Source organism: Camelus ferus, chromosome 5 (genome assembly GCF_009834535.1).
Source record: "Camelus ferus isolate YT-003-E chromosome 5, BCGSAC_Cfer_1.0, whole genome shotgun sequence".
Taxonomy (NCBI): domain Eukaryota; kingdom Metazoa; phylum Chordata; class Mammalia; order Artiodactyla; family Camelidae; genus Camelus; species Camelus ferus.
In genome coordinates this window covers 88,221,119-88,293,207 of record NC_045700.1, presented here as the reverse complement: position 1 = coordinate 88,293,207, position 72,089 = coordinate 88,221,119, and the positions used below count along the sequence as shown (strand labels likewise).

General features: G+C 37.4%; 1 pseudogene; it reads right to left on the bottom strand.

The window, feature by feature from the left end:
- Nucleotides 1-27,027: 27,027 nt before the first annotated feature.
- Nucleotides 27,028-51,130, bottom strand: LOC116663528 (annotated as a pseudogene).
- Between the last annotated feature and the right edge of the window lie 20,959 nt (nt 51,131-72,089).

Here is a 72,089-nt window from a genome sequence, read left to right as displayed (position 1 = left end):
AATAAGAGGTCTAATCCCATTCATGAAGGCTCTACCTTAATGACCTAATCAGCTCTCAAAGGCCCCCCTTCTCATATTATTGCATTAGGGGTTAGATTTCAACATATACATTTCTGGGGGGACACAAGTAATCAATCTATACCTGTAATCAAAACACCAAATTTCATTTAGAGGTAACCCTCCCCTCTGTCTGCTTTAGTCTTGGTACAAATGAGACAGCAAGCCTCTCCTCTCTTTTCCCCCCTAATATACCCCTCTCCTTTCTCCTCCTTCCCACCTCCACTCCAGCTTCTTAGGCGTATGTCTGAGACTTTATTTCCAGCCTGCAGTAGAGCAATCTTGGCACTGAAGAAGGGAAGTTACAGGATAGTATGTTTCTCACCAGTGAGGCACAAGTGCGAACTACAGGCAGTGCTTCTGAGCAGGAAGAACTTCTGGTCAGTCTCCTTTAAGTTGATTTTCCAGCCGTTTCTCCATCATGTACATTTCTAGTGGTGAGAACCGTGAATGTCTGTCCTCCATTTCTGCCTTGACAGTGTGGGAAGTAGCTTCCTGTTCTTTGGATTTCTTAGGAATGAGTGTTCGGCAGTGTCTTTATAAAATCTTCCAAAGTCCAGTAGTGGAATATCAAACAAACTGAAGGTTTCTTTGAAGTCCCTCTCATTCTTCCCAGTGCACCCTTGGCTTCCCAAGAAATGCATGATGGCCTGGCACTGTATCTTGACATTTATTTATTTGCAAGGATCCATTTGACCTACCTGTGACCTAAGCCAATATAAAATCACAGTTAAAAGCCCAAAGTTCATAGTCAGAGACCTGGATTTGAGTATCTGCTCCATTACTTGCGAGCCATGTGATCTTTGGCAAGTTATGGAACCTCTCTAAGTCACTTTTTTCCCCCAATGATAAAATCAAATAACCACAGGATGTATTTCGTAGCATTGATGAGGAGGATAAACTATCTAATTCATGTAAAGCAGGTAGCACAGGACCTGGCAATAGCGCTGAATCAATTCTAGCCGTCAATAGAAACCATCAAGCCAATTGTTACTAGCAGGCGCCCAGCCTCAGGCATGCAGGCTGCAATCCTGAGTGCTTAGCATCATGTTAAGGCAGTTATTTGGCTTTCAATCAGCTGGCAGTGTCAGGCATTTGGCACAGTTGCTACAGTGAAATGCTGAGAATAATGTGGAGATATGAATCTGGATACCAGACGTCCTGTTACACCTCCTTCCCCAAATAGTCACATTTTTATAATTTTTCTCCTCATCTGAAGAAGACATACAGAATGAGTTTCTTTCCTTAAGTCTTGCTTCCAAAACTAGTCAAAGAGAGGCTAAAATAATTGTTTTTTTTTTCAAAGTGTAAAAAAAAAAAAATGTAGGTCTTCCCTATGCTTCCCTTTTTGTTTCTAAGTCTGAACTTGTAGCAGCCGAATTTAAAGGTCTGGGTTCCCTGATAATACTCAGAGTGATTGCGTATTCTCTGTGATCTATGGTAATTTTTTTTTCTCAAAAAGTCTACACAAGTCTACAAGGAGTATGTTGCTTCACGATAAATTCTTTTGAGCTATTACTAGATGTTATTCAATGTAGACTGTCAAGTCAAAGTCTTGCTGCTTTATCTAGGTAAGGCCTGAGACTTGCTTTTGTATCAAACCTATTGTCTGTTTCCTTCTGTGATTTTTGAGCTTTGGGTGCTGTGACCCAGTGATGCTGAAGGCTGCATTTGGTACCAGCATTGATTTATTGTTCTGAGCCTCAAAAAGTGAGAACCTGCCTTGTGATCTTATCAGTGAAGCCTGTGAGAAATAAACTAACCTGACGGGGTTAAATCCTTCACAGAAAAGTATTTTTTACTTTGTTCTTCAACCACCTTAACTCAATTTTCAGAAACTCTATGTTGAGACATTGATGGCTTAAGTCCCAGCAAAGACAATGGACAGATGATTTTGCTCTAAATCTAGCTCTATACTTGCTGGATCAAAGTCTCCGAATGGTATGGTTAAATGTAAGTTTATCTCCAGCTTTTACACAATGAAAATATCCTGTGTCATTTCTTGTGGTCAGTGTTACAAGAGAATTGGATCTCCGTAGGCTTCCTGTAGGACAGAGATAGAAAGGAAATAAAGAATAAGTTCCTGACACTGATCTCTAAACTAGACTCATAACTATTCATTATTAGACACATGCCTTTTATGACTTGCTAATTACACTTACATTGATTCGAATATTGAATAAAATAAATAATTTTCAATTGGAAATATAAAAGTGGAGTGTTAAATTATTTTGAGGAACAACAATATAAGTTTAAAAATAATTTTCCTAGGGTAACATTTTTTTCAAAATAAAATATAACATAATCTCTATGAATATCTCGTTTTGCAAATGTCTAGGAGTTTATTAAAGCATATGTTTTAAATAATTTTAGGATATGTAATAAGTATATACATTTAAAATCGATGGTACAGGTGAAGATTCATCCAGAGATGGAACGCCATGATGGATAAAAACATTTGTTCTAGAGTCATGGTGCTTCTGGTTGAACCCTAACCCTCCCATCTTCAAACTGTTGGACATTGGGAAATTTACTCAACTTCTCTTTGCCTCTGTTTCACAACAGAATATGGATATTATATTAGTATTTAACCTCGTGCAGTTATTGTGAAAACTAAATGCTGAGTCTTAGCTATGGTTGTTACCATTATCAGCAGTAGAATTGGAAGTAGCAGTAGAATGGTAGTGGTACGAGTGTTAGGAGTAATAGAATTAGAAGCAGCAGCATTCATGGTTATAGTGTCTAGCCATTTTTAGTCTATAAAATACAAGCATTCATTTCCTGTAAGGTAGAATTCCCATTAGGAGATAAATTTGGTACCTATTAAATTATAGTTTACTCATGTCTTAACCAATTTTGATTTAACAATAGCCTAGTATCTGACAAATAATATATTTCCCCAAACAACCCATTGAAGAAGTTTATTTAATGGAGAAACACGGGAGCAAATGATATAATTTGGACATGGAATTTTCACAGTCTTTGTTCTGCCATGTAATGCCACCTCCATGTCTTCCTAAGTAAAGTGAAATGGAAAGCTAGACAGTGATCTTGACAATCACAACTCTTTAACATATTGATATCAATTGACTCAACTGAGAGTGAAGAGTTTCTGAAATCCATGTCGTGCAAGTCCCCAAATATCCTCTCAAAATCCAAGCACATACCTGGCTGTTTGAGCTGTTAATACCTGCATGATTCACGGAGCTCTTATATGATTCACCACAAAGCCAGTTTGCTAGAGAGACTGCAGAATGGACAAGAGAGAATTATTCCAGCAGGATCAGGCAGCATGAAAAATTAGACAAAATTCTGCTCATTCCTTTATAGAAATATCATTCTAGCTACAAGGAACTTCTAGCATAATCTAGACATGTAGAATCTTGCTTTTCTTCTTCTCAATCAACTTGTCTCGACATCCCATTATGAAGACATAAAAGGATGCTTTTCAAACTTTTGTGTCACGGAATTGTAAAAAGTCATAAACCTGCAGGATTTTGTGATCAGTATCCAAAGGAATACTGACAAATGAGAGATTACCTGTTCTGTCTCCACTGATTTCTTTGTCTCTTTCTTTTCACATTTGTGCACATAAAATATACTGGTGTTTGTGTTTAAAATGTCATTTATTTGACACATAAAGTAATATTCACAGTTTCCATGGATTAGGATGTGAGCATGTCTTTTGAGGGGCCACCATTCTGCCCACTACTGTTAGTCTATTGATATATAGACAGTTTTAAAATTTACCCCCTTCTCTGTCTTGCCAATGTAATTAAATTTCAGAAAGCAAAGGGTAATTTTCTGCTGACACTCCTAGAAAACCCTGTCATTTCAGTGATAAGTATTCTGTTAATGGGGTTGACACAAATCTTGCCCAGTGTCAAGGGACTTCAGCTGCCTCGTGGATGACTGCCCATTCCCCTAAGGACTGAAGGTGGCACTGCCTAACTTTTTTCCCCTCCGTCTGGTGCATTCTGCTCTTTTTGATGTAGGAGCCTGGAAGAAGTGTGAAGTAGTCTCCCTCCCCTATCCCAGCGAGTTTGCCAGGTTTTGAGTCCTGAGTTTTAAATACTTTATTTCAGGAGAGTAACAAATCTCATATTGTAGCGCCAAATGCAGAATTTGCCAGGCACTGGGACTGTGGCCTCCATCCAGAATGTTGTTTTTTCAAAAAAGGCATTGGCTGTGAGAATTTACAGTGGTTTAATCCAGGAAGGAGAGAGGTTTGGGGAAATTTCCCAACAGGTGATGGAATTGGAGGTTTTAAGGTACAAGTGTGGGCATGTGTCTGAGTGAATGTGTGTGTATATTTCACTAGCACATGCTGGAGGAGCTTGGATCTGCGCCATTGCTAACATTTCAGGTTTCTAGGTCTTCTCCCAGAAACATTAAATTAGAATTTTGGGGAATAGATTCCAAGACGCTGAGTATTTAGCAGTTTTACAAGATGTCCCAGTAAAATCTGATACACACCACTCTAGGATGAAGAGGGCAAAGCCATGAGCTCGGAGGGTGTTTGCATTTAGAAGCCCAAGACATGAGAAGCAGAATGACTGAGTAATGTGGACACCAGATGCCGTATCACTATGAGCTTTTTATTTTTGTACTGGATATTTAGTTTTTGTTTTCTGAATATTATGGTATTTTGACATCTTAAAAAATCCTTTCTGTCTGGGAAGACGATGCACCCCCTGGGGCTAGACTATCCTTAGAGATAGCAAAGGGCTCCCTGGAGCATGACTTTGACAAGCAAACTCACCAAACCAGAGCCATACATTCTCTATGTGGTCCATCCCCTCAGGAGAGAGTATTCCTTCATCTCAATCTTCCCAGGTACCACCCCTCTAGCCCAAAGTCTGCTAAAAATTTTCAAACTAGCTAATCCTAAACTCTCCACTCTGGCCTACTTTGCCTTTCCCTCAGAAATCCCTCAGAAACAGTAAATGTCGTGGCCCTCACATACCCCTGCCTCCTGCCTCCTGCCTCTTGGCCACCCTGGTGCTTCCCTGCGTGGCCCTGCAAGTCTGGAAGGCCATGCCTCTTGATTCTAGGACCTGTGAGTACAATAGGATTTGTTTCTTTCCTGAGCTTCTCCTGTGTTTCCCTTATGGCTGAACCTGACTGAACATCACACAAAAGAATACCAACAATTTTCAAGAGAGCAAAACTTTTCTTCTGCTTTCACAAACTTGATTTATATTGGAAAATGACCAAATGCAGATAATAGGACAGACACTGGGGGAAGACTTCTGGCTCAGGGAGGCTCATTTCTGGTGTTGTGGGAGTCAGAATCCATCTGGACCTTTTCCTTCTGGAGCCTTCTGGGGCAGGTAGGACTACTTTTCCACTGTTCTGCAGATTTAGGCCACTCCACTTTCAGACCCCATTTCATGCTGCCAAAAACCAAGGAGGGCTACTGGCAGACTTGGCATTAAAATTGATATCATGCCATGAAAAGGGCACCATACACAAATTTGCTTCACTGCTCACCTGGCTGATCTCCAGCTTCCCTTAGCCTCAGTTTCTTTTTTGTCCCTTAAGCAGAGGTGCACTCATGGACCTGGACTGCAGAGATTCTGGCTAGTAGATGCCCAGATGTCTTTGTACATTCATAAAGCCAATGTACCAAATGCTAAGCCACTTGGCTACTTACAGGCGGGTACCCACAGGCAGGTTATTCAGCTCCCCACTAAGCTTCATATCTAAAAGAGAGATTACATGATGTCATTGTGAAGGGGGAAAGAACTAGCACATATAAATGTTTATTATAAAGACTGGCTCAGATAAGTGTTCAATAATTGTCAACTATCATTTTTGTGGTTGTCATTGTCATTCATTGCCCTGGAGTAGCCAAGGTACAAGAGAGGAAGCTGAGCTGAAACATTTTCTGTCGGATTCCATCACCCATTCTCATCACACTTATTCTAACAGAGGGGGGAAATGGAGCCATCCTTCCACTTCAAACCAAACTCTGATTGTGGCGGGTGACTGAGGCGTGGATCACACATGAATGGCGGTCTGTTTAGGGTACTGATGGGTTCCTCCTGCACAAGGTGGGTGATAGCCTTGCCTGTAGTTGCTGTGGATTAACAGGAATCACACATGCCCTGCTTTGAGTAACTACCATCACTTTAGTTTTCCTTGTTTACTTTAGCAAACGTTAAATATTTTGTCAAATAAAGTGTTAGTGGTTATCATTTAATTCATGTCATCCGTCTTCTTTATCAATGAAAAAAAAAGGCACTGTGAAAATGCCTCTAACTAAAATGTTCTTCAGATTGATGTTCTCTTGGACAGAAATGGCTAAAATCTTTCAAAAGAAACATGTAATGAAAGAAAAAAGGCATGAATGTGTTTATTACACTCCAGTCCTAGGGGAACAATTGAAACCAGTTCTAAATTGAGCAATGATTTCGCAGTGCTTTGAAAATTCTTCTGGGAAAAAATCTACAGAAATGTCTCTCAATAAACAATAAGGGTGGACATTTTTTAAAAACTCTGTATTAAACAGCTTATTAATGTTTCATTTTAGCAACTTTTCTTTCAAAGCAATTTAATCTATTCAAGATATCTCATGATGCAGAAATGTCTTTTCTTTTAGTAAAGAATAAAAGTTAACATCTAGCAACTGATGTCTAGCTCCAAAAATTATCAGAAAGATAAAATAATAATGATCATTCTTTGCCTGCAAAAACCATTTGGAGGAAAACGATAATGTGTGTAATGGCTCTGGCATTTCAAATAGATGAAAGTTTATAGTTTATCACTTCCACCTAAGAAACATGGGCAGAGAGATGTAAAAGGATTTGAATCACCATCCCCTGATATTAAAGATTGCTCGTCACTGGAAGAAACACAGGCAAGGCCAGGTATGGGCCCACCTTTTCCTCTATATTGGAACATGGCCTCCCCTCATCAACCACTAGAAAACAATAGCCTGCCAGTTTGGTTGAAATTTTGTCAAAGCTTGCCAGTCCAGGGTGGCTCAATAGATGAGATGCCATGTAGACCCAGCACATGCAAAACACTCGTTTCTGAGCTAAGTCAATGAAACAAGTTTCTTCCTCAGAGCTCCTGGTCCAGCCTTGGTCTTGAGCTGCCTCTGAGAACCTCAAGGGTATTTTGGTTTTTTGTTTGTTTTTTAATATCTCCACCCCATCTGCACTCCTAGCCTTTGCTGTGTGGAAGGTCTGAGGTGGAAGAAATTACCCTGACTCCCTTTCAACTTGATATCGCTGGTGCTGGATTCTGTGTCCAAGAGTTTCTTGACCTCCCTCAAGCGTGGTACCTTAGGTTCTACCCTCTGCAAAATTAATGGGACTTTTTCTGGGTTGAGGAGTGAGAACCTTCTCTGCCCCTCTCATATTGGCTCAAGGCTTTGGCTGGTAAGAGAGAAGGGTCTGGGTGAGCAGGTAGGGCCCTGCCCTGTCCTACAGCAGCAGTTAATCACAGACTGAGCAGAAGCAAGAGTGTCCCTCGGCCATGTTTTTTTTTTTTTTTAACAGCTTTATTAAACGAATTGCATATATTTAAAGTGTACAATTTGATACATTTGACATGTGTGTACACCTATGAAGCCATCATCACAGTCAGGATGGTGAAGATCCCCACCTCAATGTCCTTTTGCAATACTTTCTCCCACCCCTCCTTGCCCTGCCCCTCTTCAGGCAACCAGAGATCTGCAGTTTGTCAACAGAGACTGGTGTACATTTTCTAGAGCTCTTATATACATGGAATCATCTAATGTGTACTCTTTGGGGGGAGGTGGATTCTGGCTCCCTTTACTCAGCATAATTATTTTGAGATTCATCCATTGTGTATGTATCAATACTTCACTCATTCATTTTTATTGCCTAGTATGCATGGATACCACTGTACGGCTATGCTGCAATTTGTACACCCATTCATTTATTGATGAGCATTGGGTTGTTTCCAGTTTGGGGCCATTACAACAAAGCTGCTGTGAGCATCTGTGTGCAGGTCTTTGCATGACCACATGCTTTCTTTTCTTTTGGGTAAATGCTTGGGAGTGAAATGGCTGAGTCATATGACAGGAATATATTAATTAAAAAACAAAACAAAACAAAAAATACCCCCCAAAAACCTCCCGAACTGTTTTCCAAAGAGGTTATAGCAATTTACATTTCCACAAGAAGTGCATAAGAGTTCTGTTTCCTACATCTCTTCACCAACACTTAGTATGGAGAAAATCTCTACGACCTGAGGTTAAGCAAAGATTTCTTAGATTCAACACCAGAAATACAATCCATAAAATAGATAATTGATGCATTGAATTGCATAAAATTCAAACTTTTCTTCAAAAACACTGGTAAGAGAATAAAAAATCACAGAGTGAAAAAGTATTTGCAAAGCACATATTTGATATGATCCTATAGGCAGAACATCAAAACTCAAAACTCTCAAAACTCAGTAATAAGAAATCAAACAATCAGAAAAAGATTTGAATAGACATTTCTTTAAAGAAGATTTGAACACTGCCAAAGAGAATACATTGACAAGAAATAAATACAGATTATGTAAGTTGAAGCCACAATGGGATATCACCACCACACATCTATTAGGATGACTGAAATTAAAGGGACTGAACTGTTTTACTTGTTTTTAACTTTTCAGTTTTGAGATAATTGTAGATTCATTTCAGGTTGTGAGAAGTAATCAGAGACATCCCTTATACCATTTATACAGTTCCCCCCAATGGTAGCATCTTGCAAGACAATAGTACAGTATCACAACCAAAAGAGTGATGTCAATGCAATCCATAGACTTTGTTCAGAGTTCACTAGTTTTGCATGTATTTTGTGCATATATCTAAATCTCTGCAGTTTTTCCATGTATGTAGGTTCAAGTGTCCACCATTCTGGTCAAGAGACAGAAATGCAGAGTTGGGAAGAGATGCGTACAATTGGTGTCCACGGTCTGGTGCAGATACACCTCTGGACATGAGCCAATATTAATTCTCTATGTAGTGCTAAATATTTGGCATTTCTCTTATTTCTATTTTTATTGATTTTCTTATGTGAACAGAATCACCAATGTTGAAGTCTTATTTACTGATATATTTATTTCAAGGCATAAGCTAGTACTGCCCCATAATAGGAAGTCAAGAATAGTGAAGTGTACATTTATTGTTACTGACATCTGACATTTAGAGAGTGCTTATTGTGTGCCAGAAATTGTTTTAAGTTCCTGGGGTAAGTTCCATCACTCACCTCTTGCCATGCTTCCTGTAGGCAGAGTGCATGTCACTGTTCCCTTGATGGGAGTCTTGGCATTCTGACTGGCTTTGGGGAATGTAATATGAGTAAGCATTAACATACTTCGCCTATGTAGAAGTTTCAAATGCATTTGCATGGATTGTCTCCGTCCCTTTGGGGTTTCTGCCCTCGCCCATGAGAGCATGAAGGCCCAGATGTGCTGCTCTTTCGGTGTGGGATGGGAATAAAAGGACGTATGGTGCTGAGACGAGCCCAGCTGAGTCAAAGAGATCCTAAGGCTGTGCCAGCTCACAGCCCTCATATAACTGAGAGGAAATAAATGTTTGTTTTATAAACTGCTAAGATGTGGGGACTCTTTGTCACCACAGTAAAAGTTGACTAATGCAGTGTTAAATCCAAATCCACTACTCCATTAAGCTTTATAACAACTCTCTGATGTAATTTCTATTATTACTATCTGCATTTTATAGATGAGACAATTAGCAAACGGAAGAGCCAAATAATCCAGAATTTTATTGGTCTACTAAGCTAGGGAGCTGGGAATTGAACTCAGGCTGACTGACTCCAGAATCCACTCCCTTTATAGCATCTCACCAATTAAACATGAATAGGAATAGGCAACGTGACATTTCACCTTTGGCTGAAGAACTATATTTTGATAGATATTTTTATAAGTAAAAATAAAGTGACCATAGCCCTATTTTGCCATGTGCAGTACTGACATATGCCTACTGTTCCAACAAAATTATTAATTTCTTCTCTCCTTCTCAATGTGTCCCAATTTGGTAAATAACATAACCACCCTGTTTAAAACCCACTCTCTTCCATGATAACATTTTTTCAGTCTCCTACTTCACCAATCAATAAAATAACTTGCATTGATGACAAGTGACTGGATATCTTTAGGAGAAGCTGTCTTTCATGTGACCCCTCTGCCAAAGTCACCGATGTCCTTTATGGAGTTTTCTTCCTGATAATCCTACTGAGCAACAGTTTCTTTAAATATACTCTAGGATTCTTCTTATATATGGAACTTCCATGAACTCAGGAAAAAAAATCTCAGAGATGGGTCTGTTTATCATCCTAGGACCAAGGACCACATGTGTTCTCTTCCCTTGAGTTGGGAGTCAGTCAAATAAGCAGATAACAAATTAACCAAATTGAAGGAAGTCGCATGGACAAATGATCCAAGGAAAAGAAAATGCATGTGACCATTTCATAGTCCTGTTGGTAGGAAAAGACAAATTGAATGGTAATAGAACTTAACGGATCCAAGCTCCTGCAGAATGAAGAGCTAATCCTGGGCCCCGTTCCCAAGGCAGCTCCCACTGCACACACCTACCTCCGATGTATTTCCCATTTCAGATGCTCTGGTAGATTTACACTATAACTTTTCTGATACATTCTAGGATTTTTCTAAAACACATTCTCCAACTTGGAGGAATCACTGAAATTTTAATATGAAAAACCCAAATAATATTTCATTTTTGCATGGTGTATGATTCCATACCACCCCAGTTTCACATGGTACAATTTATAAAAGACAGAATACAACCCCTAGGCAATTATAATTTGAACCAATATTATGTCACAAAGTTTTATATTGATTTTTTTTTTCTTGGAGCAATGGATATCTTTTTTTTTGAATTCTGCATTCTGCTTATTATATTCACATCATGCACTGAAATTATAGACATAACTGTTGTCAACCATTGACAAAGAATATGGAGATTCGATATATTACTCTCAGATGCTGATATATTTTCTGTTTTTGTTTGTCTGCAAGTTCCCTTGTCCTCTTTTTTTAAAAGGAGATATTTTTACTAGGTATAGAATTATAGGTTATGGGTTATTTTAAATATTCTGTTTCATGGTAGCTACCAAGAAATCAGCTGACAATTCCACTGTCATTCCTTGGAAATTAATGTATTTTTTTCTATCAAAATTTTGTTTTTATCTTTGATTTTTCTGAAATTTTACTAAAATGTGGACACATTTTTCTTTATCCTGCTTAAAATCTGCTAGGTTATTTGCACTGTGAATTTTTTACTTTCAATAGATCTGAAATGTTATCTTTTATAACTGCCTCTACCTCACTGTTTCTTCCCTTTATTTATAGATTTCTGATTGAAAATATTAAAACTTTTCTATCTATCCTCTATGTCTTTTAACTTTACTTTGTATTTGCTCTCATTTTGATTCTTTGTGCTGGACTCCTATAATTTCCAGTTCATTAACTTTCTTTTCAGCTGCAATTTTCTATTAATTATATGCATGGAGAATTTTTTTGAATAATTATTGTGGAAATGTTCAAACACATACAAAAGCATATGAATCATAATATATATCTGATATGTCTGTCACTCAATAATTATCAATACATGGCCAACATTGTTTTAAGTATAATTCTCCACCCTCTACATTATGCAGTGGCTTTTAGATTCCAGGCTTTTTTTTTTTTTTTTTTTTTTTTTTGGTAGACAGTCTATTTGCTGCTTCTTCAAATTTACCTTGTCATCTTCTATAGCTTTGTGGTTTTTACTAGTATTTTCAAGTCATATTATCTCTTTATTAGATTGCTTCCCTGTTTTCTCTTTGATAATGTGTCATGGTCATTTCTCACTACTCGTTTGATATTTTTAAGATTTCAAAAATCTACTTTATCCTTAATATTTAGTACATTTCAACAAGAGGCCTGGTTCAGACTACCTAGTTTACCGTAACTGGATTCAGAAGAGGGAGAGGTTATTTTTTGTTATTTACATAGAGGTTAACAAATTCTAATCCCAAAGAGCTTCAAGTGATTTTTATTTTCTTTCATGTCTCACCTACTCTCACCCTTGAAAATAGAACGTGTAAGGACTTTATTTTTAAAATACTGTTGGATAACATACTCCAAGGGACTGCACTGTCTAATGTTATTTGGAATTTTTTTATATAGAGGTAAAAAGAAAAAGCCAGCTTTTTAGGATAACATTTTCTTATATTTGGGTTATTTCTTGACAGTAAGCAGCTCAGTATCTAGAATGTGACAAAATATATGTACTTAGCACAGTAGTTGTTGCTATATTTAGTAGTTATTGCTATTTTTATTTATTTTAAAATAAAAACGTTGTATATGAACCCACATTTGTCAGTAAGCATAGTACATCATAAACTGTTTGACATTTTTAAACCATACATTCAATATCAAATCTCCTCTTTGTTTTGAGTTATAATTATATTTAAAATTATTTGGTTGATTTGTCTGGAAACAGTCTGTAAGCACACAAGATAAAGGAGAGAAAGCTGACATTTGTTTAGTGCTTAATGAGTCCAGTAGCTTTTATGTTCTGTTCTGACTCTGATGAATTGCCTGAAGTGTTCTCTCTGAAATGAAATGGTCATAGGGAAATGATTCCATGTTCTGTTAGCAAACAACTTACAGCTGTGGGAGAAGGGAAATAACCCTCATATGTCATTTTTTGCCACTTTTAATATGTGCCAGAAAGACTGTTAGTCCTTATATCATATCAACAGATAGATAAATCCCTTGCCAACCCTTTTCTCCACAAGTTGCATGCACCCGTGTCATACAACTTGTAAATGACAAACTAGAATTTTACCCTTTCACGCCAGAGGATGTCTCAGTTAGGGCTTGCATTCAGCTGCAAGGGAGAATCCAATTAACTAGTGACTTAAAGAAATTAGGAACATTCTTTTTCTAATATAAGAATAAATCTAGTGGTAGAAGGTTTTGGCATGGGTTGAGGGCTGAGATCTCTTTGATTCTTTTCACTTTCCTTCATGTTGCACGGTAGCTACTGCAGGTCCCATCACCACATCTGCATTATAGACAAGAGAGAACACAATACTTCCACACTTATTCTTGTGCCTCAGTCATTGCACAGAAGGGAACTGTGTGGACATTCTTAGCTGAAAAAGACTTGAGGGAGGGAATTTTCTAGGTTATGAGTCTCAAGAGTTGAAAAAGCCAATCCAGAAGGGAATTGGGACGGGTATTTGAGTGAGGCAACCTACATTTTATGTCATAAGGCATACATTTTCCCACTAAATCAAGCTACATTTAGTATAATGCTGAAAATTGAAATTTAAGGCACAAAACTTTCAATAGTGAGAATCAATAAAATAGAATTTTATTTTTTTCTTCCAGTTTTAGTGAGCTATAATTGACATATAGCACTGTATAATTTTAAGGTGTACAGCATAATGATTTGACTTACACATATCATGGAATGATGACCACAACAAGTTCAATGAATATCCATTACCTCATGTGATACCAGATAAAAGAAAAAGAAAAAAAATTTTCTTGTGATAGGTTTGTTTCACTTAATTTGCTCTGAGGTTATTTATTTTTTTCTACTAACTTTGGGTTTTGTTTGGTCTTCTTTTTCTAGTTCCTTTAATTGCAAAGTTAGGTTCTTTATTTGAGACTTTTCTTGTCTCCTGAGTTAGGCTTGTATCAGTATAAACTTCCTTCTTGGAACTGCTCTTGCTGGGTCCCAGAGATTTTTGGATTGTTGTGTCTTTGATTTCATTTGTCTCCAAGTGTTTTCAATTTTATCTTTGATTTCTTCAGTAACCCACTGGTGGTTTAGGAGCATGTTGTTTAGCTTCATATGTTTGTGGGTTGGTTTTTTTTTTTTTTTTGCAGTTTTTTCCTTGTAGTTGATTTCTAGTCTTATAACATTGTGATTTGAAAGAATGCCTGGTATGATTTCAATCTTAAATTTACTGAGACTTGTTTTGTGGCATAGCATGTGATCTAGAATGTTTCATGTGTGCTTGAAAACAATGTGTATTCTGCTGCTTTTGCATGGAATGTTTATATATGCGTGTGTGTGTGTGTATATCTGGTCTGATGTGTCATTTAAGGCCAGTGTTTCCTTACCGATTAAAGTGGTTCAAAATGGTAAAAGCAGCATTTTAAAGCACTTCAATGTCTACAAATTATAACATCTATTGAGATATACATCACTGTCCCCATTTTACAGATGAAGATACTGAAGTTAAAAATGTTGTTATCTGCTAATAATTGCACAGCTAGAAGGTCGAGAAACTGAAAGTTGAAACAGGTCTACATTTTAAATCCGATGCTAATTATAGTTCAATTATAGTTCAACCAGCTCAATGATATTCATTTATTTTTATTTTATGTTTTTTTTTTTTTGGTGCTGAGTGGACTAGGTGTTCAAGGAGTTTATTTAGGGGAGGAGAATTAATCATATCTGTTCTTCCTCAGGAACAGTCTTTAAACAATACTGAAGGAACTTGGAAAGGTGGGGCTCTGGTGGGGAGGGGCCACAGCCAGACAAAATGGCAAGACATGATCGCAGGCACTACCAACGTCATGACACAGCAGAGGGTGCAAGACAGGGGCTCCTGTCTGGGCTCCAATCATTCTGGAATGAGTTGGGATGTGGAGGGAGGGGAGAAGCAAGGGAAGGGAGGAGAGCGGTGGGTCAGCACCGCGGACCCATTGGCTCTGTCCTCTGATAACGTAGCCATCCCACTGTGAAGTAAGGAAGGTTTGGGGTTGCTTCTCTCTGGATCCCACCCCTTATCCTCCAAACCATACTTCTCAGCTCTTTCTAGGCCACCTTCATCCCCAGCCTTGGCCAGGATTATTCCCCCTAATAAAGCCCATCCAGCAGCCCCTCGCCAAGTCCCTCCTCCCACACTCCATTGCCAGACCTACCCACTTTAACGCATGTGTTCTTAACTGCTCCATTGTGGAGGCGAGAGGCTGCGCCTTTTGAAACCACAATGCACACCCCACTCGAAGCCCCACCTTGTCTAGAACCCAGACCTTGACCTCACCTCAAGTTTGACCCATTCCTGAATCCCACTTCGTTCTTTGCACAAGATTTGACCTCTTTCCACGGTATTTATTTCTAATCCTCTCATTTAGACAAAACACATTTGGGTCTCAACAAAATTTCTGAAAGACATTTTGTTATCTTTTAAGCCATAGTGTAAATAAAACTATGGTTATGATCTTTATCAGTTTTTACATCACCACTGTTTCTGCTTACAGAAAAATGAAGAAAAATGCACAAAATAATAAACTGATATACTATGATACTTAGTAATTAATAGAAATGAATATTAATTTGGTACTAATAATATACATAGAATCCTTACTACTGAAAAAAGTTGATTCTCGATTTAAGGATGGAAACTATCTGGATTGATTTAGTCTTTTAACAAATATCTACTGAGTACTTACATTGTTCAGTTACTAAATATTGCTATAAATGGTCACCAATAAAAAGGACATAAATGAACTCATTTACGAAACAGAGACAGACTTACAGACATAGAACACAAACTTACTGTTTCCAGGGGGGGAAGAGGGAGTGTGGAGGGATAAATTGGGAGTTCAGATTGTAGATACTAACTACTATGTATAAAATAGATAAACAACAAGGTCCTACTATACAGCACAGGGAACTATATTCAATACCTTGTAGTGGCTTATAATAAAAAAGAATATGAAAATGAATATATATATATATCTCACTATACTGTACACCAGAAAGAAGCAAAACATTGCAAATGACTATAAATTTTTATTTTTCAATAAAAAATAAAAACAAAACAAAAGTGAGCAAATTGGAAAAGCCTGACCTCCCTTGGTTTAACGTGGAGGGAGGGTTCAAAGGCACAGAATCCCCACCCTAGTTCCCTGATCTGGAGTGAGGGCTATCATGGCGAAGAAGGTTAAGGACAAGCCATCAGAACTGCCTCTACCCAGAAAAATAGTAAATCAGAAGCAAGCCTGTATCCCTGGGGGAATACAGGTTGCAGAGATTAGGGTCATCACCAAGAACTCAAATTTTACTTTCTAAAAAATGTCTATTTGCTTTTAAATGATACATTTGTAAAATACAATTAATTACTAATTAATTACTAAATACAGTATTAATGACTAAAATACACAAAAGACATAAATATACAAGATCATGTTTTTAAAGTTATTAGATAAAATGGACCAGAAATCCCACTCCATTATAAACATTTCTAAATCCGTCACATACTGTGGCTATCTCAGCACAGCCTGGTAGTGACAGTTTGCAGACGGGCACTCAGCACAGACAGGCACCTGGCCTGGCACTTTGATATCACTGCTGTGGCCACTGCCTACCATTCTAGTTGGCCAGTCCCTCAAGGAGAGGCCAGGGGAATTCAGGGCTCACCGGGATGCACTTCCCTCACTCTGGTCTTGTGCCCCAAGTGCTGATGGCCCTCCTTGCTCTCTAGTTTTTCCCAACAGCAGGTGTCTGTTTCTGTTTCCGTTTTTCAATCCAGCTTTTAGATTTTTCTCAGGAGAAGTATGAGTTGAATACCACCTATGCCATTTCAATTGTAGGAAAAAGCCCTATTAGATGGTTTTTAGGATTTGCTTTCTTATTTCCCTTCAAACACTGCACCTTCTTGAGGACAATCATCAAACCTGTACTACGTTAGGGTCAAGAAACTACAGCCTACTACCTGCAGCTTGATTTTGGGAGTGTTTCCTGGAATATAGCCACTCACTTCCTGACTGTGATTCATGGCTGATGCACTCTACACTGGCAGAGGTGTGCGTTTATGACAGAGACTGTGTGACCTGCATCACGTATAATATTTACCAATTGCTTCTTCACTGAAAAAGTTTGGCGACGACTCCTCTATTTCATCCGTATTTTCCTGTACCTCCTGGAATTTTCAGGCATTCATGCAGCCATGCACTCATTCAACAAACATTTATTAAAAGCTGCCTACGAACCAGGAACTGAGCAATATTCTTGAGATACAAAGGTAGAAAGATACAATTTTTAAAATTGTGGCATGTAATATACTGTGCACAATAATTTCTATTGACTGAGGGTTAAAAGACAATTCTGAGCATAGCATTTATTATTCTGGGTTGGGAAAGTTATTAACATATTATCTTAGGCCTTGGTGTTATTATTGTGATCTTATTTCTGATACTCTCAGGCAGAAAGGGGTCTAGAACATTCAGTTTGCTCATATGGACATGCTAAGTCATGCTCACCACTTCCTTTTATCATCATGATGATCTTTTATTTAAACGTACATTTATGTTTTCACTGAAACAAATACAAATATTTCAAAGGCAACATTTTTTTTGTTTAATTTCACAAAAATATATAACCTTTTCATGTCTATCTGGTTGGTGAAAACAGAATCCATTTTTTTTTTCTTCTGACGTTTTTTGGATTTGAGTTTCTCATCTCACTAATGAACATTCAAATAACAATTAGTTGTCATGAGGCAGAGCATTTTCTTGCTAAAATTGCTTCTCATTTGCATGATACATTTCTTCATTTCATAAACTGTTTTAAAGTGAGAGTATATTATTATCCAAATGATTTATTCTTGCGGGAGGGTATAGCTCAGTGGTAAAGCCTGCGCTTAGCATGTGCGATGTCCTGGGTTCAATCCCCAGTACCCCCGTTAAAAATGCAAATGATCTAATCTTAATTTTTTGAATCACTTATTTTCTTTACACTCTTTAAAATAAGATGACAATCTGGAATCCAAATCTGTATGTAGTCATATCACAAAATAATCCACACTCCTGGATGCATGATGAGACCAACTTGACTCACATAAACCACAAGCAGATACATGCACCTCTTGTTTCCTCTGGAAGTAGTTCACTCTCTATCACTCTCAACAGAGCTGTCACCTAGTAAATACACATAATGGGAGATTCATGAACCACCGTGGCATGAAAAAGTGTTTTTGTAGCAGCAGAAATGTAATTAACTGAAGCTTCAGGAGTATCCTTGAAGGGAAAAACAAACCTGAGGCAACGTTTCTCAGGCAATGCTACATTTGTATGAAATTCTCCAACTTTTCTGTCTCACACTTCAAACGCTTCACAGACTCCTGAAGAATTTGTTCTAAGGGTCTTGCTCTTGATTGCCTCTAGACATCTGAATGTTTATCTTCCTGTCTGTAAAGGTAGCACTTTAACACTTATTGATATGCATTTAATATTAATATTTAATTTCTAATTATTAAATTTGACAACTTTCCTAACAGCAGAGTGGGAATTATCCAGGAGCTTGTTAGAAATGCAGATTCTCTGGTTCTGCCCCAGACACACTGAATTGGAACTGGCTCTTTTAACAAGATCCCCAGGTACCTGGCAAGCGTGTCAAAGTCTGCAAAGCCTTGGTTAAGATTTTGAAGCTGATGGAGCATAAAATCATTCCCAAAACACTATCAGGGAGGATTCCTAAGATTCCATTTCCTGTGGAGCAGAATCAATGGCTTTGGCAGTGGGGCTGAAGAGGGGTGGGAAGGAGCGAGCATGGCTTGTGTTGGCCAAGAGACTCTTCACTTCCTTGGCCAAGGGTCTTCTGGTTAAAGCAGATGTCTTCCATTAAGACAATGCAGGAGATGAGTGCTTATTTCTCTGCTGCTCCTTATTGCTCTTTGCACTTTTTTGGAGCACAGGCAGTTCCAGAAACCTTCCCCGAGCTCCAGGGCACTTCACTCCTAACCATGAAAATGTGGTTATTTATACACAGGTTTTACTTCCCCCACTACGTGGTTACATTGCCTGAGTGTAGAACCCATGTTTTCTTAAATCTCCACATGGCCAAGGATAATATTGTGCACCTTGTGGGCCCCAATTAACATATGTCCAAAGGCAGAAAAGAGAAATTTCTGAAAGCTAGAAGACAGAAATCCTAGAAGGAGGGAGGAAGGAAAGGATTTTTTTATGATTAAAATTGGTGAGTTTGATCCAGGTAAAGAATTTTACAGAAGGGTCAATATAACTGGTAAAATGTCGATAAAGAACACCTAAAGCTACGACTTACTGAGCATTTACCATCTGCATAACAGTATGCATATATATATATATATGATGTCATTTATTCTCTGCAGTAAACCTCTGCAGTGGGTACTAGCATGAACATCATCTCAACAGACTGCTAAAGACAGATTCCAGGGCACCACATCCAGACCTTTGGACGTATTCAGTAGATTTTGAATGTGAAGGAGGAATCTGCACTTGAACAAACATCCAAGCTGATTCTGATGCACCATACCTTGATGACTCACCTAGACTTTCAGCTTCTATTTATATAATCCAAGAAAACATTAACATTTCTGGCAGCCCACATCACAGTTTTCTGATGTTAATTTTGCATGCTAATCAAAACGCTTAAGTTCTTTTTATACGAATTACTTTTAAGACAGATACTGTCTCCCTCCAGCTTCATATTTGTACAGTTCAAACTGAGAGCTGCAATTAACAATTATGTTTTCACTGCTGTTCAATGTCATGTGGTGAATCTAGTCCAGTCTGTTGAGAACATTCTGGATATTTGTTCTATTATACCATGAATTTTCATCTCATTTCAGGCTTACATCAGTCACATATTCGATAAAGGGGTCCATTACTTGTAAGTTGATAATGAACCCCCTAAAAGAAAAGGACAAAGGACAGAATGCTGTGATCTCATTAGAGGCTTCCTTAGAGGTGGATACACACCTGTGAGTTGAGAATTTTCAGCTCTAATTATTCCACCAACTATAAAATCACCTATGTCATCTTCTCTCCAGTTTTTATTTCTCTAGTGGATTAGGAAATATGACACATTTTATTAAATACTTTGCCTTGCTGATCAAGTTGTAATATTTCTTTTAAAAAATGAAAACAAATATATGTATGTATATGCATGACTGGGACATTGGGCTGTACACCAGAGATTGATACACTGTTATTGACTGCACTTCAGTAAAAAAAGTTACAATATTTCTATCCCTTTCCCCTTTTGTGCTAGTACAGGAAGTTACAGAAAAGGAAGTTCGTCTGGGATTTCATTCAATATATTTTTTTAAACATCTATCGATGTCTGAGTTCTGTCTAGTCTTTAATGAATACACACACTAGAGTGAAGAGTTCTTTTCTTCTCTCCCATGTGGTCATGAACCATCCATTCAGTAACACCCTCTAGAATTGAGTAAGACAGTGCAGGTAAAGAGGAAACATTGTGCTTCCTTCCCATAGTGGCTTTCAGGTGGTTCTCCATGGAGTTTTAGGTACTCCAGGGAGATGCCAAAAGGTTCAGTCTAATAAAAAAACAAAGTGACAGGAGGAATTTTTGTGGAAACTTAGGTTATGTAGTTGAGACATTTCTTTTGATCCAAATTAACACAGGGACCAAAACAGAAGGGATTTTGGATATCGGCCATGCTTGGTGACATCCTCTCTATTTTCTTCAACTATTATTTAATTCTTTTAGAGCTATTTATCTTTTATAAACTTAGCCAGTCTCATCACTTCCCATTAGGCTGTCAGTTTCCTAAGGAAAGAGGACATTTTTATTCTTCTTTTAAAACTCTAGTATAGCACTTTGCCCAATGTTAGAAGACAAAAGTTATTTGAGGAGTAATGACTTTTGGCAGGCACCTGAGAGGACAGAGGTTCAGATAACCGACAAAAAGTAGGGAAATTACAAGAGAAAATTGTGTTAGAGATCAAGTAAGTGAAGCCGCTCATAATTTTGCCTTGGGTAGACCTTGGGCTCACTCTATCCCTCTAGAAATTGGGGCACATTAGGTCATCAAAATTGCCTCATTTCCAAAGCCTTTTTACAGGCGATGTAGAAGCAATCAAATGTAATTCACAAATTGGAATTTGACCCAAAGGTGGAATTAATTGCTTGCTCAATTATATACCAGATATTTAGCATCTATGATCCCATATTGAATTCTCAAACATCCGATGAAGTGATTATTACTGTTGGTTCTATTCTACAGATGAAGAAAGGGAAGCATGGAGAGAATTGTCCCAAAGTAAACAGGGGAACAAGGAAATTCCAGGCAGCCTGATTGAAAGACCCCGCACTCTCTCAACTCTCATTCTGTGCTCCATTCCTCCTAATATATAAGAATATTTAATATAAACAATCTTTAATGCAGTCACAATAAATTTATGTTTGATAAGTGTAACTGCTTATCCTTTGACTCAGCCTGCTTTAGGCTCTTGTGTGCCATCTGTATAGAGAATGGAAAATTGCACTGTCCTGGGGTGTTGGGATCATCTTCTATTCAGAAGACCAAGTCTGTTACAGTAAAAAAAAAAAAAAAGGATAATTACAAGGAGAAAAGTTATGTTCCAAATACATATATAATCATACTGGTTAGTGTAATACAATATGAAATCTATGTCTTTCTATCTCTCTCTCTATATATACACATATATATGTATGTATAATTGATTGCCATTTATAATCAATTACACCTGCAAAGTCTTGTCTTAGTGATAAGATTAGTATAAGTGTAAATAAAGAGAGAAATACCTTAAGATAGCCTTTATGAAAATTACAACAAGGGTTATACCCAAATGGGAAAGTTAGGTATAACAACTCTCTCTCCCAACATTGCGTTTAGTACTTTTAATGTAATGTGTCAAGAAATATGCAAAACATTTTCTTAAATTGATCCAATATACTAAAAATAAAAAAAAAACAGTTAAAACTAACCCAATTCAACATTTATTATTTGTTGGTTCAATATCAAAAATTCTAATATATGAGCTTTAATGATAAAAACAATTAATCAGCCAGGAGTTCATCATGGAAAAATGCTATGGTGATTGATCTCCATTTCAGAACTCTTAAAGCTCTCTCAGCTTAAAGCAGACAATTACTTCAAAGATACTGCATTATTATTTGCTCCTGGTGCAGCAGGCATCAACAACATAATTTACATACCTGAATATGCATTAAGTTCTCACTCAACATAGCATCTGAAAATTAATTTAACTCAATATGTTATAGTAAAAAAACTCTCTGAAATATGTGTTAAATATGAATAAACATTTTAGTAGAACCAACTTTGAGAAGTCTAATCAGGCATCATTATGCCTAAACAAAACATATAGCTTTTTACTTTACCAAATCAGTTTTTTTTACTAAAAAAGGGGAAGGGCTTAGGTGTAGTCTGATGGATTTATCATACAGGTAGCCATTTAGAGATTAATGGCTTTAGTTTTTAGTTTGAAATGTCTATATCAAAGAAGTTAATTGGCTCATTGCCTCAATAATCATTTTACCTTGGGGAAGCTCTGTAGTTTTTGAGCGCTCTCAGATCCATGATATTAGTATATTTTCTTGCGAGTCTGATGGCCAGATGTAAAGTTCTCATTACTGTCATAAGAAGTTGAAGAATAATGTATTTGGTTGTATCTTTTTATTTGAATTCTTAGTTATACTTAATTAGATAAGGCACTGATTGTTTAGATCTCTTAGTTAATAATCGTTTTCCTGTTTCACTTTTAACAAAGAAAAAATTTTAAGATTGATGTTTATTTTATATACTTTATTTTATATTTGTATAAAATATGTTCATATTTTATTATATTTATATTATATTTTTATGCAGCACACTTTAAATACAAGGTGTGCTCATATAGACAGGCCCTATGTAAAGAGAATACAGAGTCTCATTATGATTATATACTGGTATTATCATTGTGGTGATAAACATAGTTAGAGATTGCTACTCAGTATAAAAAACACCAAATAAATGAGTTGATATAGCATCATGTACTGCCTGGTGCTCCTACATGATGCACTGAAAAGTCTATACTGAGCAAGTCTCATATGTACAGAATTGGACTAAGAGTGAAATATAAGACAAAGAAGATGCTAACCCTAACTACAGCAAAAAAAAAAAAAAGAACATTTAAAATAGCATTTCAAGTTTATAAAAAGCTTTCCATATATTACCTCATTTCATTTTTACTACGGTCTTAAAATTAGACAGGAAAGATAGCAGTATATGCATTTTGAGACGAAGTGCTTGTGCAGAAGGAGGTTGGACAGCTTGGCCATCATCACCAAGCTAACAGATGGCAGTGCTGGGGCTTGACCTTGGTGCTCTTAATTCCAGATGGAGAGAGATTTCTTTTGTTTTAGTTATCATAACCTACATTGTATTAGACATGGACTGTTGCTGTAAGGATGTTTGATGATGTAGCACAAGAAGTAGCTCATACTTCTACTTAATGGAACATTACATTTTCATTTTTAACTCCAAGCACGAAGGATCTCTTTCTAACAAAAAAGTAGTAGGAAGCTTGTCCAAATACAAAAGAATACAATGAAATTTCGAGCCTCATAAATAAAATGTAGCATCCCTTCCTTCTTTCCTTCCTTCCTCCCTTCCTTCCTTCTTTTCTTCCTCCCTTCCTCCCTTCTTTCCTTCCTTCCTTCATGCCTTCCTTTGTTTCTTCTCTGAAACATTATGTACTTCTCTTGGGGGTATAAAATAGTGCAGTCACTTTGGAGAACAGTATGGTAGTTTCCGAAATGTAAACATATAGTTACCGTATAATCAAAAATTCCACTTCTAGATATATATCAAAGATAAATGAAAACACAAGTCCATACAAAAACTTATAAACAAACATTAATAGCCACATTATTCATAGTAACCAAAAAGTGGAAACAACCCAAATATTCATCAACCGATAGGTGGATAAATAAAATCTGACATATCCATACAATGGGATATCATTCAGCCATGAAAAAGCATAAACTACTGACCCATGCTACATTATGGATGAATCACGAAATAGTATGCTAAGTAAAAGAAACCAGACTAAAGGACCACATATTGTATAATTCCATTTATATGAAATATTTAGAAAAGGCAAATTTATAGAGACAGAAAGTAGTTTGATTGTTGCTCAGGGCTGGGGAAGGGAGAGAATATGGAGAGATTAGATGACAGCTAAGGAGTCCATGTTTCTTTTTAGGGGAATGGATAGTCTAAAATTGATTGTGGTTATGGATACACAACTCTGTAAATACACTAAAAGCTACTGAATTGTACACTATAAATGGATAAATTATGTGGCATGTGAATTATACTCAATCAAACTGTTAAAAATTTTAAAAAGTTAGTTGATGAAGACAACATATGAAGAACTCCTTATAAAAATAACCATATAGGACAAAAGATAGAAGAAAGGAAGGAAGGAAGGAAGGAAGGAAGGAAGGAAGGAAGGAAGGAAGGAAGGACGGACTCCACACAGGATTTACTATATGCAGCTTGGGTGAAGCAGGCAAGGGAGTGGGAAAGAAGAAAACCACATGCTGAGATAATGTTAGTTTCCCATTTGGTGGTGGATTCAAGGGTGTTTATTACACTATTAAAACAAACAAAAATATTTTCTAAAAGATAGCTCTTTTCAATGAACAGTGATGATATTGGGCCACAAGCCAGGATTATGATTAATCCAGTTCTGTTGACTTAAGGTCCAGAAAATAAAATAACTCATGATTTGAAATGATAGAAGAAGGAGGAAAGCCTATGAAAACACATGAGGATGTAGGTGGCAGAATTTATAAAAGTAGATTTTTTTTCCACCTAAGTTTTCCATTAATGTTGGATTAATCAGTCACAATCAAAACATCAACAATCAGAACGGTAACCAAACAGTCACTTCATGGTAACTCTGAAGAGCAGTTCAATGGTGGAAGTATGAATTGAATGACACAGATTAATTAAATCTCTTAATATTCTCATTGGTAAAAGAAGATCATTGGACTGGATGATTTATGAAATCCACACTGGCTCTCGGATTTGATCAATCTGAGACATCTAAATGTCATCTCTTCTAGGAGGCTATTCCTTATTACTCGAGTGTCTTGACCACTATGATGAGCTGAGATGTTACCCAAGTAGTCTCCTATGCTGACTCTATGAAAATATCAACAAGTATGAAAAAACTTCATGTCCCAATAGAGTTGATAAACATTATGTTTTCAAAAGAAAATAATTTAGCCATGATGTGAGAATTTAGAGATAAACGTTTTTTTTCTTCCCTCTGTAATACTGGTCTATCAATAATAGTTACCTGACTAAATGAAGATGATAAAAGAAAACTGATAAACATTTCAGAAGGCTGCTATAGAAAATGAAGGTGGAACATGGACTAGAAAAATGAGGAGATAATTTTTTCTGTAATTACTGTTTGATATTAGCTTTTCCATCAACAATGATGAATTACAATTTTAAAAAAAGAATATATTATTGGAATATTGGGCTGCAGTACAGCTAAGATTAAAATTAACAGCTGGAGTGTTGGTGAGGTAGCTATGTTTCTTGGCACCAATCTTGTTATTCATTTAGGAATGTCATTTAAAAGGTTGTTAATTGGCAACTAATGGTGTACGGGCTCATTGCAATGAACACATCACCTCACATCATGATGAGTCTATGCCTCCAACTGAAGCTTCCATGTGGTCTAGTGACTTTATCCAGATATAAGAGGAGCCTGCTTCCTAACTGGGATCAAACCAAGTCTTTAAGACAAAAATATCATCAATAATTATAGAATATTAGAGTTAGAAAAAATTTGTCAAAAACTCTTCATTTTATAAATGAGAAAACTGGGGCCCAAGGTGGCTAAATAATTTCTACTTGATCATTTAATTTGAGATGGTCTAGGATTGCAAATATCCCAACTCTTTATTTGTTTTACATTTATTGCACAGAACATGACAGACCACTATAATTATTTGCCCCAATTCTGAATTCTTAAAGCTGTATTTCTAAACATTTGGTAATCAATTCTCCACCCCTAAATGCTGCATAAAACAATCCCTGAAAATGCTGAAACTAAACTTGCTTTTCCTACAGTATTGCCTGTCAAAGCAAAAATTGCAGGAGACAAACAGGGAAGAAAGAGTTTATTCAAGGCAGTTGCAGCTATTGCAATAGGAGAGAGAGAAACAGATAGACAGACAGTCAGACAGACACAGAGACAGAGAGAGAGACAGAGACAGAAACAAAAAGTTCAGAACTAAATCTGAGCTCAATCCCACTAAAACAAAGGGTGGTAGAGCTTTTAAAAGCTGGGGCAAGGGGATTGTAGGCAATGTGTGTTTGCTAACTGGCTTTGCCCAAAGGAAAAGTAAACTTTCTCCTGTCTCTCCTATCTTTATGACAGGAGGCAGTTTTACAGCTTGGTGCTGGAGGCCCATGGAAGCTAGGTTCCCATTCTCCACAGAGACTGATAGACAAGGTCATTCCTTTCCTTGTTAATTATGTTTCAAAGGGATAACTCCCAGGTTCTTCATAAAGATAATCCTGGGTTTTAAAACTAGCAAGTGGCTTCTGAAAATATTTTTATCTCAAAAGGGCAGAGAGTTTATAGTTTTAAATTTTTAAAAGTAAATATTCCGAGAAGAGGGAGACAGAGGAACCTCTGTGGTTAGACCAACTGGATACTGGAATGAGAGGCAGCTCAGGGGCACAGAGGCAGGAAGAAGCCTGTCCACAGTTTAAACCGAGGGCAACTTCAGGGCGATCTTGGTCATGCCCAAGGATGGCTTTTCAAAGTAAGCTGATGTCATTGTTTATAATGCTAATTACATCAGAATCATCCACAGTCACATAATCAGCCAAAGTGATTTGAAGCATGAACAGAACTGCACTACCCTGTAAAGACTTGGGAATCAATTTAGGGTTTAGACAGTTGGAAGATTCTATGTTCTCTTCTCATGTGAAGAGCCAGCCATTCTCTGTGTATCTCGTGGGGAAAGACACAGGATGAGTGTGTTAATTCTTCTCTCATCTCATCATTTCAAATCTATAAATTTACATATCCCGATTCCAGATTATTTTCGGGGGGGGTCATTATTTATTTATGACAAACATTCCACATCTATGATCGTCTCCAGCCTCAAAAGTTCTTTTAGACGCTGCTGTCCGCCTTGGCCGGAGAACGGAATCATCTGACTTCCCCATTGAGCGAATGGCCCCTCAGACAGCCTAAGTTTTAAGCAGGCCATTGACCCTGCCTGTGACCTTGTGGACCTCGGCCACGTTCTTCTGGCCGGATGCGTGGTCTCGGCGCAGATGATGGGGTTGCTGGCGGAGCACGTCCGCGGCACGTACAGGTCCAGCGACTTGCTGGCGTGGTCCTGCACGCTGAGGGCGCACCTGGCGGCACCACAAGGAGAGTGCAGAAAAGCAGAATAATTTTTGTTTACCACTTCAGGTCCCCAAATTTTTTTTCCTCACCTCAACATCATCGTACTCTTTGCAGAGTAAACAAGCAAGCAAACAAAACGCTGCTAGAATAACTGGGAGTAGCCTCACCAAAGAAAGGAAGGACCATTTTGGGGGAGAATGAGTCTAACCTTTCCCCACCCCCACTTCTGGTTAGAATTGTATTCATGACAACATTGCAGTTATGTGAAAATGCAATTTCCAGATTTTTAAAAATTTTAGAACATTTGGCAGTAAAACCACTTCAACCATTTTTATTCTTTCCTCTAACTTATAATTCTCAGATAAAATGGTGATTTTATTTTAATGCTAGCATTTTATTACTGTATTTTTAGTTTTTGCATGTGGATTATTGACAATATTTACTAAATTTAGTTTTCTGTTATTTTCTGTCTTTTTTTTTCCTTTAGAGTTACACAAGAGAGATTATTCTTCATTTGTATTCAGAATTATTAATTGAATGGACAACTTTAAAAAAATTAAAAAAATACTTTAACCAACAGATGTCCAACACAGCATTCTAAGAACTAATTAAATTCTTTTTAATAATGCAGAAACATTGTTAGATAAAATCGCATGCTTATATTATTTTGTACACCCTTGGTTCCTAATCATTTTCAAGAGAAGCAGCAAATGTTTATTTCCTGTAAGCACTTTTACCCTATTAGGGATGTGGCTTCCAGTTCCCAAAATGGTGAATCCAGCCTGGGCTTTGACTCCTTCCACTGAGAAAGGTGGGGTTAATATGGGGTCTCGCTGAACGACTAAAGCACAATATGAGAAAGGTCTGGGAGATTGAAGGCCCAACATAGGGGAGAATTGGTGACCTGGAGGGGAGAGGTGATGGACATAAGGGAGAGATTCAGGGGAGAGAAACAGGGTGATACAGCCAGGTCTCATTGTCCCTGGAGAACCATGACCAGAAACTGCCACCTGGACAGAAAGGTACACCTAAGGGAATTTCTGAGGAGAATAATTGTACTGAAGCTGTCATCTCTACCACTATGTGTGGAAACTTTGGCAAGTGCTCCTGGGCTGAGCCAGGCACTCAAAAAGGGCACAGAAGAGTCTTGGTCAAAATCACCTCGAGCTCTGATCCCCAGGTTTGGCTGTGGCTGTGTTACTAGGTGACAGGTACCAGTGCCATCCAGAAGCAGAAGAAAAATGAAGACTGGTGTCAAAACTGAAGAGAAGAATATGTGTTGGTGTTTCCATCATTTCCTGAACTTTACTTTCTGACCCCTCAGACAATTGTAAAAGAGGGTAGTGGTCCCCAGAGTAGGCAGATGCCTGGGACAGAGGCATGAGAAGGAAGGGAGAGGGGACAGGGAGACCAAGGAAAACCAAGTTGCACGTGGTTAAGCCCAGAGCTCTTAAGTAGAGTTAGCTAGGAGGCTCAGCCTGCTGGGCCCACAAATTTCCGCAAAGGCTCTGTTTAGTTTTTCTTCCAAGGTCACCATCCCAAGCACAGGCAGGGAATAGAGTCTCAGGGGAATAAAGTTGGGATCAAGGTTAAGAGAGACACAGAGAAAGTATCATTCACACAGTGAAGTCTGTAAATTTGAGTATTTGAGGCTATTCAAGTGAACAATTAAACCAACCAAATAGAAGAGACATTTGAAGGAGTGAACTAGTTTGGTTTTCCCTGAAGCTGACTCAGAATCTGACTGAAGGCAGTTTATTTGGAAGGGGATTCTTGAAAACACCCATCCTTCAGGAGTGGGGAAGTGAGACAGGAGGACTAGAAGCCACGATGGGGAATCAGTGATCAGGTGCCACTGCAGATACCCCTGAGGACTTCTGGGAGATGGTTTGAATGTGCTTGAGGGGCAAGGAATTTGAGGTATATATCCATAAAACTCCACTTGTTATTGGTTAAGCATTGCTCACAGGAGAGTTAACTCCCTGCAGGTTTTTGCTTGTCCTCAATAGAGGCTGAGCATGCTCCCCTGATCAGAGAAAGCCCTCATCTGGAGTCATAAGAGTTGGCCTCAGGGTGGGGCAAAAGCAGCTGTTACTACAAACAGGAAGACATGAGGATTAACAAAGAAACCTTGAAAATAAAAAAAATATAGTCATTGGGAAAGAAGTGGACAAGAAAAGCCTTATACCAGACTCAGCCAAAGAGTAAGTTAATGTACTGAGCTAGAAATTAATACTGGGGTACTCACATATAACACAGAGCAGAAATGGAAAAAAAAATGTGAAAACACAGTTAAGAGCCTGGAGACTAGATAGAAGTGCTGAAACAATCAAATAAGAGAACTTTTAGAAGAAAAGAGTGGGAAAGCATGTGGAAAAGTAATAGAAGAAGAGATAATTATAGAGGATTTTCTGAAATTGTAGAAAGACATGAATCCTCAGGTTAAAAGTAAACTGTAATCCACAACTAAACACATGGTGACCAAACTACAAAACATAAAGCATGAAGAAACAACAGTCTTGACAGATGTTAGAAAAATAAGAAAACTTACCTATATGAGAATGCCAGTTAACCTGCTAGCAGACTTCTCAACAGCAGTGACAGATGTCAGAAGAAGATTCATGAATAACCTCAAAATGCTGAGTAGAAACAGTTAAATTTGTAATACCCAGTCGAATCTCATCCAAGAGTAAGGACAAAACAAAGACATTTTCAATTGGCAAAGATTATATATATATATATATATATATATATGATGTATATATGAATTAGAACATTGGCAGAATATAACAGGGCATGTAATAGATACTATGTAAATCTAAACATACAGATAATACTAAGTTTGTGCCTCAAAAATGGGGCAACTTCTATTTCCAGCAGTATGGAGGAAGCTCCCAAATAAAACAACTAAAAATGCTAAACAAAATACTTTAAAAATATTTTTTAAAGGCATTGAGGAGCTGGCAAGTTTGCAGGGCCAGAAGCGAAATGAAGGCAGTAACACAGAAAGGTGCATGAAGTTTGAAATCTGCTCTCTGCCTGGGGGAATTTGCCACACTGGATGAGCTTGAATTTCAATTATTATGGCCTCATGAGATACGGGGATTGAAGAAAGGTTCAGATGGAGAAGGTAATAGGCAACAGTCTCAAGGTAAGGATGAACTAGAATTAACCCTGTCCCCTCCTTCCCCCTTCCCCGCCCATCCACCTGTCCACCCTTTTCTCATGCACACACCTACCAAGAGACTACAAAAATGAAGCAAACAAATGAACAAAAAACACAAAAAAAATAGCTTCCTAGTTAAGAGCTTTGCAATCAGGGAGGGACTGGAGGAATTTTCTTTTCCTATTATAATTGGTACCTATAGGTATTTCTCACATGATTTTACAGCTTGAGCTGACAGTATCTGGGTGATTCTGCATAACTCAGGCCAGAAATTTAGTTTAAATAGTCCTACTGCAGGATTCCACTTCTTTGAGGAATCTAAAATAGTCAAAGTCATAGAAAAAAATAAATTATGGTTGCCAGGAATAGGCTGAACTAGGTGTATCCTGAGCTGCCCAAAGTATCTAAAACTAACCCTTAATAATTCCATGGGTTAGTTTTCAAGAAATATGAGCTCCTAGTGATGAGAGAGGGGCAGAGAGAGAAAGAAGGATGGAAAGGAGGTGAGAGGAAAGAGAAAACAAAATGCCAAAGTGATTAAAATAGTGGATTAGGGATGATATAGATAATCCAAGGCTCCAGTATATTCAGCAAATGACTAAAAGAAACTATTGTATATAAAATAGATAAACAATAAGTTTCTACTCTATAGCACAGGGAACTACATTCAAAATCTTGTAGTAACATATAAGGAAAAAGAACATTAAAACAAGTATATATATGTATACACACATATATATATAACTGAAACATTATGCTGTACACCAGAAATTGACACATTGTAAACTGACTATATTTCAATTAAAAAAAAAGAAATTCAAAAATAAAGGGAACAGAAAACAGAGAAATGATCAAAGGAATAACATGAACAATGATTTACATAAGTCACAGACTATTCTAATAATATAAACAGTTACCTGTTGATTTAAACAAACTCTTAAGCATCACAACATTGAGAAGATGAGAAGAGGGAGCCAGGCTCACACTCTGTGTGTTTGATGATGAGATGTGGACTAAAAATGGAACATCAAAAAATCTTACCTAGAATTATGTTACCTAGATACTATATAAATCTCTGTTACATAGAATGTAAACGAATCTTCTAACTGAATGAAAAATGGTTTTCCTTGGTTAGCAGGAATCAAAGGGTGAAATGGTAGGATAAGTCTTGCTGTTTTTAGTCATAAATCTTGTAGTGCTTTTTTGGGTTTTGAAATACCTATGTGAATTAATTTGGTAAAGAGTTAAAATTATAATCATAAATTTGATACTGTATTTGATAGTAATAAGAACTAAATATGCATTTCTTTTACAAAGAAAACTGGAATACAGAATGCATGGCCATACCCATAGTCATTTCTAGGTAATGATCTAAAACAATTGAAGTGCAAAATTGTTTACAAAACGTTTTGTGACTTTGTGACATATTGGAAAAATTGGTTTCAAAATATCTCTATGTTTACGGCAAGTCAACTCTCATTTCAAGTAAGCTAATTAACACACACAAACACAATCCACATCAAAGAAAAGAATATCTTCACAAAAAATAAAAAAAAATTGCCCTATTTTGGGTAAAATATTACACTTGTTTAATCCTCAAATAAGTATTGTCTTTCAAAGGGAAAATGTTTATTTTGGAAGCAAAGATTTTGAGACTAAGAAAGTCTTGAAATTAAAAGTTCAAAACAAAATTTTAGTCTACATCTTTTCAACAGAAGAAAAATCTTCATTCAACTGCTGTCTGTGGTGTGTCCTGCCAGGCAGGTCAGCTGGTATCAAACCCTTTAGTCATTTACGAAGAAAGGAAAAGATAACTACTTCTGTTATGAGTTTACAGTCTAATAGACATGTCAGAATAAAACAACTGAAAAAAATCAGTTAACAAACTATTTGATAAAATATACATAATACCTGCGTTGTTGGGAGATGCTACAGGGCTTTTGCGGTGAGCAAGCTAATAATGCCAGTTGAGAATGATGTTGCATTGAAAACAAGCATGGGGGCCAAGCCTGCTGCCTCTGCAAACCTTCATGATGGTGAGGATTTTTTTCAGATCTGAAATCAGATTTTTTTAGAGACACTATATGACTTATCTTGGTCTGCTTTATGCCTTTGCTTGGATTTTCAGCGGTTTCAAAAAAAAAAAAAAAGAGAAAAAGTTGTTATTGATATTAACATTCACCTAACAAATATTTTCTGAAACATTGTTTCTCTGAAGAAAAAGCATGTTTTAAACACTTAATAAATAATAATAGCTGATGTTTCTCGATTGCCTGCCAGGTTCTGTACATGATATTTTATATTCGGGTTCTCATTAAATCATCACAGGAAGTTTGTGAAATCGGCACTGTTCATGTTACTCACTGGCTGTACGGTGAGAGAAGATTCAATTTCTGGGAATGCTGGAGCTTCAAAAATTATGTATCCAGAGCGTTTGGGTAGTTCGTTATAGAAGTTTCCTTTTTAGACTCTGATGAGCTGGAATGATGAACAGATAATGATTTCTTCGGGCAAACAGAAATTTGGGTTTCTCTACATGCCTGTCAATGTGCATGGACTTCCCACTGTGCAAATGGCACCTTTCCTAATAATTATGGACAGTGTTATTTCACTAACATCATTCAATAAAAAATAATTATGAAGTGACTCACTCTGATTGGTTTGGTTATTAATACCATAACATAAAATGCAGAGTTTCTAGTTTACAGTGTGGAGAAAGACATGTAAATTAAATAGGAATTTAAAAAGTGTCCCTCTGATATCAGATTAGGAATTTGACTGGTTCATTGATTTTGGGGTGGGGGGAAAGAAGAAGAAAGAGAAAGAGAGACTAAAACCAAATCCACTCTTTATTGGCGCCAGATGGTCCTGAAAAGGAGGGACTAAAGTGACATACTTAGCACAAATTAATTCTAGGTGTTGGTCTTTCCAAAAGTTGACTTACATTAAACTGTGTGAGTTTGGTCTCACATTGTTATCCAATTTCTTAGTGTGTGGATCTAGTTACTTTCTTTTAAACTTGCCATTTTAGGGTTAAAATAGAAGGAGCTGTTTATTACCCTTCAGCCAGGCGGCAGCTCGTCCACTTCCTCACAATTTCCACCATTTTCAGGGAAATGGCAGCCCACAATGCTGTACATCAAAAAACGGCTGCTGTCCCCAGCCCGAACCGTGCAGTGACCATGGCTTTGCATCTTGACAGCATTCCCAGTGACTTTACACCATGGATCACAATGGCCACTTAATGACAAAAAGCTGTATGACCAGACACCAAGAGGGAAACCAGAAATCTCCAGAACTGTCACTGTCGCAGAGTGAAAATTGCACAGTGGCACCTCATTAAGTCAGCAGAACCCCAACATTCTATAGTAATTGGTGGTAGAGAGCAGGGGAATGAGGAGAGAAAAATGTCACCTACTCTTTCCAAAGCAACTCATTAGCCTTAGCTCAGCATGTCTGGATGGCTTAGGAGCTGCTGACAGCCCAGGTCCGTGCCAAGCCCCTTGGAGGGAGAGGTGGCCAGGCCAAATGTTCTTGACTGAGTGGTGACCAGTGTGCACCTGCGGTCCTTGGCTGATGGCTAATCAGTCTCAATTTTGATAGCCATTTTTGCACCGAGTATATAAAAGCAAAATGAACCAGACTGTTTATTTTCATTTTTTGCTTCTGCCTTTTAGTTATGTTTATTTCCCCGACTGATACTAAAGACTCATTCGCTAATAATCTTGTTGCCAACTCTTGGAGTGATGGCAGAAATTAAATAATGCTTTAAAAAAAAAAAAAGAAAAATAACTCTGTCCAAGGGATTTTAAACTGTAACATACATGATACTGAATAAAATTTAACAAGATAGTACATTTATTTGATCAAAAGATAGTTTGCCTAAAGAGAGAGAAAGGTAAAACCTACAGGTTAAAAAACAGAAGAAGGTTTAAAAGGTCGCTGTGTCTTTAGAAATACAGATGGAGTTTTTTTCCCCTTTTTTCTAAGCAAGTGGACTGAAGATGTTTATACACACTATAAGCACAAAGTTTTGAACTTTATGATGTGCCAATAATCAAAAATCATTCAAATCTACACTTAAAAAATGTGATTGATTTTGATGACCCTCACAGCTGAATGCCAATAAATATCTCACTTTAAATTTATCTTCTACTTCTGAGACTTGGAGATACATGTATAGATAGACAACCTTATGAAGTGGATGGACAAATTATTCTGGGTTATATTAAAAGACTCTAACGTACCTGAGACAACCTGTTACATCTACAAAGAAGAATGTGCGGACATTGGCCTCACAGTAAGTTCTTATAGTGCTCTGGTGTTTCATATGCTACTTTGCCAGTGATATAAATCTTTTTACAGCATAAATTTGGATTATTCCAATGACATTTCTATTGCTACATATGTTAATAGCTAAGATTCAGAACACATTACCAGTATCAGGAAGTACTTAATGGTTTAAAATTAGAGCAGTAATTCAAGAATCTTCCAATCACTTTGACAAATGTTTGTTGAGAAGGAAATATGTTCTTTGTCGTTTTTTGAAAGGAGTCATATTGATCAGAAAAATTACACGGTTTTGAAAGAATTAGATAAGGGAAATATATCCCACACAACTTCCTTTTCGTTTTTCAGAGCCAACATCATTTTCAGCTCCCATATTATTCATCCTAAGTGCTCCATCTTCTGCTGCCTTTGTTGCCCAGTGTGTATTACTGTTTTCAGATCTTCCTTGTGCACTGGATTATTTTGTAATAATAGCTGGACTTGAACGAGTCCTGTGTTTGTCATACACACCCCAGGTCAACAGAATACAGTCCATAACACAGAATGGACTTTTAAAATCTGAACTAAGAAACAGATCTTTCACAGCTATTCATCTAGGAGTCATTCAGAAAATAGACATTACTTTGGTATAAAAGAATTCTGTCAAATTTTCCAATTTAAACATCTCTATCACATACATGGTTCACCTAGGCTTTTGGATGAAAAGGTCTGGAGGTGCTTTTCTGTACCATTGCTCTGGCCGAATCAATGGGTATTTTTGGTGAGAAGGTAGGAAGGGAGAAAAAAAAGAATATTAACTGGGCCAGTGTGGAAGAAGCTATGGATCAAATCTCAGGTTCAAGTCCCACTTTGAGTCCCCTATGCTTGGACTTGGGAATGCATCAAACCTTCCAGAGTGGAGTCCCAGGAACATACTGTTTTTGGTCAGACTCCATGGGTAAATGATGGTATTTCTATTCATAGCTGCTGTTTCAAACAAGGTACCCAGAGAGCCTCTACACAGAAAATGCTGATTAACCTTCAGTATTTGCTCTGCAGTGGGGTCCAATCTCAGTCAGCGGAGGGGATTTCACACTAAGGCTCAGAGTAAGAAGTGGGATTCATAAAGACTTCACATTCATGCTAGAGATACGAGGAGCTCAGCTGCGAAGTGGCCTTGGCCCTGGGCGACGTGTAAAAATCACAGGCTGATACCTTTCGTTTACTCTCTCTCTTGCAGAAGTTAATTCCAAAATTTTATAAAAATCTCCATATCTCTAATAAGAAGATTCTTTTTCCAACTTACGATCTTCAGGGAACCAAGTCAGTTTTCTGTACTATAGTTAGTAGGAAATAACGGTATTCAGGAAAAGAAGCTGGTTTTTAAACTCCCATTTGCTGTTATCAGACTTCTTTGGCAGCTGGCTTAATTTAACTTGGTGGCCACATTCTCAGCTTCTGTATATATAAATATGTATATGTATAATATGTATATATATTTATATATTTGTATTACATTTCAGCTAGAAAAGTGTATAAATGGAACTTGGGTTGGAAATATGACATTCACTTATCCTGCTCAATTATTAAATCTAGTCCAGCACATTATAAAATCCACTGGGATTTGTGTCCACTCCTACAGATGCACACAGCCTCAGTTTATACACTTGAGTTGAGCAAAGGTGTGTGTTTGTAAGCTTCATCTTGTCCTAGAGCAAAACTATAAAATTTCATCTGCATTGCATGCCCATGACTTTTGCTTAGACACAATACAGTTGCCACCGCAAAGCATCCTACACAAGGGCAGATACTGCTCCTAGGATTTTAGAAAGTTTTCTCATTCGGTCACTTCCACTTTGAGTACACATACTGAGATTAAAAATGAACACACCAGAGGCAGTGTTTAAGGAAAGGAAGTCCGAAGACTAAACTCATGCCGTCCCTGGGAGGGTCTCAGCTGCAGGGGTCAGGAGAAGGAAGTCCAGGAGGACCCTTTCCCCACTGGATTCTCCGAGGGGATTTTAAACACAGCTAGAATCTTTCAGTTCAGCCCTGTCAATCTTCTGAATCTGTCGCAGTCTTCTTTGCCTTGGTTCTTTCTAGAAAAATACAATGTCTGTCTATGAGAAGCAGTGCGACATGAGGGTGAACAGTGGACTCGCGAGCCTTGCTGCCTGGGCTCTGCTCCCAGCCAGCTCTCTCAAGCACCAGTTGTGTGGTCCTGGCCACAAGCGGGTAATAACAGTGCTGATCTCATGGGGCAGTTGTGAGGGCTACATGACTCAATGTACATAAAGTGCTGAGAATGATGCTTGGAATTCTGCAGACATCCAAAAATCACTAGCCATTATGAGATTCACACAGCTGAACTGACTATTTCTCTATAGAAGATGCTGGTTCTTCAACTGGCCGTATCTAGCCCAGAAAAATAAAATCTTGCCTAATAAAAACAATGCATCTTTAATATTAAAATGTGATGAATTATGTCAGCTGTTGATTTTCAGGAGTATCAGCAGACAGCCTGTTAATCACGCAAAGCTATTTATTAGAATGGGAGGGGTCTTAGCGATGTCACTGAATAGGAAGTCAGGCAGGATATTTGCAGGGCTTTGACATCTGGGTTCAAGTGGACTAGCACGCATCTTTCAAGAAGGGATTGGTCAAAGTTTGGGACATAACAGTTTTGGACTGGTAAGGTGAGGGTCTGGGAGGAAATCTTGATAAGGAAACCAATGGTTTGGTAATTGAGCTGTTTGCCCAGGTGAATAGACTGCTATCAGATAGTTTTGCAGGGGTTTTCTGAGGCAAACGCTGAATTCCTTTATTGGTTTAAAGTCTTATCTTTCCTTGGTCATGATTTCCTGGAACAAATAATGAAGCCATGCTCGCCTTAGGTGGTCCCAGGTCTTAGTCCTAATGCCTATGACATGTTGATATAGTGATTAGTTTTCAAAATAGAGAAAGTTTAAATCACGCATGGTATTAAAACTTATCTGCTACCATGCTTAACATTTTTTTGTGTGTGTGTGATGAAGCATATGCAAGACTTTATTGTAAAACTTAACCGTCAAAATGGTAACAGCAGATGCAACTGCAAATCAAAATAATTCCGGAAAAACATCCAAGTATGTATAAACACTTAGCATATGAAATTTTGGTACCAAAAATTACTTCTAAATTGAAAGATTATGTAATAAATAACATTACTTATCTTTTTAGAGGTAAATTCACAACATTGTATTGCTTTTCTTTTGCATTTTCTCTGGCTTCATAATGTAAACTATTAACATGCATCTTTTTTGGGTTTTGGGCTTTTTGTTTATTTTTTGGGGGGTGGTAATTAGGTATATTTATTTTTAGAGGAGGTACTGGGGATTGAACCCAGGACCTCATGCATACAAAGCACGCACTCTACCACTTGAGCTATATCCTACCCAATGCTTAACATTTTGATTTTTTTCATTCAGTCAGTATTTACTTCTGACATTAATTTAAATACATACACATTCTGAGTTTTGACTTTATATTGTACATTTTTCCATTTTAATGAAATGACAATTAAGAATTTTAATGACTATTAGTTTACCTTATAATTTCATTTACTTTATTATTTATAATTAATTTAATCCCATATAGATATTAAAGTTGAATTAATTTTTAGATTCTATAAACTATGCCATGATAAGCATTCTTGTATATAAACTTTGTGTACATTATTTCTATTTAATTAAAACAAACACCAATTAAGGGTAAAAGTTCCAACTGAAAGGGCACAGGCATACTTACATATATTTCTAAATTGTACTCAATGAATAACAAAGTTGATAGAATTTAATTAAAATTATTTTAGGAACTAAATAACTAAAGGACCATATGGCCGTGGCTTGGAACATTTTAATAGTTTTCTTGGAAAATTGCCTTAGAACATATCAATAAATCATACAAGAAAGTCTGTTCCATTACTGTATGAGCTTGGTTTTCAACCCTACACACCATTATCTACCTTTGTCAAAAATCTTATTCAGGAGATTTGGCTACAAGTAAATTTTGTTTGTTTATAAGATTCAAACATTTTATCAAAGAGTAAAGATCACAACTGAAGTAGAGGTAATAAAGACGGGGCAGAGACAGAAAAGTAAGGTAGAAATATGAGCAGAACAACAATGTTCTCTAAGATGATTTAGTCTGGGGGCTCTATTATAGACGTTTTTCTAAAAACAAAACTTTAGATATGATTGACATATGAAAAGCTGTATTTAATGTATTCAACATGGCAAGTTTGGAGATGGGTAGGCATCTGTGAAACCATCACCTCAAACTATGCCATAAACATTCATCATCTCCAAAAGTGTTCCCCACCCCCTTTATTTTATTTTATTCCTTAATTTAAACAGCTTCTTTTCCTTTTGTGGTAAGAGCACTTAACATACAATCTACCCTCTTGGCAAATTTTTAAGTATTCGATATAGTATTGCTAACTCTAGGTCTGTCGTTGTGCAGTAGATTTCCAGAACGTGCTCATCTTGCATAACTGAAATTTTGTGCTTTTTGACCAATACCTCTCCATTTCCCCCACACCCCCTTCTCTAGGAACTGGGAGCACACCCTCTGGTTCCATGAGGTTCCTTATTTTAGGTCTCATATAATTGGGGAAAGCAATGCTTTTTCTTCTGTGTCTAACTTATTTCACTTGGCATAATACCTAAGTGAACCCTATCTGAGTTGTCACAAATCACAGGATTTCCTTCTCAAATGTGTTCTTCATACAAATCCATATATATATGTGTGTGTGGGTGTGTGTGTGTATTCACTTATATATATGTAAATAACTCTTAGTGGTTCTTTGTATTCATAAGTGATGACATATTTCACTCCAGGAAGGGACTTTTTTTTTCCAGAAAGAGCATTCCCTATTTAGCGCCAATGTGTCAACCATTCAACCATCCTCAATCTTCCTGAAAAAAGTGCAGAGATTCTGTGACCAGATCTTAGCAGTATTTTTATCTTCTTGAGGTTAAGCTGAAAGAGATATTTGATCCTAATTTATCTCATGACACCACTCATAATTAAATCAGCTGCTGTTTGATTACGTGTATTACCAGGGCACCTTCTAGACTATGCCAAATAGGCTAAACAGAGTATTACCAAACATTTTTCAATGAAGCATTGGTAATTGTATCTCTGGGACCTCAATATAGCTGTGGATTCAGAATGTGACCTCCCAACCATAGAATTAGACAGAAAATGAGCAGTTGGAAGGAGGGCCAGACGTAGAACAAAACCTTCTTGGCAGGCAGTAAAAAGGAAAACACACGTACAAGCACCTTGCAGAAACTGCACAGAAGGAAGGTTTTGAAATGTTCCCAAGAACCGAGCGATGGTTCACGACATTAACGTTATAACTTCAGCAGAAAATATGTAAAACACCATTGAAACTCTTGTCATTTACTGGTGGTGTTTGCTGATGTTACTTTTTATTGTTTTATTTGAGAGAGTGTGAAATACTTTTCAGCCTTTCATTCCTGTCCTCCATTCCCTTTGACCTACTTTTTTCATAGAATTCCCTCAACTTTCAATTCTGCTGGACTGATGTGGAGGAGGGAACCCAAGATTAACAGTCACATGGAGACCACCGTACCACCATGGTGGCCATTGTATTAGAGGGGTCTCATCCTCACTGGCTCAGCTAATGAGATTCTCTGAGCAACCTTTGCTGTGGAGTCCAATGATTTTTGGCCACTGTTTCAGAATGATTATCACAAGTGATAGTGATGAATGCATTTAGTTATCCCCTTGTGCCCTGCAATTAAATTTATTCATTCTTCCTGCTGCATCTCAGCTTAGAGTTTTGGCTCATAAAACATGGATACAGACAGACATCATCCTTTTATTTCTGCCCAATTTCTGTGTTTCAGTCGTCATCAAGCCTTTCTCATGACCTTGGGCAAAATTACAAGAGGTTTGTAGAGATTTGGCTTAATTAATGGGTTTTCCATTGTGCTTTGTTTTTTTGTAGCCAGTTTTTAAATAACCGACACAAATTCTATTTCCCCTATTAAAATCATATCTTTTTGATAAGACACTATGAATTATAATCTATGCTGCTGTGTGAAAGGACGAGGTCATTGCAGTGGGAAATAGCACAGTGCCTCTCGAAGTTCCCAGTGTTCTAAGTCAGGTTAATTTGAAAGATCATTACTCTGTGCTTTTCTTTGAACCAATATTTGAACCTCAATAAAATGAGTGAATTACAGAATCTGATGAGTTTGAGCATAATGGGGAACATTTTTGGATGTGTTACAAATTTGCTTCAACTATGATAATCCATGCAGAATTGACACTTTTCGAGGGGTTGAGATTAATTTACTTATCCTTCTGCTCTGAGAAGGCTGTTAGTTACTGAACCTCACATTTAGTTCTGAGACTGCCAGCAGCCAAAGTAAAAATACAAGTCATTATGAGAAATTCTCATCATAAAAAGGAAATATAATAGTTTTTGTCAAGGGCAAAGCTTTCACTAATTCTGAGACCCAAATGAAATTTGCCAGACATTGTACATTGCTACTTTCCAAGCAGACAAATTTAATAACTGCTGTTTTCAAACAAGAGGTAAAACAAAATGATAAAAAATGAGTCTGCACTGAGCTCTGTGGTTGTGGTTCTCGAACATGAGTGTACAACAGAGTCACCCTGAGGTCTGGTCAAACCACAGCTTGCTGCCCCTCACCTCCGGTGATTCTGAAGGTCTGAGGTTTATTTCTGACAAGTTCTCCAGAGATGCTGATGGAGCTGGTTTGGGACCACAGTCTGAGAACTGCTGCTCCATGGAGGCTTCTCAGGTCACTCGAGAGGGGTTCCAGTACACTTAATTTTCTAATAAACTTAATTATCGAGGTTCACTTTAGATGCCTCTTACACAATGTGGAAATTGTAACTGGGCTTGATGGAAGAGAGCATGAAAGCCAGTCCTGTCCCTGCACCATTCATCCAAAGCAAAAATATAATCAAACTCTCATGAGCCAGATTTTCACCTTTCTTAGTAATAGACAAATTAAATAACACATTAAAAAACCAATTTAACAGCAATAAATGATTGTTTATCTACTAGGTTTTATGTTCATAAGTCTACAGATGTTTATTTAAGCCAGTGTCACATACAAAGTCTCCCAGTGATAAAGTCTGTAGGAAAAACACTAAAGATGGGAAGGAGACGGACCCCAGTGTGTGCAGAGAACACAGCCAAGCGTCTCCCACTCCTCTCCTTCTCCTCTTCACCCTCCTCCTCTCCTTCTCCCCTACTTTCCTCTTCTTTTTTTTGTTGTCATTTTAACTTCAAATCAAAACTCCTCAGAGGAAGCAAAAACCTATATATAATCTAAAGATAACACAAAGATATTATAGCAAAGAAATCTGAAATTGTTGTCAATTTTAAATCATAGTTATTTGTTTAAATTTGTACTGACCAATACATGTTGCTGTTGAGCACTTGAAATGTGGCCAGCATAAACTGAAATGTGCTATTTATGTATAAATATACCCTAGATTTCAAATTCTTAGTATAAAAACAAAAAGAATGTAAATATCCCATTAATAACATCACTTTCACATTGACTGCATGTTGATGTGATCATAATTTGGATTTTTTTAAAATAAAATGTATTATTAAAACTAATATCACCCGTTTCTTTTTACTTTTTTTAATGTCACTATTTGGACATTGAAAATTGCCTATATGTCTTATGTTATATCTCTGTTGGGTAGTTCTGGATTAGATTGTTACTTTATTTTAACCCCCCCTCAGTCCAAAGCTTTTCACTCATTTTGCCAAATTCCAAAAGCATCTTTGCTGAAATTCCTCATGGAATTAGCTGGACTGAGGCCAGCGCAGGCTTAAGCCATGTCAGTTTCCAGTGCTTAACAGACAGCTGTTCATCCTCAATGCACTTTCATCTGCCAGAGGAAGGAAAGCCAATGTTTCTTGTTTGATTCATTATTTAGTAGTTTATCTGTTCAAGAATGTGAGTCTTCCATAGACTTTTTCTGCTCTTGACTTTTTTCCCTTAACATTTTTGAATTATAACCCTTACCGTGGGATATTATCTAGATATATAATTTCAGATCTTTATCACATGAAGGGTAAACACTGAAAGTTTCTAGAATTTGAGGTATGGAGAAATGTCATTTACACATAAGTGAGAAACACTGTCATTAGACTTGTTGTCTACAACTTTGAGTGCTGGAAGCAGTTGTACAATTCTCTTCAAAATTTTAAAGAAAACAATTTCTAGTGAAAAATTTGTATCTAGCTAAAAATGTGTCAATTGTCCAGATTTAAACATCAAAAACACATCGTCTAACCTGCTAAGGCATAGAAAAGTTCTCTTTCATTTCACAAAGAAATTACTTGCTAATAATAGATGATAGATCTGGAAAATGGAAGAAATGAGAGTCAAGCAACAGGGCATCCGACCTGGGACATTAGTGGAAGGGATTCCGGGAAAGTGTGATGGTGAAGGTTATTGCTCAGATGACGGAGAATAATGATTCAAATTGGTACCAAGGAGAAGACTTCAGAAAGGAGTTCTCCAGGAAAAAAAAGGAAATCAGTTTAAAATACCACAAAGGCAACCTGTGGAATGCTGAAAACACAGAGTGTCTGTGAGTGAAAACCGGACTCAAAGGGAGATCTATTTTAGGGTTTGGAATATTTATGTTTAAAATAGTGTATACAGTACAATAGACATTCTGCTTCTATTTAATAAGCTAAGAAAACATTAACATTTCTGGCAGACACATCATAATTTTCTTATGTTAATTTTGCATGTTAATCAAAATACTTAAGTTCTTTTGATACTAATTTCTTTAAGACAGATACTATCTCCCTCCAGTTTCATATTTGTACATCACAGGCTTGTTAAAATAAAAAACAACGTTATGCTGCTGGTGGATTTTTATTTGATTAACTTATTTTAGTTCCTCTTGTTGTTACTAATCTGTTCTCTTCATAGAATTCAATTGTAATACAAACCATACTTTAAAAATTGTTTTGGTTTCATTGTATACTAATTCTTTTTGAGTAATAAGCTTTACATTAAAAAGCTCTATGTTCATGATAAAGAACCAGACATACAAAAAAAAAAAAAATAGAAAAGCTTGAAAATCCCACCACTCAAAAAAAAAATTATTAAATGACCATCATTCAATCTCTATGCATAGATAAACAGATGGTAGACAGAACACATAGATTTAGGCATGTAGATAAATAGTTTTATTAAAAATGGGATCATAATATAGTCAATATTAAGGCTATATTTATTTTTACTTAGATATAATGAATTAAAAAAAAAACCTACTGCAGTACAAACAGACATGCTGAATAGGAGACAGATATCTCTTACTTGTAGGAGTCATTATTTCCTTAATCATTGATCAAGATTAAGATGCTTCAGTTTAAAGGACTGAAGACTGAATGGGGTCAGTAGATTGTGCAGTGGTTTAGGTGATGATGGTTTGTTCGAAGGTGGTGGTGTTGGAAATGGAAAGAAAGGGATGGATTAGGCATTATCTTAGAAACAGACACACATCTACAATATACATGGAAACTAGAAAGTCATTAGCAGTCTAAATGATGGGTCTAGAGAAAGTCACTTAGGGAGTGATGGAGTCCTTAAAAGATCAACAGACAACTTGCTAAAGCAAAACTAGAAACAACTACAGAAAGAGAGAATGCCACATCGATGAGGTCTTAGCAGTGTATCAGAACCTGGGGAAATTAGAAGTGGAATGTGTACAGGGGGTTAGAAGCTGACCTCCAGTGGTTGAAGGCAGGTCTTTCAAGCAGAGGACCTGCTCAGGAGTGAGCAAAGTCTATGATATCATAGTTTAGGATTGGTGGACACAGAAAATGAAGGGCTGGGAGTGACTCTTGAAATATTGGACTGTGGTTGATAAGCTAGTTGATTGTATAGGTGAACAGTACACCGTCTCCAATAAATTGATTTTGGGGACTTTTCCAAATCAAAAGACCTTATGTTTTCTTGGGCAAACAACTAAGTCTTGCTGACACAGGCAGTTTTATCAAAGTAATATTGCCAAAGAGGGCCTCAGTTCTCCAGAGAGAATGTGTAAGGAAGTGAGAAGTGTGGCTGGAACTGAGCGCATGGAAACACCTAGTTTTAAAAGTAAGGTGTTGAGAGGAAAGCCTGGGCAAGGAAAATAATGAAGCAGCAGGAAAGACATCTGGAGTGTTTAGTATCTTAGAATCCAGTGGAAGGAGTTGTTGAACCGTGTGAAGATGTAAATGAAGTTGAGAATGGACAAATTCCCACTGGAGTTAAAACATGGACATTGCTGGCAATCTTAGGGGTCACCTTTCCAGGGAAGCCAGATTAAATTAAGTTGAAGAATTAATCACTGAAGAAGTGGAGAGTGTATGTTTGAACTCTTGTGAGAGTTTAACAGTTTCAAATTAATTTTTAGGAGATTTTTCTTTCCCCCCCAGTTTTGAACATTTTAATAATATTAAATGCAATTAATGTAAATAATATTAAATGTAATTACACATATAGAAAATGCAAAAGTATATAGAAGACAATAACCATTGACATTTTTACCCACAGTAAGAAGAAAATGCTATAAAAAAGTAAAGGAAACTGCCTTAAACAATACACTAAATTGTTTTTGTCAAAGACAGTGTCCATAGGAACGGATTTACTAGCAAAACACCATCCAGGAACAGGCTTGCCATGAGGGGGCTGTGCTGACCTAAGTCAGGCATTCTGTTTGCCTGTGATGCTACCATATTTTGTGGCAAAACTGGATAAATGCAACCATAAGTACTAAACAGAAATATAAACAGAAATATGTACATTTATTTTCACTTTTCAAAATTGTTTATTTTCTTTTATCCTTTTTTGTGTTTCCCGTGGTTGCTTGTTCCTGGTGGTGTCAGCACTCTGGCACAAAGGGCAGGGGTCCCTTTGAGATACGACTTTCTTGTTAAAAGTAACAGCTCCGTTAAGATGCCTGGACTCTTGTTGATTACTCAGCAATATTACTTCCTTCTTAGGAAAGATGGATTCTTTTTTGTGTGTTTTTCTTTCAAGGTTCCCGATTCCTTGGATTCCTTGGTTTTCTAACTTTTGTCTGAATATGCTCATGATAATGTTCATAGGCCATTTAATTCCTGTGTCAGCCCCTGCTCTGTGTTGAGAATTCCCTTCACCAGATGATGCATGACACACCAGTCTATGATTTGTGGAGCTCAATAACTTGTCTGAGAGAGATGCATGGGAAAAAAAGTCATACACCACTAGACAAAAACACAAATCTGTAAGTTACTTTATCTCCTCATCTCATGACTCTTTAATCTGCATTCTATACACTTGCTTCATGGGAAGGGCATGCACAGTCTCTGCTTTATTCCCTAATATATCCCTAATTATTATTATTAAATATTATTCCCCAAAATACCCCTAGCAGATTGTCAGGCAGATACAGATTCTCAGTTAATCTTGACTGAATAACTAAATGTGGATGTGATTAAAGCAGCTTGGAGAATCAAAGATAAGAAGAGAGAAAGTCAAAGTAAAGATGAGGAAGACTTTGTCAGGGTGTGACGTGGGGCATTCTAGCAGGTGCTGTGGGTGTAATGATGTAGGGGGACAACAGGGCCTGGAGTGCTTGGGAACAGAAACAAAACACAGGTGTGGCAGGATGTGCAGCTGGAAGGTGGAACGTGTTTCTTAGGGGAGGCTCTTGGGAATCCACTTCCAAGTTCATTCAGGTTGTTGATCATGTTCTGTCCCTTGTAGGACTGAGGTTGTTATTTCCTTACTGGTGGTCAGTCAGGGTACAGCCTTTGCTCCTATGGGCTGCCACATTCCCTCTCCTGTGTACCATGAGCTTCTGTCTGGTCCTTGCACATGGGTTCCTACATCTCAGAGTCAGTAACAATGCATCACACCAATGTGTCAATGTGTGTGCTTCCAGTTTCTCCAAGTTTTCCTTCTGCTGTGTCTCTCTGACTCCAACTGGAGAAAATTCTCTGCTTTTAAGGGCACCTGTGATCAGAGTGGGCCATCTGGATGGGTCATCAGGATGACCACCCTGTTTTAAAGTCTGTAAACTGAATTATACCTGCAGGGTCCCTTTGGCCATGTGTCATAACAAGTAGAGCCCCTGACAGTTCACATGGCAATAAGACATCAGGAAGGAATGGAAGGAAATTAACAAGTGCCCTGGCAGGCACTCAATGTTAGTTACATTCTACTTTAGTCCTGCAAGAAAAAGAAGGATGTTTTCTCTCTTATTTTTTATTCCTAAAATTCTATTTATGTATGCTATTTTATATGTCTACACTCTGTCATTTTTAGCTTAATAATAGATATTGAAACCATATTATTTGTAAATAGTAATGTAACCAGTTTAAAGAGTGGGTCTGCTATTTTGTTATTTGAGAGTCAATTAAAAATAATTTTGAGTCATTCAATGTTTAATTTTCATAGCACTATGTGGAAAAGTATAATTGGATAACAAATGATAAGCTTGCTCCCTACTACCCTCTGTGACTTGTAGATATGACCTTCAAAATTGACTACAAAGATAAGTCTATACATGAATAGTTTATGAAAACAAAGCAGAAACGTTTGATGATAAACATTGGCATTCTTCATCCAATATGCAAGATGAGTTAGCATGTAATAGGGGTACTAACCATTTGTTTGAAAATTAACTAAAAGATGTAGCCAAAATTCAGTAGCATTATTTCATCAAAATAATAAATATGCAATCAAATCCAAATGAGTAATTATGTAAATATCACCCCACTTACACCAGTGAATCCTTTTTGATGTGGTCATAGTCACTGAAAATAAAATGAGGTGTAAACACTGCCTTACTTCTGTGTAGTGTCTGTGTATCCCTGCATAGAGGAAGTGGCAGAATCCTTTCTCTGTATGTATTTTGTGGCATAGCTTAGTGTGTCCTCCCCTTTCTCCTTCTTCTCAGGTTAATTCTCTGGCCCTCCCCTGCTTTCATCTGAACCCCAAGGACATGTATTTCCCAGACTTTTTGCTCTCTAGTTTCTAGGTACTTTCAGCCAACGAGAAGCATTTGAGGAACCTAAGACAGTGCGGAAAAGGGAGAAGGCAAGGTGTTTCTCATTCTGCTTTCTCCTTTCCAGCCCTGGAAGCCATCAGACAGACTTACTTTCACCAGGTGGTCCTCACCCTCGGGCTCTGGTATCCTTTTCCTTCTTTCTCCCTCTTTTCATACCTAAGATAATGAAAGAAACTATTAGAAAGATACTAAAATTGTCATTGAAAGACAGTGTTTTAACCAAAGCTAAAATTTGTTTTTGATGCCTGTTGCCATTCCAGAATTACTTAAATTCTGTTGCCTTGAGTAATAAAGAAGAATCAGACACATACTGTTGTTTAGAATATTTTGATGTCTAGTTTGAGGTATTTACTGCCTGGCTCAAGGGTTCTCAATAAGTGTGGCATGAAAAGATATGAAAAGCTAGCACATTTTGACTTTTAGTCTATTACCATTTCAAATGTTCATATCTTGACCTGTTGCATACTAATGGAGCATAAATCTTTTATCTGGTTCCCTATAAATAACTAGATTTTCATTTAAAGTCACTTCTAGTCACTCTGTTCAACAAGAAGAAAAGTCCATGCAGCTGTTGAAGAGCTTTTTTGTTCTGGGTATCCTACAGAAAAAAAAAAAGTGGCACTTTAAAAGTCAATGTGTTAGCGTCTATTTGAGCCCATGGTTTCGCAGTATCCATAATAGACTAACGAAAGGCATGTTGGGAGTCAGTAGAATGTCAAACACCTTTCTTTTAAGTGTGAATTAATTTTTCCTCAATAAAATGTATTTTAATTATAAAACATTCATATTCATGGTACCTTTTTTAAACATTTTTTATTGATTTATAATAATTTTACAATGTTGTGTCAAATTCTAGTGTAGACCCCAATTTTTCAGTTATACATGAACATATATATATTCATTGTCACATTTTTTTTCTGTGAGCTATCATAAGATCTTGTATTTATTTCCCTGTGCTATACAGTATAATCTTTTTTATTTATTCTACATTTTGAAATCCCAGTCTATCCCTTCCCACCCCCCACCCCCTTGGCAACCACAAGTTTGTATTCTATGTCTATGAGTCTGTTTCTGTTTTGTATTTATGTTTTGTTTGTTTTGTTTGTTTTGTTTGTTTCCATTTATTTTAAATTCCACGTATGAGCAATCTCATATGATATTTTTCTTTCTCTTTCTGGCTTACTTCACTTAGAATGACATTCTCCAGGAGCATCCATGATGCTGCAAATGACATGTTGTCGGTTTTTATGGCTGAATAGTATTCCATTGTATAAATATACCACTTCTTTTTTATCCAGTCATCTGTTGATGGACATTTAGGCTGTTTCCACGTCTTGGCTATTGTAAATAGTGCTGCTATGAACATTGGGATGAAGGTGTCATCCTGAAGTAGGGCTCCTTCTGGATATATGCCCAGGAGTGAGATTACTGGGTCATATGGTAAGTCTATTCCTAGTCTTTTGAGGAATCTCCATACTGTTTTCCACAGTGGCTGCACCAAACTACATTCCCACCAGCAGTGTAGGAGGGTTCCCTTTTCTCCACAGCCTCTCCAGGATTTGTCATTTGTGGATTTTTCAATTATGGCCATTCTGACTGGTGTTAGGTGATATACCTCACTAGTAGTTTTGATTTGCATTTCTCTGATAATTAGTGATATTGAGCAATTTTTCATGTGTCTATTGATCATTTGTATGTCTTCCTTGGACAATTGCTTGTTTAGGTCTTTTGCCCATTTTTGGATTGGGTTGTTTGTTTTTTTCTTATTAAGTCGTATGAGCTGCTTATATATTCTGGAGATCAAGCCTTTGTCGGTTTCATTTGCAAAAATTTTCTCCCATTCTCCCAGGTTGTCTTTTTGTTTTACTTATGGTTTCCTTTGCTGTGCAGAAGCTTGTAAGTTTAATTCATGGTACCTATTAACTTAATATCTTTAATTGCAGACCTAGTTACTGAATCAATATGTCCCTTAGCTTAAAATGCAGCATCCAGGCCTTGTTGAGTGTTTGTTAATTATTATTAGAGCTCAAGTACACTTTTTATGTATTTTATCTGATATTATTAGAGCTCAATTAAAGTTTTCATGTATTTTATCTGGTGGTGATTATGGGGTCAAGGTGAAGGAGGTCAACACACCAAAATGCCTGTAATCAAAGTGGATTAGAAAGTGTTACTAGAGTTAGCAGCTCTGGATAGAACTTGATCATGGTCTTGGAATTTTGCATCTAAGCACCAGTGCACAGGACAGGACAGCATAGTGACACTGGACAGCACAAAGGCCCTCTGGCAGCTCTCCAAAAAGCCTGATGGGGTTTTCAACATTTAGTTGCACTGAGGCAGCTTCACATGAAAATAAGGGGGAAAAACATGGTGGGCAAGTGGGTGTCTAGAAATACTACAGAGGTGCTTGCTCTAGGCAGCAAAGTGAATCGCACACTTCTCTGGACTGTTTGCTTTTGCTTAAGAAGATAAACAGGAATGCCTTGGTATCAAGCCTCCATTTTTTTTTTTTTTTTTTTAGTTTTAAGGTGGCAGTTTCTTTTTATTTTTTTATTTGAGGGAGGGAGAAGGTAATGCGGTTTATTTATTTAATGGAGATACGAGGGATTGAACCCAGGACCTCATTCATGCTAAGCATGCCCTCTCTCACTGAGCTACACCCTCCCCTCCTAATCCTTGATGATTATTTAAGCAACATATTCTCTGGGCTGCCTTCTGCTTAAAAACTAATATATTTCTTATTATAAATGAAAAATGCCCCAAACATATGTGTATATATGTATATATATATGTGTGTGTGTTTGTATGTGTGTGTGTGTGTGTGTGTGTATATATTTCCTAATTAAGAAAATTGAAACACCATTAAGGCCTGAATGCTGTCAAAATTTGGGACTTTATGTCAATCTCTTTCTTCCTCAGTTCCTCTCTCTCTTTATCATCTCTGGTATAACTTCTCTATATGATGGGGATTCAAAAAAACAATGCATTTCTTTATTTTTTTTATAGAAATTAAAATCAACCTAAGGGCTCATCCCCCAAACGGGAAGAAGTCTTGAAGGAAACCTGAATGCGTGGCCATGGAGGAACTTTGTCCCGGTCCATTCTCTCTCTGCTCCACGTGGTCACTTCCAAACCATAGTCTCTCCATCCTTAAAAGTTCTTACCAGGCACCTTCCCTCCTTATAACAATCTCTACTGACCTAAGATCGCTTTCCCTCCTTCTTTGCTGATTTTAGCTTCTGTTTCAGTGTCATTGTCTTCAACTCTTGGTCTGTCGTAATTCTCAGTGATTTCCATATTCATGCAATATGTCTCCTCCCTCAGTTCCTTCGTCTCTTCTCCTCATGGAACCGTAGACCATTTTGCTTTTCATTCTCTCATTCCCATAATCACACTCTGGAAACCTTGTCACTACCCACAGCTGCATCTGCTCCATGATCTCTCCCTCCATCCTTCCCCATTCAATCCTTCTGGCACCTCAGTGTCAACAAGTCTTAGCTTTTCACCACACCACACACACCATACCACACAACACACATACATACAAATCACACTCATGTACTCATACCACATGCTTTACACACACACACACACACACACACTTAATATATTTACTCTCCCAGGCTCAAAGACTATTTAATACCTTTTCTTTCCTTAAACCAAACATCTCCTCTCAGACAATAAATGAGAATGTTGTTCGGTTCAGGTGCATATAAGCAGGTAGATGTGGTGATCGGTGCTGTGGGATTTTTCTCTTATTTCTTCATTTGTTTCAATCAACTGAAAAGCAAGATTGTCATCTGTGAATAAACATGGGAGAGGAGAAGAGGGAGGGTGATCAACACCAGAAGCTGCATTGCTATAATTTATAAATCCCTGTGAGGAAGAAACAAGGATTATACTTCCATTTCCTACGAGGAAGCACCCAGCTATTGGTAACAGAGTATTCTTTAGCGCCTGGGGTAGTAGGGGAGGAAGTAAACACCTCCCACGAATTCCAGATGAGTCAATTCTCCAACAAGGGGTGGCGTGATGAGACAGTATGTGTGCAGGTTTTGCACAGGGATAAAGTACAGGGACTTTGATTCCGTCCTGCCTGGGTTGTAATTTTGACCCTCTCACTTCAAACTGTGAGACTTTGGGCACATTATATAACCCTTTGGAGGCTCAGAAGTCTCACATAAGAAATGGGAATAATCTTGGGTTGGTTTTTGTAAGGATGGAGTCATATAACTTATGTAAATACGCCATCATCATGCAGGACACAGAGGAAGCACTCAACCAAGGGAGCTCAGCAGGAACACATTCCTCAAAGTACACACTCAGCGTGGCACTTAGAGGAAAAGGTCAGCTGAGTTTTTCACAACTCAGCTTCTGTTTCAAGGCTCTGGTTGCCACATGGCAAAAAATGTGACTTTCATGAACTCACTGTAAATGCATCTATTTTGCATTCAGTGGATTGTTCCTCACCCATCTTCTCCCTGGAGTGATGACTTAATTCTGTAGACTTAGCATCACAGCATTAGGAAAATTCTAGACTGTTCATACTGACACTATCTGAAATGTAACAAACGTGGTCCGGTCCACATGCACAGCTGTTTTCCTACACTCCCCGCCCCCCTCACCCTCACCAGCCTGTCTCTTCTCCAGTCCACTGGTCCATTCTCTCCTCAGAGGAACTCTCCAGCCAAAAATCTCTGCATACATATTTTCCTGTTTATTGATGTTTATCTGTTGAGTGTCAATCTTAATTACACTGTATGCTATAGTTAAGTGTTGGGACATTTTCAGTTCTCTTCATTATTAAGTTTCCATTGCATAAAAGTTGGCTCTCAAAGATCTAGGTGTTTAATGAATATGTGGTAGGCATATGAATAAATGGAATTCTCCTCTAGATAAGCTATATAAAATTAACCAATCACAGGTTATATATGTGAAGCATTTGATTGGCCATAAATGATAAAATAGTTTATAGAGTTATTATCAGTTTGACAAAGAGTATTTTATTGTTTTAGTGTGTATTTCTTTCAGTTGTAACTTAATTTTGTCTCTGCTTTAACAGTAATTCATATTTACTCTTTTATGAATTATCTATTTTTTCCTTTGACAATTGTTTTACCATGAAGCTTATCATCCTAAGTTATAAGATATTTATATGCCAAAACATATTTAAATATTTGTATTAAGTTATCATACTTGTTTTAATTTTTATAGTGATGTTTGACATAGAATTTTGAGATTTCATGAATTAAAAAATTCTATCTTTTCTCTACAGTATTAGTTTATTCCTTTAACAAGTATGTATTGACCAGCTTCTGTATGACATCTTAGTAAATGAAAGAAAAAAAAAAATTCCAATAAGGCAAGAGCTCGAAAGAAAGCAAAGCACATACAAAGGGAAAGAGACTGACTTGAGCAGAGTAGAATGGGGGAATTGGGTCAGAAAAAACATTGCCGAGGAGTTGACATTTGAGTTGAGAACGAGAGGATAAGAATGAACCAGCCTTGTGAGTTGGCATTGAATTCCAGGAAAAGAAAAAAGAAAATGCTGATGGAACAAGGTTGGCACATCCAAGGAACAAGAAGGCCAGTGTGTGTGACTGGTTAGGTGATACTTAAGGATGTGGAGGAGGGAAGAGCGGGGTAGCATTGAGGGTTTGGATAAGCAGGGACGGGATCATGCAAGACTTTGAAGATTTATGTTAAAAATCTTATATGATATTCTAGTTGCACTTGGAAGCCATCAGGGTGTTTTAAACAGAAAGGAAAAATCCTTTTCAAAGGAATGTGGAAAACTGTACAATGGGTAAGGTAGAAGATGGCAAACAATTCGGGGATTACTGTAGATATCCACGCAAGAGGAGATAATGTAGTCTAGAAAAGTAGTCATGAAAATGGTGGGAAAAGTCAGATCTGAGATATATTCTGAAGGTAGGACCAAAAAGATAACAAGACTTTATGCATGGTTGGAGAAAAGTGAGAAATATTACCAAATAGGTGATGATTAAAAAGATTTGGGAAAGAAGTGGGGTTTGTTGGATATGGAGGTGGAACAGTGGTTTGACGACATTACTTAGAGATGTCTATCAGGTAGCCAAATGGATTTGATGAGTAAGCATTTGGATTGCTGAGGTAAGGCTCAGAGGAGAGGTGCATTTGGGAGATACACATATGGGAGTCATCAGAATATAAATGCCACGGAAGTGCCCGTACTCACCATGGGAGAATGTAGATGAAGAGGAGGTATCTCAGAGCTGAGTCATAGGTCCAGTAGTGAAGGGGGAAGTATTAGAGAAGGCACAGCAATGACCCTGGCTGCTTCTTTTGCTCGTGGTTTAGGAAGACCCTGCCCATCCTGAAAGAAGACATTTACCAGTATTTCTTCCAGCTCTTTTGTGTGGTTATTCATTTAACTCTTTAATAGATTTTATTTAACATAATGTTGATAGATTTTTAACTTCATTTATTTTTTCAAATATGTAACCAATTGTTCAAGGGCTCTACTAAGTAATTCACCACTTTCTCACTCATTTAAAATGACAACTTGATCATGAATTAAATTGCTCTATGTACTTGAGTTCACTTTTGGCTTTTTTCTTTTGTCCCATTGTTTCTTCTATTCAAACACCAATAATAAACTTTTATTTGTGGTAACATTTTAAGACTTTTTATTGTCTGCTCATGCAAATCCTCAATTATTGATCTTTCACAAAACGATCTTGGTTATTTGTCTCCATTTATTTTCAAGTTAAATATTCAAATCATCTTGTAGCTTGTCAAAAACGTTCTCCATTACATTTTTAAATGTTGTTAAATTACAGGTACACATTGCTTTTGAAAAAGGCACATATTTGCAATATTTTGTCTTCACATAATAAATCTGATTTATCTCTTCATTTATTCAAGTCTTTTTTAAATGTCCATCCAAAATGTTTTTTAGCCTGATTCCCACATTTAATCTGTATTCATTGTTTGATTACTATTCCTAACTTTTTGAGATTAATACCCTGGGATAAAAGAAAAAAAGATTTAAACAAAACAATTCTTGGGAGTAATCAGAGAAAAAGCTAAAGAGGTGTCATTATTATGACATTTCATAAGGTCTTAAAATACAAGGCAGTTCCAAGGCAAAGTAAGTTTGTATAATTATAAAACATTACCATGCAAAGAAAGGCACTCTAGATAATAGATAGGTTTACCCTGATTCAAAGCTGAATCCACCCTAAGCAAAATGGGCATCAATTACAATTATGTGCCTACAGTGTTGCTGTGGATTAAGCCAGGTCATGTATGCTAAGCAAGTTATATGCAAGCACTCAACAAATGTCACTTCTTAATATGAGAAAGCTTCTCGGGTGCATAATTAGGGTAAAGGGGAACTAGGATGTTGGAAACCAAGATGTTACTTTCATAGTAATATATTCTCTCCAACCTTACATCTTCAAATGCCTACATTTTAAAACATGCCTCTTTTTAAAATGGTATTTTATTATTGTGTTAGATTCCTGTGGCTGCTATAACAAATTGCTATAGTCTTAGGGGCTTAAAACAACAGAATTAAAACCAGCATCACTAAAGGTATTAGCAGGGCTGTGCTCCTTCTGAGTGCTATAGGGAAGAATCTGTAATTCGTTCTTGTCTTTTCCAGCTTCTAGTGGCCGTGGGCATTCCTTAGTTTCTGGCCACATCACTCTAATCCTAATTTTTTTCCCCTGTGTCCCATGCTGTTTATTAATTGCCATATTTTAAAAACAACAATTAGGTTTGTTACAAAAAGAGGATTTACCATCTGCAGTTCTTCTTTATTCAAGTCAGCTAGTCTTTCTTCACAGGTCCTTTGTGACTTTTGGCCTTTCTTCTCAGGGCTAGCATCTGCAAATCTCCCTCTGCTCCGTCTTCATGCTTTCTTCTGTGTGTGTGATCAACTTTCTCTCTGACTTCTTTTTACAAGGATGCATGTGATTGCATTTAGGGCCCACCTGGAAAATCCAAGATAATCTCCCAATGTCAAGATCCTTAACTTGATCACATCTGCAAAGTCTTTGCCCTATAAGATAACATTCCAGGGACTAGGACTTCATATATGGTGAGGAGGAGGTCAGCATCTTTCAAACTATCACAATCATGTTCTGATCTAAAATAATATAGAAATACCTGTGATGAATTGAAATTGAAATTGGAAAAGCTCTTGTCAAAAATGGAGAGAATATATTTCATAGGTTCTTTGTTTTCACCATTTCAAACAGAACTTTTTAAGTTTAAAAAAACTGGTGAACAACTTTGTTGTTGTTTTTTGCTTTTTTTTTTTTTTTTTGAGGGGCTGGAGATGGGGTGGGAATCTTGAAGGTACCAAGGCAGAAGGATGCTGTGCTCAAAGAAAATCAAAACCTGATACCACAGGAGTCAATGTTTTTAAAATATTTTCAACTCTGGATCCTCTGGAGCAATCTATTCAGACCCTTTGAAACATAACATAATGAAGTCAGCAGAAGTGGGGTGCAGTGGGAAGGGTGGCTGGTGTCCAAAGCTTGGTTGCAGATTTATGATTATTCCACCACCTGAGGCAGCAAATTTAATAAGAAGTGTAGAAAAAAGGCTTCTTACTGGTTCCCTTTGTGATGTTGGAAATAACAGAACAGCCTAAGCTTAAGTGCTATTAAGTCACTTCTGGAGACTTGGGCACATGACGGGAGGACTGTGCATTGGGGAAGGCAAGCTTCCAAACAACTGCTGTACTTCACACCCACGGAGGGACGTCAGTGTGGATTATCCAAGAATGGTGAGGGCTCCAAGGGCTATAGGAGTTGAAGTAACCAGACCCTCAAAATCGAAGGGAGAGAGAAAAGTAAACACAGATTTGTATGTTTTCCCCAAAAGAATGGTAAAAAATAACTGGAAGAGGACCACGACCTTCTTGTATACAACACCTTTGATTATGGGGCTGAGTGAATGGCGGGGAGGTGGCGGGGCTCTGAAAGTAGCAGCAAAGGACTGGCACTCTTACGACCTGGAAAGCAAGCAGTGGAGGCAGGACCATCTATGCCTCACTCTCAGGCTCCCAGTACGTGTCAGCCATCCCTGTGCCCCTCCGTGGCTGTGTGGTCTGGGGACATCTGCTGACCTCGTGTCTTCAAGAGCCAGATTAGTAAAGGGGTGATGGGGCTTAAGTCTCCGGTTTCTTTTGGCCTTGTAATTAAAATTATCAGAGTAAATGATGCTGCACTTTTCTTCTCACTGCCATTTCTCATTTCCCCACATCTCTACCAGGTTGATAAGAACACAATGAACAGACTTCTCTGAAGTTTTTATATTCCAAACTAGCCCATCCTCTTCCCTGACTCAGAGAACCTTCTGAAGGGGGGTCTGGGGTGGAATGGATCAAGCGGGAATGGAGTCTGTCTCAGCATTTCCTTGCTGGTGTATCTGTTGTATACCTAGTGGTACCTTTTGGACCTGGAAATTATGAAACTGGCATTTTTGTTGTTGTTGATTGCTCTTTGAACAAGTTCCTTCCTCCTCACAGGTGATGGTGGTCAAGTGTCTCACAATTTAGCTGGAGGAGATTGTGACACAGAGGTTTATTTCTCAAGCAGTCATTCCAACACAGTTTTAAGAGTCATTCTTTCTGAAGTCAATTTGTCCACAGTTATGACAGTCCACAGTTGTCACAGTCAACTGTGAGAATGTTTAAAACCTAAGAAAGGCATTCCTGTAGTTTTGTGCTCTATGCTAAATACTATACAACTTTTGGGTTGTTGTGTATTCAGAAGAGGGTGTGGTGGTGAGTAGGGAAGTCTCCACCCACAGAAATGGGACTACGGGTCATGGAGGTAAAATGAGTTTCCTCCTGAAATCTCATTCTGGTGGCCTGACTTAGAATGTTTCAGGCTGCTTCACATAGAAGAGATAATGGAATCTTTTATATCGACATCTAACTTTGTAAGGGAAGATAGCTCTCAAATAAAAAAAAATCTGTAATTAACTAAGTCTATGACTGATTTTGTTACTGATCGGTGGTGTGGTTAGATTGTCTAATTGGGGTCCAATCCTTGTTTGCTTTGTCACTGTGATCATGAACTTATCCAGAAATACTCTTATCTAAACGATGGAGATAATATTTCCATTTTGGATTATTTTTGAGCTTTTTACATGAAGTAGCACATGCAACAAAATAGAATGATTTAGTAGAGAAATATTCTCTTCACTCAGGATATTTTGTTTAAAAAATATACAAATATTCACTTGAATATTTCTGAAATAATTTGTCTCTGAAAACATGAGAAATGAAAAAGCAAAGTTAAAAACAAAACAAAACAAAACCGAGTGAGGCAAGGAAAGGGAAGACAACAGATTATTTTCCAGGTATGAAGCCAAAGTGTGAACCAGATTTGTTCATGCAAAATTGGCAATTATTCTTATTCCATAAAGCTTTTTCTAATGTGCAGAATTTTCAAAGGCATTATTTTATGTTTTAGAGAACTGTTCCCTTTTTAAAAAGGAGATATATTTCATGGTCTGCTACACTTGAATTTTATAAAGCAAACCTCATAAATACATTAATATATCCCTCTTGGTTCTTACAGGATAATTTCGATGATCAGCTTTCTTTTAAAAAATTAATACCTAAAGATAAAAACCAGAGTTGTTCAGATTTATTAAGAAGGAGAAAGAATCAAGCTAGAAAACCCAAATGAGTGTGAAACATCTGTTTCCTGAATTATCCCATTAGTTCAGCAAACATTTAAATAAGAAATATAATGGCAAGTGTCCAGTTTAACCAGCAGGCACATTACAATTATAAGAGGCTTTCGTAAAGTTTTTGCTTACATGAGAGCCACAGTATCCCTTGAATGGGAGGTGTGGGGGAGGGGAAACACTTCCTATGCCTCTGTATTGTGAGTTTCACCAGTGCTTCTCAGAATTTTTCTCCTCCTTTACATGGGAAAGGATGATTACAGTGGACTGCTGTTGGATATTTCCCTTCCCTAGTTCAACTAGTCACTGCTGATATTCCAGCAGGTAGCTCTTGTTAACTAGTTACCCCTGAAGGTAGACGTTGTTAAGAAGAACAGAGTGCCCTGATATATTTTCAAAATGGTTCCTTTTCCCCTCTCTCTGCTAGAAGTCCAAGGGGAATTTTCTCGCGTATTTACTCTGGGAGTCTTGTCGAGTTTATAGAAATAAATCTCAGTATTGTGGGGCCCTCGCATGATGGATGGTCTTGCAGTTTTTAACTATCAGAGTTTTCCACGCTGACCCTTCAGCAATTTGTCAACAACAATTCAAGTTCCCCTAACCCAGGTTCCCTTAGTGGTTTCCTCTCCTGAGTCTCTGCTCTGACAGTCAATAGTCTGCATTCCCCCGTCTGTCCCTCCAGTCTTGGAGGCAATGGTTTACCCTGTGTCCTCCCCTCTCTTATAGATCCAGGAAGAGCTGTTGATTTTTTAGTCTGTTCAGTTTTTACTTATTATTAGAACAGAATGGTGACTTCCAAGCTCCTTACGTGCAGAACTGAAACTGGAGGTGATCATACGGCCAATTTTAGACTCTTTCTTCTCTACACTGAAAGCATAACTTCTACTGCTTTGAATTTTAGTACACTCATCCCTTATTAGTTTTGCTACCTCTGCTCTAGTCTTTGTGAATTTTAGATAGACTGTGTAACAGGTAATACATAGTTTAAAACTAGATCAACTGTTTCAGCCATCTGGTTACTGTTCACTTGACTAGGCCATCATTTTCCTCCAATCTCTCATCTCTTCTACATCTATCTTCGCAATGAATAATTGTGATTATGTCGTTTTTCTACAAGTAGACATACAATGGCTCTTCTTTGCCTAAAAAATATATTTTTGTCTGTTTTTTTTTCTCACATGATATTCAAAGCTGTTCACTTTTTGGAAACATTTTCCACTTCCAGATTTCTTTCTCACACTAAACTCTACAACTTATTTGTAATAAATGTATTAGTTTTTTACCCTTCTTATTTACACAAGAGCATTTTGTGAACTGAAAATAGGGGAAAATCACAAGTGTGGTATAAAGCAGGATTAGAAGGAAACCCAAGAAATAAGAAAACAGAAGAAGAGAAAAAAAAAGAGAAAGATATGACAAAAAAAAAAATAGCTGAGGAAAGAAAATGTAACAGAATCCAAAATGTAGTTTTTAGTTTTCTAACAGGAATGATAAAATAGGAAATGTAGTGGATCATATATTAATTGTATTGGTTAACAGTTAGAAGACTGTCATTTACACCTTCCAATATTACTTTTACCAAAAACAATCTTTTTGTTTTCCCTGATTTGATTTTTACTTAGAATTCCCTTATCTTAAGCCAAAATTTGTCAGAAGCCAATTAACCCATCAGGGCCCCATGAAACTAGGTTTCCTCCATGAGGCCCCATGAACCCAACCCAAGTCTTTCTATCAGAATAAGTCCCTTTTTTGCCTATTTTGCTTGTTTTTGCACTTATTAATGCACTGCCTTTTTTTTGAGATTTTATACTGAGTGCTTTTTTCTTTGTTATCATTCTTTGAATTCCTAGTGACAATCATAATGCTTTAGACAATTTTGTTTTCATCGAAGCCTTCCTTTAAATATTAAACCCTGACTGAATTCAAAGGCAATGGATATATGGCTTATTTACTTTTTCAAAATCTTCAGGCCTGGTTGGAGAAGAATAAGAAGAAATTTAGAAATAAGTCAAATAGTGTGCAAAGCTATTTCACAGAAATCCCACACTCCCAAGATGGGATGCTATTTCTATGAAGAATCTATACCCAGTAATCTGAAGATTTCTCTGTGACCATGGGATGAGGTAGAAGTGAGGAATAAGGAGCATCTTGTTCAGTGGCACCTATGGATAGACATATTTTATGAAGGTCTAGCAGAAAATAATTCAAGACACTGATGTGAACAATGTTTTTTAAAGATTAAGTTCCCACAAAGGAGAAAGAATAGTATTATGAGGTTTCAGATGAATAATGCTTAAAAGAATGACACTTGTATTTGGACAATTTAGATTCTGAATTCTATGCATGAAATTCCCATGTTCGGGGCCCAAACTCTAAAGTCTGGTTAGGTCGTTGTAAAATCCAGAGAAGCACATGACCTTTCTGTACTCAGGACAACAGCCTAGTTTCAACATCATGACTTAACCAGACTTTGGAGTATTGCTGAATTTAACATAATAGAAAATTAGTTATAGTTAATTGTACACTCTGTATGTGTCTGAATCCTTGCTGAGAACTTCATATTGATTTACCTTCTGAGATAGCTAGTAGACTGAAAGCTGCTTCATTCTTTCAATAAATATTTATTGAGAACTTACTATGTGCAAGGCTCTCTTAGCAGAATATCAGTCAACAAAACAGGAAAAATTCCATTCATGGTGATGCTAATGGACCTAGTGGCACCATCTTCCTCAGTGCTATACTCAAAGGGCTACACACAATGCTTAGTACATCTCTAGCCAAGATTATCTGGAGCATACCTGGCATTAACAAGTTGTGTTAATCATTTGTTAGAGTGAGGAAGACTGCATATCATGGGGAGCCTTGGGACATTTCTGTAAAAGAGTTTGTCCTTCTAAAAAGGACCTATGGGATTAGAGTTTATGTTAGGTGATTTTGGGGAAAGTACAAAGAAGCAAGATTTCCCCCTAAATTAGTTGTTGTCAGAAAAAGGGCAAATCTACAATTGGGAATAATAAATCTTGTCTAGGAGGGGAGACTAGAGCCAGGCCAAAGCTATAATTGGAAAAGAGATAACAGTCATTCATATTAGCCAGGAAAGAGAGATATTTGAGAGTTGGGTATTTGTTGTAGTTTTCACAGTGACCTGATTTTGTGTGTGTGTGCTTAGACAAAATAATTAGTGTTTTTTTTTTTAATTTGTTTCACTACATCATGGTTGCAGAGTGACTTGTCAGATGTTGGTGTTCTGTGAGATTATTTATTTCCAAAAGGCAAACAACATGGCAGAGCTGTAAAGACCAGGCCAGCTCCTAACAACACCCAGAACTTAGCTGTTGGGATATCAGGGTGCTCTTCTCTTTCTCAGAATTAACTCTTTGACCACAATGCTATGAGACTAGAAATCAACTACAAGAAAGAAACTGCAAAAACCCAAACACATAGATGCTAAACAGTAGGTGATTTAACACTAATAAGTCACTGAAGAAATAAAAGAAGAAATAAAAAACTACCTGGACACAAATGAAAATGAAAACAATGATACAAAACCTATGTGACACAGCAAAAGAAGTTCTAAGAGGGAATTTTATAGTGATACAAACCTACCTCAGGAAGCAAAGAAAATGTCAAATAAACAACCTAACCTTATACCTAAAGGAACTAGGAAAAGAAGGACCAACAAACCCCAAAGTTAGCAGAACAAAAGAAATCATAATGATCAGAGCAGAAATAAATGAAATAGAAACTAAAAAAGAAAAGGTCATTAAAACTAAGATCTGGTTCTTTGGAAAAACTTTAAAAATTGATAAACTGTTAGCCAGACTCATCAAGAAAAAAGAGAGGGCTCAAATCAATAAAATTAGAAACAAAAGAAAGAAGTTACAAGTGACATTATGCAAGAATCATAAGAGATTACTAGGTACAAGTATATGCCAATACAATGAAATGTACAATGTCCCAAGACTGAACCAGGAAGAAACAGAAAATATAAACAGACCAATTACAGGTTATGAAAATGAATCACTAATAATTAAAAAAAAAAACAGTCTCAGACACAGCAATCAGACAAGGAAAAAAAATGAAAAGGAAGAAGTTAAAAAATCACTCTTTGCAGAGGACATGATAATGTACATAGAAAAGCCTAAAAACACCACAAAAAACTACTATAACTCATCAATAAACTAGGTAAAATTGCAGGATACAAAATTAATATACAGAAATCTGTTACATTTCTATACATTAACAGTGAACTAGCAGAAAGAGAAAATTAAGAAAAAATCACATTTACAATTACATCAAAAAAGAATAAAATACCTAGGAACAAATCTAAGGAGGTAAAATACCTGTACTCAGAAAATTCTGAACACTGATGAAAGAAATTAAAGACAACACAGACAGGTGGAAAGGCATATCATTTTTATGAATTGGAAGAATTAATATGGCCAAAATGACATACTACCCAAGGTAATCTACAGATTCAGTACAATCCCTATCAAAGTACCACTAACATTTTTTCACAGAACTAGAACAAATGATTCTAAAATTTGTATGGAAAGATAAAAGCCCTTGAAGATCCAAAACAATCTTGAGAAAGAAGAACAAAGCTGGTTGTAGCATACTCCTTGATTTCAAGTTATACTACAAAGCTGCAGTCATCAAAACAGTATGGTACTGGCACAAAAACAGACACATAGATCAATGAAACAGAATAGAAAGCCCAGAAATCAACACATATACGGATGATTAATCTATGAAAAAAGAGACAAGAATATGCAATGGGGAAAAGACAGCCTCTTCAATAAATGGTGTTGGGAAAACTGGACAGCTCCATGCAAAATAATCATACTGAACTACCTTCTCACACCACATACAAAGATAAACTCAAAATGCATTAAAGGCTTAAATATAAGGCCTGAAATTATAAAATATGTAGAAGGAAACATAAGATGTACTCTCTTTGGCACTGGTCTTAGCAATATATATATCCTTTGGATACATCTCCTCAAACAAGAGAAACAAAATCAAAAATAAGCAAATGGGACTACATCAAACTAAAAAGTTTTTGCACAATGGAGGAAACCATCAACAAAATGAAAAGGCCACCTACTGAATGGGGGAACATATTTGCAAATGATAAAGGACTCATGCAATTCAACACCAAAAAACCCTCAAAAAACCCCGTTAAAAAATGGGCAGAGGATCTGAAAAGACTTTTTTCCAGAGATGACATACAGATGGCCAACAGGCACGTAAAAAGATGCTCAACATCACTAATCATCAAGGAAATGCAAATCAAAACCTCAATGAGATATCACCTCACATCTGTCAGAATGGCTATTATCAAAAAGACAACAAATGACAAATGGTGGCAAGAATGTGTGGAAAAGGGAACCCTCATGCACTGTTGGTGGAAATGTAAATTAGTGCAGCCACTATGGAAAACAGTATGAAGTTTCCTTAAAAAAAATTAAAAATAGTACTACCATATGATCCAGCAATTCTACTGCTGGATATTTACCTGGAGAAAATAAAAATAGTAATTAGAAAGGATATATGCACCCTTATGATCATTGCAGCATTATTTACAACAGCCAAAATATGGAAGCATCCTAAGTGCTCATCAGTAGATGAATGGATAAAGAAGATGTTTATAGACTCAGCACTAAAACAAAAAAAAAAAAAAAAAAAAAAAAAGAAAAGAAAGAAAGAAAATTTGCCATGTGTGACAACATGGATAGCCTAGAGGGTATTATGCTAAGTGAAATAAATGAGACAGAGAAAGAAAAATACTGCATGATTTCAGTTATATATGAAATCTAAAAACAAAGCAAATAGTCATTACAACCTAACTGTCCATTAGCACTACTCTCCTAGAACAAGAATGCTAATTTCTTACAGAAGAACACTAGGGACTCTGAGGATCAATTAATCATAAAACAAACTGAAAATAAAAAATGCCATCTGGATAAGAAACTGCTAAATTGGCTATAAAAACTATTCAAAAACCAATCTAACAGCAGAGAACACAAACAAGAAGCTCATGTTTCTGACTGCTTTCCCATCTCAATTTCATACTGAAAACTGCTTCATAAAAGATGTGGGCAGCAGGTCAGGAATGCAGGAAACCATTTTTTTCCTATCTTCTGATACCAGAGATAATCGCCTTTTCTTATTACACAAGATGCAAATTTCCTGATTTGGGTTTTTGTTTTCTTGACTCTGTCTCATAAAAGAACACTCTGAAAAAAAGGAACTTACTCATCCTGGCGTGTGATGTTTATAATTTCCTCCGGAGCTGTCACATCTGTCACCAGAATACAGTATTATAACTTGGCAAAGTGGATGCAATATAATTTTCAGCCTAAGTGTAACATAAACTACTGGACAGAGATGGGAAAGGAAACCAAATTAACCTTTTAAGTACCATTGATCTCTGGTGGACATAATGTCTGTGGAATCTATGGGAAATAGAATTTTGTTTTTAGCATTGGACAGTCCTAAAAGGCAGCAGACCAAGAGTATTATTTTTAAAGAATGGACAGTTATTTCATTATATAATGATGTGTAAAATTTCAAATACACAAGACATGGAATTCAAAGAATGAATGTATTTTAAGACAAAACTGAAAACTTTAAAAAAAAATTCAAACAGGTACAATCCAAATCAGAAAAAAAAATCTTTGAATGTTAAAACAATTAAAAAGTAGAATTTTCATATAAATATATATGGAATAAAATTTTAGGTTAACAAGGGAAAATTGGAGATTAAAGAAGAAATATATTCAAATCAACTATTGCCACTATTCTTTAGTAAAATGTAACTGTTCATTGGGCATTCTTAGCTAAATGCTAATTACATACTGAAAAAATGCAGATTTAGATAGCACTGAAGTATCACTTATGTAACTATATATAGTAGATAAGTAGATTGGTAGATGATAGGTAGATGTGGTGGATAGATAATATTAAATGACTGGTTATGTTTTCAATAACCTTCTTTTCTTCCCTGACAAGTGTTATAAAATGTGGAACATTCTGATCTAGGGTTTTTGACCTACATCAACCCCTGGGAAGCTGACCCCTTGCCTTAGAAATGAGAAAACACGAGGGTAAAGGTATTAGGTTTTGTCGCTAGGCATCCAGTGGAGAACCAGAGAGAAAATCCAGGTCATCATATTCCTTCTCCGGGATTAATGAGAACTGTCTGGTTTTACTGTTTACCAAGGGGTCATTTTTACGTTCTGAGATATAGGACACCAACATAAACACTTCAGTTTCTGGTCATAGCACTCAGCTTGGAATTGAAATCAGCTCCACCATTCATGATAAGATCTTTGAAAAGTTACTTAGAACTCTGTGCCTCCTTTCCTCATTTGCAAAATAAGGCTATTAAGAGGAGTCATTTCATTTAGTGATTGTATTAACTGAGTTAATATAGCATAGGTATTAGATGCCTGGCACAAAATGATTGTTCTATTCACTGAAGTCATGCTATCAGTACAAGGTATGAAATTGACAAATGCTCAAACCAGGTTAAAACTGCCTTAAGCCATCTGTAAACATGCATCACAGTTCATAGTACTTCCCCATTGCAGCTCGTCATATTTTCATTGAATCTCTAACTTTAAATTATTTACACCCAGTTGCCTCAGATATCATACAAGCTGTATGAGGATAATGCTTGTGTTTTTAGTGCTCACAGCAACAGAGCAACAATGACTAGCAAAGTAACTGAACAAAACAGATTCTTAAAAAATGTTTGCTTGACCTTTATATTTTACAGTTGAGGAACTAAAGAGTAGATAAGCTAAGTGACTTGCCATAGGTCACAGGGTTAATGATAAAACCATGTTTAGTAGCCAGCATAAAGGTTTAACAGTCATGACCCACCAGCAGGACTGGCTTCAGGGGTGTGTGACTTGCACGGTTGCATAGGGCTCCAAGTCAGAAGGGCTGTCACGAAGTTCTTAACCATTTTTGAACAAACAGCCCTGCATTTTCATTTTGCACCAGTCCCTGAAAATGATGCAGCCTATCCTGACCATCATGCCGTCTCATAATTCAGCATCCAAAACAGATTCGAGAGTCCTGGACCAAGAAAAGCCTCCACAGACTAATGCAGAGTTGAAGACTCTGGACTTCTGCTCCACAGAAAGAGCAGGAGGAGAGACTCCCTTCCCTTCAGCTCTTCCCAGGGCCATAAGCATTCCTTGTTTCAGCGCTGGCACGGCCAAATGACAATTGCAGTGCACCTAGGAGAATGACGTTAGCAGTCCACGATGAATTGACAGCACAGTTAGTCTCATTAGACCCCTAAGGCCTTACCTGAAATGATCACCTTTAGGTAGTAAATGCTGCCATCTGACACATGACATTCACAGCGCCCTTTAGTAATTGCTGCCTCCTTCTGTCTTGGACCTTCTCTCTCCTCCAGGATGTAGGAGCTCCCTGGTTTCCTAATGTCTTTTTCTGCAAAACTTCATCAGTGTGTTCTGTCTTACAGAGTACCCCATGCTCTCAGACGCCTACAGAGTTACTGACAAGGTAGACTCATAGACAAATTAAAATTGTAAGTGGTAGTAGTTCTTGACAAACCTGGATTTGAAACAGTGGCACAGATTACGAGCTGTACCAGCCTCCCATTCTGCCCAGGTACCAGTGAGGTTCCTGGGCCATAGACACTCCTGCCAACACTCCCTACCCCAAATAACTCCCAGAGGCTGATCAGCCCTGATATTTTCACAATCTGGAGATCATTAGTGAGCTTATGATGGGAAGCCCTGATAAAATACAAATCATCAGGGCAGAAGAGTAAGCTAAGTCATACACCATACCTCGCTTGTACTCCAGTGTAAGTGGGGGTTTCCTGGAGTTTAGATTTATAGTGACTGATTTCAATGCTGTGAAGGGAGGAGTGGGGGAAAGACAGGAGGAAGAACTGGGCTCTCAATGTTTCCCCTAGCAACTCAGTTACCACTCTTTAGTCAGATCGCTCTTCCTTTCTGAGTATCTTTTGTGCATCCTTTATAATTTCCTTGCTCTACCCACTGCCCACCATGGCATCCTCTTCTTCCCTTATTTTCAGCAGAAGACTGCGGCTCTTTTTCCCCAGGGAAAAGATCTGCTAATGGGTGGATCATCCTGCCTGCAGCCATACAAGCCTGCCTGCAGCCTTGCCCTTCCGTTCTAGTGGAGGCCATGTCTCTTCTGAACAGTCAGCTCTTTCATAGCTGAAGCCTTCATATCAGCACTTAAACATTTCAAGCTTTTCCAATCTTTAAAAACAAAACTCAAACCTGTGGGTGGTACCCATACCTCCAGCCCATAATATATGGCCACAGTTCCATCCTTCACGCTCGAGAGCTCGAAAGATTCCTCTTTCTCTCTTTGTCCACTTCCTCCTTCACTGACCATCTGAGCCATTCGCACCACACGCCGTCTGGCTCTGTCCCCATCCTCAAGCGCCCCCTCTAGGGTGGCCTCCATGTGATTTAACACCATGGCTGTTTTTTCAGCTTTCATTTAACCCAATTTCTGGGAAGAACTTGACACTGACAGTCATTCCATGAAAACACTCTGACACTTTGGCTTTTCCTTACATTTCTGTGGTCAATATCTCAATCCTGTTCTGCCTCTTCTAAACTAGTTTAAACCATGTATAAGTTTTTCAGGGCTCAGTCACAAGCATTTTTTTTTCTCATTTTATTTTTTCTAGGTTATCTTAGTACTGTACACATCTTCCTATGACTTCACTTACTATCTTTATTCTAATAGCATATATTTCTGCTGAATAAAATATTCTTGTCAAGTATTTCTTTTCATGACAAAACTTGTTCTATATTCTGTGTAGCCCTGACCATTGAAGTGCCCAAGGCAAAATGCCCAGGCACGTGAAACTCAGTGTGCCTAAAACTGAACTCACAGTCTTTCCCTAAACATCTTCGCTTCTTTTTTCTTCCAGAATTCCTTATCTTAGGAAATGATGCCACCGTCAACTCGATTCTTCATGCCAGGGACATGGAAGTGATCCCTGACTCTTTGTGCTCCTTCAGCCCTTGCTTCAAATCAGTGACTAAATCATGATCATCCTGACTTCAGAATCTCTCTCAAAGAGATCTGCTTCTTCTCCGTATTCACCCTTACCACCTCGGTCTGCATCAGCACCATTTTCACTTCACCTACTTCAGTGACCTCTAACTGGCATCTCACACACACAGCCTTACCCCTCCAATCTAATCTTTGCTTAGAAGACAGGTAGATGCTTTGCAAAGAGGTGCTAATCTCTGACAATTCTCAGTTTGGAACTCAACTGCATCCTGTTACTTTTGATTATGATCTGAGACCCTAATCCAGACTGTAACTCCATGCATGATACAGACCAGAGCCTGCCTCATCTTGTGTCACGTTTTAATTCTCCCCCACACCAGTCAGAATGGAACCTTGAACATGACCTGCGTCTCCCCTCCTCGGGGCCCATGCCATGTTCCATTTGCTTGGAAATCTCTTCTTCCTCACATTCACCTCCTTCATCCCACTCATCTTTGAGTATGCTGTTTAAATAACACATTCTCAGACAATCCCACCTAATCCATCATGCCAGGCCTTTTCGTTAAATTTTTATAGTATCTTGCATTTCTTCTTGAGTACTTGCCCCAATTTTAACGATTTGCATGGCACCTACCGCACCACTGAGCCAAAAATCTGCAGAAGGCAGAGGCCGTATTTGTCTCTTCCGTTTCTGTGAACCCTGCACTTAGCCTTGCATCCTACACAAGGTGGGAGTGTGCTAAATGTTTGTTCACTGATTGAATGGACACAGGGGCACTATAGGTACTACAGTCCTACTTTGGAATTTTGTAAGGTCAAAGCAGGACTGACTTCAGGCTGAGCCTCAAGCTCCTGGAAATAGCAGAGGGAGGATTCTATATACCTCAGAAAAGTGGAATAGCTAGTTTCATAAAATTTTGTCAGCTTATAAATGGCCTTAGACCCGCATTTTATGGGTACACGGCTGTGCGGAGGGACGTGACTGTAATAAGTGTACACGGCTCAGACAGTCCCTCCACTTTGGAATGAACAGGTTTGTATTACTTCTGTGCACATCACAGGGGTAAATCTATGGGCCTCATAAGCTCAGAATGTACCACGTCGAATCAGATAGAGGCGCTGAGAATCTGCTCCTCCACAGGGCTTTCATTTGTGGTGTGTGTTTCAGTGAGCTACAGGGATTTTCAATTAATTTGTTGTTATATTTCTTTCTTCTTTTTTTCACTCTTCTTGAGATTAGAAACAATAACAGTGTCACTTCCAAAGTGTACTTGAAATAAAATAGTTTTTATTTGTTTGTTTGTTTAACAAGGAGGAATATCTCACTGCATGAGAACAGATACTTAAAGCACTCGCTCCCTCTTTACATGTTGGCTTGTTATTTTTCTCTAGACCTTTCTGAGAAGGCTCATTGTGTATGCTGTGGGGCATTTGCAGATTTAACTGCACCGACTCATTTTCTGTGGAGCAATGATAGTGAAAATATAATAGAGAAATACGCTGTTTTATGGTATTGCTTCACCTCCAGAAACAGGAGGAGGATATACAATATATTTCCTGACCCTGAGTATAAAATGTCCATGCCTCCAAATTAGTAAATTGAATTTATGAAAATATGGGGCTAAACTATGTGTACCCATCAGTTTATATAGTGATTTTTTTTTCCAGGAATCTGCTAATAGATGTGCTTGTCAGAAACAAACCCTCAGATCATTATCATTAAAGCAGCATAGCAGTATTAACTTGATTTTTCCATTTCTCCTGCACCTTGTTTGTTTTTCCTCCTATCTAATGGCATGTTGCGTGTGTACAGTCATTGTTTTTCCAGCTGTACTAATAAAAGCTCAGGCAAGAATATATTTCTCTTTATGTGTATCAGTGCTGCGTATATTCCTAAAAATACTTTTTTAAAAAGTGCTAGTGTTGACGTTTATCCATGAGGGATATCCAGCGCTCTGACTTTTTCTCATTTCTAGGAAGAATTCAGAAGCTGCACACGGTCTCAGCTGAGGTTACTTTGCCTGCTTCTTCCAAGGAAAACTGAGAAATCTTAAGGTAATGTCCTATAGCACCAAGACCAGTTAGGGATTAATTATGTATTCTACTGCATTTTTCTTTGGCTTCATAGACAGCAGATAAAAACGGACTATAAGAAAAAGAAGGTTACTTCTAGAAGGAACACAGGAAAAAATTATATGTGTTGAATTGATCATTACCCAAGTATTGAAGAATTTGCTAACAGGAATTAGATATTTTCATACATTCTATTGACAAATCTTAGTGCAAGTGGTAAGGAAATAACTTAGACAAAGTACAGGGATTCGGAAAAGACCCTGAGAACGCGTTCTTCTTTCTTTTCACAAGACTCCTTCTGACTCACTTGTTCAAATGGCTGTGGAAGGCAGTAGATTCCTGGGTCTAAGAGAGGTCTTTAGCTCTGGGGATTGAGGAAGAGACTCGTGAAGGGCTTTCCTTCCATGGGCTTGGTGAGGTCCTGGTAAGAGAGACTTTAAGAAAAAATTATGAAGGATATTGCAAAGGAGTTGGCCTGAAGAAATCTTTGGACTCCCTGGGGATTTAGTTTAGAAGGGGCAACACTGAACCTGTGTGTGTGTGTGTGTGTGTGTGCACGCCTGGATGGTGTGTATGTGTGCGTGTATGCATGTCCGGATGGGCTGGTCTCTTTAGCCTTCAAAAGAGAAGGCAGAGCTAAAAAGGTGGTTTGATACCTCTGAGGCTGGGAGAGTAAGTGAAAATCAGTTCACAGGTGGGTTTTTCCGGCTGCCTAACTATTGGCATACTTGTTGCCACAGAAGTAGATGGTGATTCAACTTCCATTCCTTCTGAAAGTTCTCCACTTAGGTGCTTCAACAACCAAAGTTGATTCCTAAAGAAATCACAAGGAAAAATAATCACAGAGATTATAATATTCTTAGAGATCTAAACATCAGCAAAGGGAGATGAAATGGAGTAGCACCTCTGGAGGTCTCAGACAACACCAGCACATAATAATAACATGATAAAGAACAGCTATAACGATTCTAGTTTAATTCAAAACTAGACTTTCTAAATTAAAAACTAGGTGTTTGAAGTAGAAAATTTAGTAGATGAGTTGAAATATGTGATGGTTGCTGTGAAGACTGGGATTAGCAGCCTGGAAGAAAGAGTTCAAGAGTGTAAGAATATTATCTGAAAGTATAGGCCAAAAAATATAAAAAGAGAGAAATTTTGGAGAGATAGGAGATTCAGACATTTCAGAAACTTAGTACCCAAATCACAGTAATTTCAGGAGAAAAGGAAACTGATGGAAGATATACAATAACTATACCAGTGACTGAAGAATGTTTCTCTGAGATAAAAGATTGCTTTCTACAGAATGGAAAATTACATTAAGTTTCTGGAACTAGTAATGAGAAAGACAGATGCTAGATTCTTGAAATCAAGGATAAAGGGAAAAAGAGGATGGTTTATATTCATTTTGTTTATCATCTACATAGTAACTTGGCAAAGGATA